At 37.5% G+C, this 72,089-nt stretch overlaps 1 protein-coding gene, 1 long non-coding RNA gene and 2 pseudogenes across 2 annotated transcripts in view; 1 reads left to right on the top strand and 3 right to left on the bottom strand.

The window, feature by feature from the left end:
- Positions 1 to 18,192: 18,192 nt before the first annotated feature.
- Positions 18,193 to 20,042, bottom strand: LOC120618055 (rho GTPase-activating protein 20-like; annotated as a pseudogene).
- An 851-nt stretch (positions 20,043 to 20,893) lies between these two features.
- Positions 20,894 to 38,904, bottom strand: LOC120618058 (uncharacterized). The gene is made up of 3 exons (XR_005657129.1): positions 38,786 to 38,904; positions 31,297 to 31,380; positions 20,894 to 21,008 (listed from the first exon to the last, which is right to left on the bottom strand). It is a non-coding gene; the product is annotated as an uncharacterized LOC120618058 (long non-coding RNA).
- Positions 38,905 to 58,130: 19,226 nt separating this feature from the next.
- Positions 58,131 to 72,089, top strand: part of LOC120618054 (probable ribonuclease ZC3H12C) — a 60,917-nt gene continuing 46,958 nt past the window's right edge. Inside the window, exon 1 of the mRNA XM_039881916.1 lies at positions 58,131 to 58,225. Within this exon, the coding sequence (XP_039737850.1) occupies positions 58,131 to 58,225 (95 nt within the window). The remainder of the gene's footprint in view (positions 58,226 to 72,089) is intronic.
- On the bottom strand, positions 60,389 to 60,507 carry LOC120618060 (uncharacterized; annotated as a pseudogene).

Raw genomic sequence — 72,089 nt, 5'->3', positions numbered from 1 at the left:
TACTTTGAACTAAAAATAAACCAGCTTATCTGATTAAACGGACAAATCCTTTTATGAAATGCTTTAGATGGCAGTGAGGAACTCATTCACTATAGTTAAAAAGCCTTCCACAGAAGGGGAATGGTTTTGGAAAATGGTCAATTTCCAGCTTACCACTGATACCTGAATTAAATGCAGAGAAAATGTAAAAGGAAAAGTAGCACAGTGTGCTAAATGCTGGTTCATCAATTCAATACACTTGGCATTCATGTCGCACAGGGAAAGGTTTTTCAAGTACATTGGTCTCTTGTTAATGAAGTAAATCCATTTCTGTTTTCTTTTTCAACTATAAAATTATTTTCCATTAAATAAGCCCTGTTTTTTGCTCACTGAATTTCATTATTAAAATGAGGATAATGTCATTTAGAAGAAAAAACTGTTCACAAGTATTATTAAGTCACAGGAATGAAGCAAACCTTTCAAAATAGCCCACTTAGCGAAAAATAATAATCTGCCAAAAACATTGACGGTAGTATTAAAATACTTATAAATATTTACAAAATATCAGTAACATGCTTTAAACCAAATAAGCCATAAAATAGAAAACATTAAGAAAGAAAATACAATACCAGGTTCTTTAGAAGTTAATGATCAACATTTCACTCTTTCATCCTTAACCCTTCAGTAGTTTGGTTGAATTTTTCCATTGCCTTGAACTGCTTTATCCCCTTTTAAACTGTGTATTAAATGTAATTCATTAAAACTTTTTATTTATGCGTGAAGATGGGCTGTTTCCAGGTATTAGCTCATACTTACACGTTAACGTCCAAAACAATATTGTATTTATTTACCTGATGGTAGATGTTTCTTATTAGGTGATGATATTATTAGTATTATTTGCATAATGTATTATAGAGAATTTTTCCACTTACATTATCTCATTTAATATTTATAACAATGTTATGTAGAGATTATCATTGCCAGCAATTTGCAGATGAGAAGCAAGGTCATAAAGTCTTAGTAACTTATCCAAGATCACGTACATTTTAAGTGACAGAACTTTGACATGCACTTAGGTTTACTGGCTCTAAATCATAGGATCATTATTACTCACTGACTCCTAAACATTTAGCGTATTAAAAAATTATGTTCATTTAAAAAACAGAGGCAAAGAAAGAAAGAAAAATAGTAGACCATTGTGAATGGCCCTTTGATGGTAGATAGGGGCCAGATTGTGGAGGGCCTTGTACATCATGGAATGGGCAATGAGAGGCCATTAAAAGATTTTAAACCAAAGCAAGATGCGATTTGCATTTTTTGAAAAAACAACTCTGGTTACAGAGTGTAGAAATTGGTTTGCAGGCAACAAGAATGGCTGTGGGGAGGTTGGTGGGGAAATTAGATGACTGCGTCAGCAGTTCAGGAGAAAGAAGAGGCTTCAATTGGTAGCAATGGAAAGCATGAAAAATGGGCAGATTTGAGCGAAATTCAGGAGTTAGGATAAATAGGCCTTTGATTGACTGTAGACTGGGGATAAAAGACAGAGGAATATCAAGAATAAATTTTAGAATGGGCAGCTAAGTGATTAGAGATGTTAATACTGAAACAGAAAATATTGGAAGAACATCTCATTTTTGCTGAAATGTTATTTGACTACCATCTACTTAATCAATACTAGATTAACTCAAGGGATGTCAGAAACATAGCAGAGTGAGAGATGTCCCCAGATCTCTGCCCTTGATACAAGAATAAGTTTAAAACCTAAAACTCAACAAAAAACGCCCAGCCTGCACACCAACACATCTGAGCGTGGGATCTGCAAATAAGAGCTACCACAGGTCAGAACCGCAGGAGTCGGGCCATAGACTGGAAGAAATAAAGAGGCTTCCTCTAGCACCGGAGCTCCCTAAAAGAGAAGGGGAAGGGGAGAAGATTCATTAGTTTCCCTGAACAGCCCTGCCTGAGAGAAACGTGAGCTCCACTCAAAGGCAGTGCACAGGGATTGGGGCAGAAAGCAGAAAAGTGAGAATGGCAGAGAAGCAACAGCTGATTATAACCAGCCATGGTGACAAAACGTGAGGCTGATCCACAGCCCCCATCCCCTAACCCAGGGGACACCCCCTCCCCGCCTTCACCCATATCCTGCAAGACCAAACACTGTGGAGCCCCAGGGGAATCTGAGCAAACCCTATCTAAACTGTTGCTAACACTGACAGGGACTGAGTCTGAGAGTAGTGAGTGTGATTGAATACAAGAAAAAAAAAAGAGACATTATTAAGACTTTTTATATAAAGCAGTGATCCAAGAGGCTCAGTGCTACCTAAGGGAAACGAAAAGAAAAACACTATCTTAGCAACAGGCTAAAGAGAGACTTTATATAATAAATCTTTTTTCTGGGAAAAAAATCAAAACACGGTTCCATTAATACCCAGGTAGAGAAGTAGTCCATTAAACACCATGAGCAACCAAAGTGACAATGCAACTCGTAAAGAAAGAGGAAAATCTCCAAAAAATATGCTTAAAGACATTGAAATACGTGACTTAAAAGACAAAGAATTCAGTATGGTACTTCTGAAATAACTCGGTGGTATCCAAGATAATTCATAACAACATTTCCAGGAATTGAAAAAACAACTAAATAAGTAGAATGAGTTTCTCAACAAGGAGATTGAAACTCTCAAAAAGGATCAAATAGAATTTCTGGAAATGAACACACTGAAAGAGATGAAAAATGAACTAGCAAGCTTGGGAAATAGAGTCGGCCAAGTGGAGGAAAAGATCAATGATATCGAAGACAGAAATCTAGAAAAAATCAGAAGGAAGAAGAGAGAAATCAAAGAATGGAAAATAATGAAAGAGAAATACAAGAACTAGCTGATATCATCAGGAGAGGAAACATAAGAACAATGACCGTTCTCAAAGGGGAAAAAAAGGAACAGGGATTAGAAAGCATTTTCAGACAAATAGTTGATGAGGATTTCCCAAATTTAAGGAATGAGCCGGAGCTTGGAATTCAAGACATCAATAGAACACCCAATTATCTCAATGCAAAAAGGCCTTCTCCAAGAAACACCATATAAAAATTATCAAAAATCAATGACAAAGAAAGAATTATCAAGGCATCCAGGGAAAAGAAGATGGTGATTTATAAAGGAAAATCCATTAGATTATTATTGGATTTCTCAGCATGAACTTTACAAGGCAGAAAAGAGGGGAATCAAATATTCAAACTATTAAATGAAAGGAACTACCAGCCAAGAATAATGTATCCAGCTAAGCTCTCCTTTAGATGTGAAGCAGAAATATCTTTCCAGACATACAAAAATTGAGGGACTTCTTCACTATGAGGCCTGCATTACAGGAAATACTGAAAGGGGTCAGCTCACCTAAAACAAAACGACAAAAAAAATACATAATTAGGAGCAAAGCAACTAGAGAGCAGACAGAAGCAGAGGAGTGCCACCCTTGTTAAGAACAGAGCATTATAAATTTAAACGATAAGAGATTTGCTATTGCAAGATAGTAATGAACGTTAAGCATACATAGGGACAAATTAAGACAACAATGACTGAAAAGGGAAGGATTCAAAAATCCAAATTCGCAAAGGGGAATGGAAATAAGGCACACACAATAGAAAATAGACTAACATAATGTTATATATACAAGATATATATGTATATATTACATATGTCTGAAAAAATTCGATGAGATCCAAAATGATTCATATCAACAATTCCAGGAATTGAAAAACAACTAGATAAGCAGAATGAGTTCTTTAACATTCTCAAGGATTGATCACATACTGGGACACGGAGATAGCCTCAAGAAATACAAGAGGGTTGAAATTATACAAACCATATTCTCTGATTATAATGCTTTGAAACTAGAAATTGACAATAAAAAGAAAGTTGGAAAGACCACAAATACATGGAGATTAAACAACGTGCTACTGTCGCCCAGGGCTGGCCACCCTGCTCACGAGCACTCATAGCCACGGCCCTCCTTTTGTCAGAGGCTGACAAACTGACTATGGGGCAAGAACTGACAGTTTGAATACTGCATTCACTAATAACATTACTGGAGTACAAGGGACAATATTGGCTAACTAATGCCTGGATGGTCTGATACCAAGGAATGCTGTATGAGAATCGACACATCCGCCTAGAGGTAGTGCGAACCTTAAACTCAGCCACCTTGCTACCTGTTGGGCTGGCCAGCCAGACCATGATTGCACTGAGTGATGGATGAAGTGTTTTCCAGCAAACTCGACTTGACAGACCAGCCTCTCAAGGATCCTGATGTAGAATATTACACTGAGGGTAGCACCTTTGTGAGGGGAAAAGAATGCCTTGCATGATATGCTGTGGTGACCCTACATTCCACAATTAAGGCAAAACCTCTGCCTGAGGAAACCTCAGCACAGAAAGCAGAACTCAATGCCTTGACCCGCGCCCTTCAGCTGGCAGCAGGAGTGTGTGCTAACATATACACTGACTGTAAGTATGCTTTCATCAACCTCCATGCACATGGAGCCCTATACAAAGAGAAGGATCTAATCAATTCAGGGAGAAAAGACATAAAATATGGAAAGAAAATTCTAGAACTCTTACATGCTGTGTGGGCCCCCAAGAAAGCAGCAGTCATGCACTTCAGAGGACATCAAAAAGGGGACACTATAATGGCCTGGGCAACCGCAGGGCAGACCATGTTGCCAAACTGGCAGCGGCCAAAGAGATGGATAGCCCTATGGCTCTAAATGCTTCCCTGTTTCCCAGTCCCTTAGCCAAATAGGACCCCAAGTACTTGCCTCAAGAAGTGGCCTAGTTTAAGACTGAAGAGGGGAGCCTCCTCCCTGGTGGATGGTGAAAGTTCAAGGACAGATGAATTGCAGTCCCTGGGACCCTAACTCCAGCTTTTGTCAAGCAGTTTCACAAAAGGACTCACCTAGGTCTCACTGCCCTAGAAACCACTCTGGGCCAGTACTTCTATGTCCCCTGGCTCTCTAATATCTCCTGAGTGGTCTCTGAAAGCTGCAAAGTCTGTGCCCACAACAACCCCAGGCAAGGGCCATGTGCCCCACCGGGGGTCCACAGTGTTGGTGGCACCCCTTTTGAGGAACTTGAAGTAGACTTCACTGAAATTTCTCAATCATAGGGCCTCAAGTACCTCTTGGTCTTTGTATGCACCTATTCTGGTTGGCTAGAGGCTTACCCCACCTGGACTGAGACGGCCCAAGAAGCAGCCAGACTGCTCCTCCTAGAAATTGTTCCACAATCTGGCCCACCACTTACCATCAGCTCAGATAACAGGCCAGCCTTTATAGGAGAAATACTGCAGTTATTAACCAAGAATTTAAATATTAACTGGAAATTGCATACCGCCTATCAACCACAGAGTTTGGGACAGGTGGAATGCATGAACAAGACCCTTAAGACTCAGGTGGAAAACTATGTCAGGAACGCATCTACATTGGGACTAAGTTCTCCCAATGGCACTAATAAGAAATAGGTCAGCCCCAATCAAGAAGACTGGGTTCTCCCCCTTCGAGATCCTGTATGGGCAGCCACCACAAAGGACTACAAGGGGACCTCGAGGAAATCAGTGAATTGACTCTGAGACAACAGCTCTAGGCCCTAGGGACCACCTTCCAGACTCTCAACCAATGGCTTAGGGAAAGGCTCCCTGTCAATTTAACCACTGAAGTTCATTCCTTTAAGCCAAGAAGACTCTCTGTGTAAAAGAGTGGAACATTCAACCCCTTAAACCCCTGTGGAGAGGCTCCTTTACTGTCATTTTGTCCACCTCCATTGTAGTTAAGGCTGCTAAAATAACGCCCTGGATACATCACAGCAGACTTAAACCTGCAGCTGCAGAGTGGAATTGTGTTCCAGACTCTTCTGAGACTCTCAAGGCAACCCTCTGGAAGAAAACCCCGACTGCACCAACAGACCACAGGTAAGATGCCAGCCCCACTTTGGTCACACCGGAAGCTGACCAGCCTATGTGCGGCAAAAGCCTGAGGCCAACGTCTGGTTAGGATGGCACCCCTAAAGACTTTTCCTCCTCCTACTACTCCACCACATGTGTGGCGCCCATCTCCCCTCTTCTTCCGCTTGTACCCATTGCATGCAAAGGTACAGGATAGGGTCCAACATTGCCACCAGTTTCACTTCTGTAACTGGCCTACCTGAAAGGTGTGCACTAAATGCCACACTCTGCACTCATGAGGATTCCAATATTGGATGGGGTACATAAAGGTTGAATCTGAGAGCGGCCAATCCTGCCAAGAGCCTGAAAAATTAGGGGTAATTTAAGCATGTTAGCGATGGACCTTAAGTGGGAGGAAAGGTCCATAACCATGCAGAGGGCCCAACAGTCAGAGAAATTGTCCAGTGTCTCTGTAATTCAACCACACCTAAGCCTACACTGTCTCCTAGGCCCCAAAGCCCGCAAATGTACAATCAGCTAAAGGCCTCCTTGGGCCAAAACCTAGACCTCCCAACCTTAGGTAGGAACCTTTTTGTTGACCTAGTTAAGAGGATAGCCCATGAACTTGGTGTCACTAAATGCTGAGTTAGTGGAGAAGCACTCTTGAGTGAATATTGGCCTTGGAAAGAAACTAGACTAGACACCTTTTACCTCCTCCAGTGGAACCACATGGTGGCTCGCCGCAAAGAGTGTCGAACCCAGAGCTGGGTCCTCTCCTCAGAAGTGGTAAGGGAAAAATGTCTTGGAAAGATGCACCCAGGACACACTCAGTGAGTTGGAAAAACCTGATATAAAAGAGTGCTATTTTTAAATCACACAGACCTAAACTGGTGGCTCAAGCTCCTTCCTGGTATTGGGCCAATAATACTGCCATAATAGTCCTCATGCTATGGAGGTACCAGCCTCTAAACCAAAATTTAGAAGGAAATCATGCTCTCTGACCCAGTCCTGGGTCCGAGCATCAAAAGGGTGAATGTGGCAGCCTAACCCTGTCCAGTCATTTCCTGCTGGAACAAATTCATTCCTGACTGCTCCCCGCCCCCGCCCAGTTCCAAGGTTTCTCTGGCTAAATCAGTTTTCTCATAGCTTGCCAGCCAATCAATGTTCTTCCTTATATCTATAGCTGTGTAGGAATGACAAGACTGTATGAAACTGCTCTTTATGTTACAATTGGGGCTCAGCCTTTGGATAAGAATTCGCTGAGCTGGTGCCGGCAACAATAAATGCCACTTCCTGCTTATAGATTCGGCGTCTCATCTCTCCTTTGGAAAATCCTGCAACAGTGCAGTCTCCATGGGAAATAACACAGTTACCAGTCCCATGACTGTTCACTGCTGCAGTGCTGCCACCACCAACCAACTATTCACTGCTGGCTGCCACACCTCCACTACCAACGCAATCTAACAACCGTTCACCCCTGCTGCTTTGCCATGACAATGGCCAGAAGCGATCATAAAGAAACAAACAGCGCTTGGAACCCTGTTCTCAAGAATGAGCCACTGCCCCTTTCCCCTGGAAAACCCATGAAGATTCCTCATGTGTGTTTACCTAAACCTCCCTTCATTTCCACTATCCTATTTTAGCCACCTTTCCACCGCTAGAAGAAGTTGATCTGAGAGCTATACTCCCGCTTCTCCGGTCTCTGGGCATAGAATAAAAGCTTGCGCTGTTAATGTTCACTTTTGGTTTGTGACTGGCTTCCCAACACACCTAATGGAAAATGAATCCCATCTAGGGTCCTTAAAAAGGGGTCTTTTGCCCGTTGGTAACAAAATGACATAACGATCCAACCTGCTACAACGAATCGCATTAAGATATGTGAAAGTCATTTGACATGGAAAGCACTGTGATAGTGTAACATACAGAGTAACACTTTAGAGTGCATAAGTACTTTTCATAAATAAATATGAGAGCAGAACTCCCCTTATATATGATTCTTAGTTTCTCTACCTCCACCACACCCATGCAGTGTTCTGGAGTTATAGCCATGGGCCTTCAAGTTGGCTGGACTTTCTTCTTTGGCAGCCACCAGTTTCAAACTCTGGTCCTAATTCCCTTTCAGCAGCACCTTGGAGTAGGCAAGCTCAATGCTCTCTCCCTCAGAACCCTTCCAGGGCAGGGCTTCACTACATTTTTCATATCCCGGCCCATACAAGGTGATATTATTTGTACGTCCACAGCAAAGTATAATGAACAAAGGGGCTCTCTGGTTGCCCCAGTACCTATCCATCTTCCTGAAGGCTAAAGGGCTGAATGAATCAGACACATCTGCAATGGTTGCCCACAGCAACCTCTCACTTTCCTCATGCTGTGTGGAAGAGTATGGTGATCAAATCCCAAACCCACGCTTGTTAAAAAGTGAGTGCATCAGATGACGATAAAAAACAGGCCCACGTCTATCCAGGTTCAGACAGAGTATAACCTAGTAATGGCTACTGTAGAAGCTGAGGTTCAGGAGGGTGAACGTAGGGGTATAAGAGGAAATACAGACTCTTTCTTAGGTGTAAATCAGAATGTAGGTAAGCAGGGAAAGCAAAGGTCACAGAACAGCTGGGTTTTTCAGATCTTGAAACATGAGCGGATGTGGGTACATTTCATGATCAGAGTCCACATACTAGTGAGCAGACATCCCAAAACAGCTTTTATCTTTCACTTGTGCCACATGACAGCTGTCTGTCAAAATTAGGTCAAGGCTGCTCAACACAGCACTGACATACTGTGTTGTCAGCACTGACATAACTGATATGGTTATTTCTGCTGTCAGTTGATTGTTTCTAACCTAAACTGGTCCTAGGTAAAGAAAAGCAGGCCGAAACAAAATTATAAAATAAACTGGGCTGTCTTGCCTACCAGCCTCATTATTGGTGGCTGAGAGAAGGCAGTTTCCTCTGCTCTCTTTCCAGGCTCTCACATTGTGGCTAAGTCTTCAGTGAGTAAAGAAAAGCTAAACATTACCCCCTTCCTAAGTTGCTTCAGAAAACTTCTGCAGTTGCCATTACCAAACTGATCATTTCCCCTGCAGGCTTTCTGCACGCATCAGGACCTGTAGAGTCCAGGTGATCTTAAACATTGACGATAACAAAAAGAATAGGAGAGCAAACTTCTGTCACTGGAAGTTTATTTTAGAGGTAGTCAGTCAGCTCAGGCCACTATAACAAAATAACACAAATTGGGCGGCTTGAATAACAAGCACTTATTTCCTACAGTTCTGGACACTGGGAAGCCCAAGGTCAAGCTGCCAGCAGGTTGGGTTCTTGGTGAGGGCCCTCTTTCTGGTTTGCAGACAGCTTCCTTCTTGCTATATGCTCATATGGCGGACACAGAGAGAGTAAGCTCTCTGGTCTATTATAAGAGCACTCACACTATCACAGGGATTCTGGCCTCCTGACTTCATCTAATCTGCCTCTCAAATGCCCCCACTGTCAAATAGTATCATACTGGGGATTAGGGTTTTAACGTGGGAGTGCAGGGGACACATTCAGTCCATGACAGAGGATTTTGCCAGATGCTCTGGAGGCATGAGGGGTATGAGTCAAAAACTCTTATCAAAGCACAATAATAAAATGTACTTATATTTTCTCAAAGCACTGCGTATATGAGTGTATGTACATATAGGCGTGTACATAGTTTATAACATGTTTCAGTGGTACTTTAAACTGAAATCTCATATATTTTCAGTTACTGGAATCTTCTAGGATGGCAAGCTTTATAATCACATATTTTGTTTTGTTGTGCATGGTGCTATATAAGGCACAACATGTCTTTAATTTGAAAAGAGCAGCCTGAATGACAGGATAAGAACTGTGAAAAAATTCAGACACCTAAATGATCAGAGTTGGTGTTTTCATTTTCTGCAGGTACCATAAGTTGTCTTTTGTCTCCCAGTTCATTGACATGTTCCACATTTTGCCCTGCAGACCTTTCACCAAATCATAACCTGGGAAAATGTCAAAATCACAGAATGAGACAAACTGCTTCACAACAATTCTCATTTCAATCAAAAGTAACTACTTCACTATTTAGGTATCCGTGACTTGTAAGTTTTCAGTCTATAAGTCATTCTCAGAACAAAAAGTGGAGGAAAGAGGAATTATTCCCTTCTCCCTACTCCTCGTTGTTAAGGTGCAATATCTCATCTCATCTTTTTTTGCCTTCAAGAACGAATGGTGGTAAATGACACTACTGGCTTTCTTGGGTCTCCAGCTAGCACATAGCAGATCACAGGATGTCTATTGGTCTGTCTCTGTGGAAAACCCTGACCAGTACATTTACCTAATGGTGACTATGAATGTAACATTGAATGGTAGATGGAGAGGGTAAAGACTCTGTTCCCCAAAGAATAAAATTACTTCTCAAATATGGGTATTCAGTTGTTACATATAACTCATATCAACTCTGTCCTATATCTTATGTTGTAAGCAATATCAAATACATGTATATCCTAGTGGAAAAAGAGTTGGAAGATGTGGGTTTAAAGTCCAGCTGTGTTGAGAATTTTGACATCTAAGTTCATGAGACATTTTTCTATAATTTTCTGTTTCTGTACTGTCTTTGTTTGCTTTTCTTATCAGGGAAATACTGGCCTCATAAAATACATTGTAAGTATTTCCATCTTTTCTATTTTCTGAAAGACATTGTGAAAAATTGGTGTCAATGTTTCCTTAAATGTTAGCATTCTCCAGAGAAATCATTTAGGACTAGAGATTTTTCTTCGGGAGCTGTTAAATTGTGATTTCAATTTATTTAATGATTATAGGACTGTTCTAATTATCTGTTTCACCTTGGTTGAGATTTGGTAATTTGTAGTTTTTGAGGAATTGTCCCACTCTTTTAAATTGTCAAAGTATGAGTGTAAAAATTATTTGTAGTGTTTTCTTATTATCCTCTGAATGGCTGCAGGATCTATAATGATATCCTGTTATATTCCTGATATTGGTGATTTGTGGGTTCTCTTTGCCATTGGACTTGATAGGGGATTATCAATTTTATTATTTTTTTCAATGAACTAACCTTTTGTATTCTTGATTTTCTCAACTCTTTGCCTATATTCAAGTTTATAGATTTCTGCTCTACTCTTTCCTTTCTTCTGCTTGCTTTGGGTTTATTTTGTTCTTTTTCTAGTTTCTTGAGGTACGAAGTGTACTGATTTGAGATCTTTTTAAATGTAAGCATTGTTATAAGTTTTCCTCTCAACACTGTTTTAACAGTGTCTCACATATTTTGATATGTTTTTTTTTTAATTTAGTTCTATGATTAAAAAAATTTTCTTTCAAACTTCCTCTTTGTCTAAGGGATTATTTAGAAGTGTTGTTTGGTTTCTAAGGGTTTGAAAATTTTCATTATCTCTCCGTTATTGATTTCTAGTTTGATTGTATCATGGTCAGAAACATACTCTGTATGATTTTAATTCTTTTAAAAATGCTGATGTTTGTTTCATGGCCCGGGATATGGTCTATCTTAGTTTATATTCCACGGGCAATTGAAGAGAATATGTTTATTCTATTGTTGAATGGAGTGTTCCATAAATGCCAATCATATCATTTTAGTTCATGATGTTAAGTTCTATGTCATTGCTGCTTTTCAGTCTAGTTCTATCAATAATGGAGAGAGGATTGTTGAATTCTTCAACTATAATGGTGATTTTGCTAATTTCTCCTTTCTATTATCTCATTTTCTTACTTTACATATTTTCAAGCTTTGTTGTTTGTGCATACACACTTAGAATTGTTGTCTTCTTGGAAGATTGAACATTGTATTGTTATATAATATCCCTTTCTGTCTGTGGTAATTTTCTTTGCTCTGAAATTTACTATTTTCATTTTTAATATAGCCACTCCTAATTCTTTCTGATCAATGTCATTAGCATGGTATATCATTATCCTTTTACTTTTAACCAACCTATGTCATTGAATTTGAAGTGTTTCCTGTAGATAGGATATCATTAGTTAGTTTTTTTTAATCCATTGTCAATTTTTGTTTTTTGAGTGGTGTATGTAGATCATTTATATTTAAGCAATCTTAATATATTAGAGCTTATTTATGCCATTTATTATTTGTTTTCTGTTTATTTCCTCTGGTTTTCTATGCTCTTTCTCTTTTTTGCCTTCCTGTAGTTTTAACATTTCTCTAGAGTTCCACCTTTATTTATGGTGTTTAAGAGAGATGTACTTTCCAAATATATAGTATTTGTAGTCGTTAAGTATTCTAACATACATATGTAACATATCACATTCTACTGGTATCAACTTTTCACCATTTAAGTATGTTTTCTCACTTTAAAATATCATTTTCTTGAGTATCAAATGGTGTTAGCCTTTCTGTTTTAAGAATCAGGGATGATTTATAAAACTCAGAAGTATTATCAGGGATGATTTATAATACTCAGAAGTATTATCAGGGATGATTTATAAAACTCAGAAGCATTATCATTACGTACTCTTATTTCTACTTTCTGTTGTCCCTTTTTCCTTTCCAATGCTCCAAATTTTCTTCTTTTAGCTTTTACTTTATGTTTAAAGACTTCCCTTAGCTAGTCTTCAAACATATGAGTGCAAGTGACACATTTTTAACAGTTTTCCTTCATCTGAGAATATCCTTACTTTTCCTTTATTCATGGGTTGTTTCATTGGACAGAACATTCTGGATTGACAGTTCTTTTAGCACTTGGGAAATGTGCCACTTTCTTCTGCTCTGCATGGTTCCAGATGATAGATCCACTCATGTAAGTTAGTGTGCCTTTATAGGTAAGGTGTCATTTATAATTTCAAATTACTTTTGTCTTTAGAGTCCATAAATTTCATTATGATGTGTTAATCCAGTTTGGGTTTCACTTACCTTCTTAAATGTTTGTGTCTTTCATCAAATTTGGGACATTTTAGCCATTGTTTCTCTGAATACTGATAAGAGCGGTACCCTGCCCCTCACCATCTGGAACTTCTATAAAGTTGAAATTTTTGTTATTTTACCAGGCCCCTGAGGCTCTGTACACTTTTTTTTTCTCTTTTGGTCTCTTTTCTCTGTTCATACTGTGTAAATTTTATTTGTCCTCAAGTTCCCTGTCCCTATCCTCTGTCACTTCCACTCTGCTATTCACTCCACACAGTGAGTTTTTCAATATTATTGTATTTTTCAGATCTATAATTTTCTTGTGGTTCTTTTATATAACTTCTGTCTCTTTGCTAAGACTTGTTACTTCATTTGTTTCAAGATAATTTCTACTTGGTTGTTGAAACTTTTTAAGATGCCTGTTTTAAAATCTTTTTGATGTGTCAGTTGTCTATTCTCATTGATGTTATAATTTTCCTGGTTCTTGGTGTGACAAGTGATTTTCAGTTGTATCCTGGATACAGTTGTATCCTATTTTGTCTATTCTGTTAGGAGACTCTGAGTCCTATTTAAATCTTTTATTTTAGTAAGTAGTCACCTCATTTACCTTTAGCTCACAGTTTCTTTCCTGTATTTGGGGAATGTTGGCCCAATAAGTTTCATTTTGGAGATTTTGTGTTGCAATTGTGATCTGTTCTCTCCTAGAGAGAACTTTTCACCCCATAGCCTGAGGAGACTGCCCTGGATGGGTGCTTTTGGTGGTGAGATTCCTCCTGTCTAAACTATCTGGCTGTCCCAGTGTCTTTGGATGGGAGAAGAGAGACTTAGGCTTGCTGGGGCAAAAATGCTTCCCAGGTTGAGCTGTTTGTTATGGTTGAGTCCCTCTTTCTTTTATTGCTTGGTCAACTGACTATCTCCCAGTGGGGGACGGAAGTCTCAGGCTTAGCAAGAAAGAACAATTCTCTCCCTGGCCACTTGTTAGTGGTACACTCAACTATCCCTCTTGCTGGTGGTACCTGGTTTACCCAACAGTGTCAGAGGGATTCTAGTTGCTCAGAAGTAGGAATGAGCATATCTGGGTGTCCTTCTGTTGCTAGGTTGTGAAAGGTCAGTTTTAGGTCACCTTCTATAGGTTGAGGGGACGTAAAATGCTTTGCTACTGTCTTGTTTCTCCAGTCTTGGGTTTCTGAACAAATTCACCTTTCTTTTATCACTTCTTAGGATTCTTCTTTGGTTGTCTTTTGCATTATTTTGAGGAGTTATGATTATACTTAACCATATTGCTATACTTAGTGGGGAGGAGCAGGGAGACACAAGTCTGTACCATTTTGTCTGGACAAAATTTTCAGCCCAATTATTTTGACAATTATTATGGCTTTCTGAATTTTTCCTGATACTGAATGACTTTCTAAAATTGAGGATATCTAGCGGAGACACAGTAACTTGTTAGGTTTGGACTGAGTTCGTGTATATAAGTAGCATCTGCTTTTTTATGGAGGAAGTGTTATTATAATCCCTAAGTTAAGGTGAAAGTGTTTTTTTTAAAAAAAAGAGCCTGGGGTCAGAATGAGGTTCTAGCTGAATGTACCCACTACATAGGGCTATTATGATCATTAAGTGTAAACTTATGTAGTGCATTGATCCCCAGTGCATGCAGGCAACAATACGCGCCCAATAAACATTACTGTTCCCTTTCTTTTATGTGGCCCAGTTTTTCTCTGAGTTGTTTAAAGTCTCTGAAGACAGAAATGATCTGTCTTTTTTCACCTTGTATCTCTAGGGTCTGGAGTAGTACCTGGCAATAAAAATTGAACTGCCTGAATAGCATTTATATCATTTGTAACACCTCCATCTCCTCCCAGCCATGCTCTTTCCATCTTTTCGAATTTCACTGACCTCCTTGTGATTTAGTTTCTTGCTTGAATTAGCTCATTATTGGCTTTCCTCTCCCTCTATTCATTTCTTGTGCCTTGAAGCAATAAGCTTCTCTGTGCTAATGTGTTTTGATGATTCTCTGTTTCCCAGTCATCCCAATGTTTGGGCAAAGTATAAACTGTTTTTCTTCTGAATTTCAGGCTGTAAGAATCATAGCACCTATGAGCTGGCAGAGGAGTAGTATTTCTTTATAGCATCCATTTTACTGGACCAGAATAATAGGCCTACCTCACAAATACCGATTTTTAGCCAATTTATTCACTCTTCATAGCAGATCAAGAGTCTGCAAGGAGAAGTTCTAAATTTAAATCCAAGTTACTGTCAGGTAAAATCAAAGTAGATGAAAACAATAAGCATTTAAATCTTAATGTGTGCCAAATATGTATTGTATATTGCCATGAAAAATCAAACTCCACAAAACATATTTGCTTTGCCTTAACAAATTAAATAGGTTAGAAAAACACTGAACTATCTAAAAGTGGTAGATGTGCTCTGGCACAGCACAATCAGAAAACACACCGTACAAATTAAGGAACAATATACATCCAATATCCACTGTGTGTATTTCCTTGGGATTTCAAAACAAAATTTTCCAAACTCCACCCTAGAGCCTTCTACCAATTTTACCACATACCTGATGACATTATGCAGAATGGAAGCTCAAGTTCACTGTATTCAAGAAAAACAATACCAATGCAGGATTTATACTCACAGGTGGCTCAGAAACAGAGTAGGACTCATGCTTGGGGTAAACAGTATGAAACTCAATTGTATTCTTCCTTTCAGCACAAAATTTAGCTTATAAGATATTCTCATAATCAAAATAGATATTAAAGAAAGCTAACACTTCACTACACTTTATTATTGTTTTTTCTTTGTATTGAAATAAGCAGTTTACAAAGACTTCCTCTCAAGTCATTAAAACCTGACCAGGGGGGAAAAGATAATTCAGACACTTACTACTATAATTTGGATTAAGATACATAACATTCCTAGAGTTTCTTTTCAACAAACAAAATATGCCATTAGCCCCAGGAAACAGTAGATCTTTTCCATTCAAAGTCATGCCATGTAAAGAAAAAAAACATACTGTGAGATAATTTCTTGAATCCAATGTTTTTATTCAATTAAATGTAAAATAATCTCTGTATTTCTGTAAGATATATAGAGAAATTAACATCAGCATATGTGTATGCTGCCCAAATCTGATCGATGACATTTCTGCTACTGAGGTTGTGGTCTTCATTGCTCAGTTAGAACTAAAAATTGTTCTGTACTAAGGTAGAATATAGTTTTGAATCTCTTCAAAATGGTGGTTAAACATACACCGAGTGAACCTCAATGAACTCTGAGAAGATAAACATGCAACATTCATGAGAAACCTGTATATTTCATAATTTTATATGTCCTGAGAAATATTGATGTCTGGGTATGGATCGGAGGTCAATTGGATACTCTATTTAGAATGGTTCAAATTGGGTAAGAATGTCTCACACAATCAATTATACTGAGTTGATGGTTCTTTTGATAGGAGAATATAGGAGCACAATAAAAATAATGCCTAAAAAAATGAAGACTGTGTCTATAGCATAACTTGTTTGGTAAATACTAAGATTAGAAAAACACAAAAGCAAAAGAAAACTCTTTTTCTTGAAACATGGACTATGGTCTATGATTAAACACTCAAAATTCCATTTCTACATTAATTACATTTTATGAAATTGATGTTTAGCAGACATTGGAGTCATTAACCAAAACAATTCTACAGAGAGAAATATTGTTCTGATGAGACTCTTAACTCTGGAGAGTGGTATTTTATTTCACAGACAGCATGAGTTTATATATATTCATTATCAGTGCCTTCATAACCAAACGATTTAAAAATTAGCAGCAGTTTCTGTAAGTACAAAAATACGTATGTATTTCATAACATATGGTGGTAAAATTTGTCAGGATATATTATATAAACTCAAAGCTTTTTAGATCAAACATCAGTCTAATATATTATAGATTAATAGTATAATAAAATGACATGTAATCTGTGTTCAAATCATACCATGTAATACTTTACAGTAATACTAACAAATTGGTCACATTAAGTATTAAAGGAGTATCTAAGGGAACACAGAAAGAAAGAAAGAATGGTTATTTCAAAACTTCAACATTTATTTACTTCTGTGCTTCAAATTGGGTGGGTGAATTTTGTTTGTTTTTGTGGGGTTTTTTTGGGGGGGTTGGGTTTTTTGGGGGTTTTTTGGTGATTTTTGACACGTCAATGTGGGATAAAAAAGGCTCGAACGTTATTTTGTTTAGTAGGGAAGAAATTTCTTCCAGAAAGACACTCCAAATAATAAGAGCTTCATTCACATCTTTCATTGCTGACAGTAGCAGAGCTGTATTATAGTACTGGTAAGGGGAATCCCTGGCCTTTATATATTACACTGTAAAAGATGCATATGGACACTTAGGAATCTAAGTACAGGAGTAGTTGGTTACAAGGTGAAGTCTGCTTCACATCTGTGACTGAGATGGTTAATATCATGAAAGAAGTTCTTTGGACCTAGACTTCTAAAAGTTATTTATAATGCTTAGGGCAAACACGGCTATGTGCCCTAGAGGTAGGTAGCACCTATAGCTAATACTAAAAGGACTTAGATCTTATAAAAAAAATAAAAATAAAAATAAAAAAATCATTGTTTTTCCTCTCTAACTGAAAAATGCAACTCTTAGAACAATAAGGAAAGAACTATTGACATAAATTTTCCAGCTCATAAAATTGATTTGGAATAAGCTAGTTTGGGGTCTATGGTAGTTCGTGATGTTGGGGACAAACATTCAACCAAAGACATTTAAACACAATAAGAATCCGATATCTACAAGAAGAGAAGCTGAGCTAATCATGGACATAAAGACAGGAATTATTATGACCCCATTGTATAAAATACCTGGAAAGAATAGCATAAAGATAATCATCACTAATACTTAGAACGACAAAATAATTCTCTTGAGATTGTATAGCAAAAGTTTAGACTGAAACTGCCTCTTTTATCTGGAATGGGCTTTTCTAAATCTGCTTTTTTTCTTTCAGAATTAGTTTTATATGGTTCACTATAACAGTAAAAAGAGAGAAAAACTCTTTAGTCAATTTTTTTCAATGACTAAAAGTGAATATGAGTTCAACACCTAACTCCCTTTACTGTTGTTACAATGAATCATATAAACCTAATTCCAAATGCAAAAGCAGCTTTGAAAAAGCCCATCCCAAAAGAAAAGAGGCAGTTTTAGTCTAAACTTTTTATCAAATCGTCTCCAAAAAAAAATTCTTTTGTCATCCTAAGTATTAGCGATGATTATTTCATGCTACCCATCCCAGGTATTTTATACAACGGGGTCATAATAATTCCTGTCTTTATGTCCATGATTAGCTCAGTTTCTGTTCTTGTAGACATCAGATTCTTATTGTAGTTAAATGTCTTTAGTTGAATGTTTGTTCCCAGCATCACAAATTACCGTAGGCCCTGAGTCTGAGCTGGATACATTATGCACTCAAAGGGCAGACTGAGGATTTCGCATAAGGCAGAGTGTCAGAAGAGCAGTGCCCACTACTCTCTCCTTCTTCGTGTGACTGCATTCAAAGCTTGAGGCTATTTTCCACTAGATTGAGTGTAGAGTAAAAGTATTTCTCCGAGTCCTGGCTGGGATAAGAGTTATAGCACTCGGCTGCTTGCACAGCTTCAAGTTCTTGAGCATTCTTCAGGGACATATATTCCTGTTTCTCTTGCAGTGACCTGGCTTCTGGAACACCAGAAGCATGTGCAGGTGGCTCCGTGCATCTTTTGAGAAGAACCTATTTTCTTTTCCTCTGGTCCATATGTCTTTGGTTTCTTTCTGAGGGACCAGTTTTTCAGAGCGGCCATGCTATTTCTCAACCATATGATGGGGTGAAGAGTTACAGAATGTTACAGACTCTCTACAGTGTCCTTATTTGTATGAGCCAAGTGACTGCTGGCCTGCCCAGATGACAGAGCAGGCATTCCAGAGATGAGACCGGAACTGCAAAGGACAGAAGAAAGTTGTTCTTGTTTTCTTTGAGCCTTAACAGTGTAATCAACTGGTGAGGAAGTATCAGCTGGTGTCAACACAAAGTGTTCATAAATCTGTGGTAAAGTATTGTCTTGGGAATTCACTGATGAGTCAGATGGGGAAGTGCCTGGGGAGGACAAACTGGAAGAGCCAGTCCTTGGGCAAGTAAGTGTTTAAGTGTGAGGGTAAAACCTTCTCAGTGTTTTGTTTTATGGCACTACTCTTGTCCACCTTGATGCCCATGACTAATGAGCCTCCATTTGCAAAGACTTGTGCCGCTTGAAATAATTATCTTCTCTGTCCAAGTGACCATTTTCATGGATAGTTTTCTGTTATTTCTTTGAATAAATCCCCCCGAGATGGCTGTTTGCAGTGCTGGTCATGATTGTTTGGCTCTAAGCAGTGCTGGTGCCTCCTTGAACTCTTGAGGGCACCTCTTGTGTGTGCCAGGGAGTATACAGTTGTACCCAAATCAAAGGGCATGTTTTGGGGATGATCATATGAGGACACGTGACTGTAAGATGCCTCAGAAATGGCCACTGGCTTGGATTTGGGAAAAGTTTCACATGATTTCCTTCATTGCTAGATGAGATTTTCTTAACTTGTTTATTAGTGATATTTTTCTTGATATTAGTGCCTATGACTAAATTCTGCTTCAAACATGTCATACCCTTTTCCTGTAGGGGTTGATTCTGCTTCAGATCATCCTCATCTTCTTGTGAGAGAATTGGATCATAGATGGACTTGCGTATTTTTTTCCGGTAAAACTCCCTGAGAGATGACAGCTTTGACTACATAGTTTGTGCTGGGCTCCAAGAAGCACTGGTGCTACCGGGGACTTTTTGGAGCATCTGCTGCAGGCAGCAGGAAGCGTATATGCTAGTTGAGGGCCTGTCATGGTCCTGCAGTGTGGCGTTTCCATACACTACTGTAACAGTCACCAGCTTGGATTTAAGAGATCATTCCATTTGAAAGTCTTCATGCTTAAGATAGTCTAAGACAAGTTCCATTTGAATGTCTTCTGGTTTAGAATGATGTAAATAACATTCCACTTGAATATCTTCATGTTCAAGATGGTGTACGTCAAGTTCCACTTGAATATCTTCATGGTCACGATGACCTACATCAAGTTCCATTTGAAAGTCTGCATGTTGAAGACGGTTTAGGTCAAGTTTCATTTGAATATCTTCATGTTTAGGATGGTCTACATTGTTCCATTTGAATATCTTCATGTTCACAATGGTCAAAGTCAAGTTCCATTCCTGAAGAAATGGGTTTTCCTTAAGTAAGATTTCCTCAAAGCAATGAGACATGTCATAACATCAAGAAATGGCAAGAAACATATAAAGGAATCGGTGCCACATATAGCTAGGTTCTGAGTAACACTGCCTTCTAACGTGGGTATACATAATTAAACCTAGTCTCAGGGAAACCATTTACTATCAATTTCTCTTTGACAAAGTTCTTTAATATCCATTACTTATTTAATCTTTAAATCAAACATAAAAGTTAGACATTATGGCTATCCGTGTTTCCTAGATGCAGAATTGATGTTCAGTGGCATAGAATAATTGGCCAAAGGTAACAACTAGTAATTGGTGGTACAGGAATTTATATTCTGTAAGGTTAAATGTCTTCAAGTCTCCCTGCTACCTCTGCCATGATGCTAATTGTTTTTAAACTGTTTCAAAGTGCCCTAGAATTCTGAGGTGTCTCAGGGACCCCCCTAAGAGAAAGGAGAGGAAGAAAATGACCAGGCCTGCCTCTAAGTCTTCTATGTCAGTTTGAACTACAGTCATTCTTTATGTATATCAGCATTCTTTGTAAAATTTTATTTAAAAAAAAAAGAAAAGGTTAAAACTACCATATCATGCTGCCACTAAAAAGTTCTTGAAGTTTGGAATCTAGCCTTATACCTTTCTTTACCCCACCAGTGTGAACATTAGCAGGCCTTCTCAGGAAGGAGCCCTGGACCCACTGACTCAACCCTGAGCTTCTGTGGGCTCTGGGACCACCACTGTCCCAGCATCTTCACAGATATGTGTCTCTTTCTCACGAAAAACAACCCAATTATTGACAATATCTGAGGTATCCTCTTTTGTGTCACATTTCTCTGAAATCTCTCCCAAGAGGGAAGTGATTTCTTCTCCAAATATCCCATGGTAATTTTCAATTATAAATTGAATAAGCTGAGAAACCTGTATAAAAAAGGACAAAAATGAAGTGCTACTTTTCATATGCATATCAATACATCACATTTCATATATGATTTTAACAAAAAAAGTGCAAAAGAATCCCAAGAAAAATTCATGTCTCCTTTAAAATATACAAAACAGTTTTCTCTAAAAAACTATGATACTGTCAAGAGGAATTTGAGTATAGAGATTAATTTTAATCAGTGGCCTAAGTTATTATTTGTTGCCTTGGCCTATATGCTAACATGTTATACCAATGGCTCTGTTTCAAAAATCAGGGTAGTTTTAAATATTCTCTATAGGGCATTTGAGGTGAAGAAATATACTTTGTTACTAAAATCTATAAAGTATCATTAGAGAAAGACTTAAGAAATGGATTTCTTGTGTAAAAGGCAGTTGCCATAAGCTTGGGAAGAGGGCATCCTCTGTGGGTTTATTGTAAAGGAGAGAGACAGCAGGAGAGAAAACTTGCATTTTGCTTGAGTGGTCTCTATCTATGCATTTCCTTCCATTGGGCTCCCTAACCGGAGGTGCTTACGGTAGAGGTAAGATTTCACTAGGGAGCTTTGTGCCTCCACTCAGATGTAGTGGAATCCTTCTGCAGTTTTCCTGCCCCAATAGCTGAGGCAAAGGAGCAGGCAGAATGATGGGCGCAAAGGGAACTAATATCCCTAAACCCTAGATTATGTGTCAGGCACTACTGAGTGTGAATTCAAGTATTCACTGTATGAGCTCCATATTATCACTACCTCCATAGTTTAGATGAGGACATTCTCATCGCTGTAATGAACTTTGCCCAAGATTGTACATCTGGCAAGTGATGGTGCTGAGAATTGAACTTTGACTTGTCTGACTCCAAAGTCCTTATTTCTTTGTTTAAACCATGTTGACTGCTTTCTTATGACTCTATGGTTTTAGTCAGTCATAGTGTTTTGCCTCTTTAAAGAGAAAAGAGAAGTAACCCATCTGCTAGCACTTTTCAGCTTAAGAAAGCTCTTTTCTATAGTCTACCAGGATAGCATAAAATACTTGTTTAACTCAACTTTATAAGTTACTTAAGAAATTGTGTTTCAGAATAGGTTCAAAATGGGGATTCAGTCTCCTAGGACATAAAAATAGAAAACTTCATTACCTTTATTGTAAATTCTCTTTCTAATTCTGGACTGGAAGAAGTAGAAGGCCAAAGAATGCTTGGAGTGATACACACTGCTAAATTAAATGCAGTCATCTGATTGTATGAGGACTGTTGCTCAATGTTGTGTGTAATACTCCAAAAAGTTACCTTAGGAGAATAACATGGGCTCTTGGGAGCTGGTCTAACAACCCAAGGACAGAAAAATGTGCTCTTTAAGCTAGTTGTTTAATAAAACGTGTATAAGTAGGCAACCCTCACTTTGGTTCCCCATGCAAAGCAAGAACACAGTCTAGATATGCAAGAGTTTCAGTTAACATGGCACCATGCAAAGTGAGGACTGCCTGTATAGAGAGAGAGAAAATAAGCGCAAGGACTTTATTTATTTCGTACACTATTTTCACTGCCCAATGAAAATGTAAAAGAATGCAGAAAAATGGCCCATCAAAAATGCCACCTGAAGTATTTACCTGAAACTAGTACAATGTGTTTTCACTTAGGCAAATCCTGTAACATTTCAGAATATTCTCAACCCAAACCCCAAAGAGCTTTCTGATCAAATCAAACAATCATTAATCTTAAAGTACTCCTTTATTTCCAAGCAGCAATACAGGAATTCTGCCTCTTGGTGGGAACGCAAACTTCAACTACTAAGACTTCCGGGTTGATTCTGAGAGCGCATGCCCTGTTCAACCAGCTTCCAAGGTCCATTTTGTCCCAAATCTCTGATCTCATTGGTATCACATTCACATATATTCTAGCTTATCACAGTATATTTTCGACTATTCCTGTTTATAATCGATGAGATATTTTTAAATTATCATTTGTTGAAAATGATTATTACTATCATCCAGAAAATATATACATATGTTAATATTAAAGGTTGTTGCTTTTTTCAACAAGAATTTGCAACCTAGGGGAGAAAATCAGTTAATCTGATTCCTGTAGCAGAGAGGCATTTCTTTAGTACAAGAAAGGACAATATAGTTTCATAGGGACAATTTATGAAAGATATTGAAATGGACCCAAAGATTACTGATTGTATTCAATGGAAAGTAAGGCAGTATATTATCTAGCACACTCTTTTGGGTTATCTGATTTATACAGGCCTTAAGCCTTTGAGCTAATTTACAACTCTAAGTTGTAGATAACAGATAGCACTGGACCTAACCCTTGTTCATAGAACTGAAAATTCTATCTGGTGGAGAGACACATGATTTATTTGTGCCCTCTCCCCACCTTCCAATGCCCCAATAGAGAAAGCCAGGTTTGCAGCTATTTGTAAATTCATTTCAGCATTTCTGATTCAACTACATAAGTTGTGATACTTTGAAATCTCTTTTGAACTGCTTGCAACATCTTATTAGTTTTCATTAATTAATGATTTAAATAAAATCTTTCATATGTGTTCATTTTATATTTCTCTGAGGCATAATTTTACTTACTTAAAAAAAAAAGAAATCGTCCTTTAACAGTAGGTTATGAAGTTTTAGACAATGAGCATCAAGTATAGAATCTGATGTTGACTATCTCCAAGTGATTTCCACCAAAACATAGTGGAAGCAGAGACAGTATTTTGTTACATGGCTTTGACTTCTGGTGTCTCCAACACTTGTATTACGTTCTTCTATAAATGAAAGATGTCTATCAATCACAGTGCATGGATAATCATTCTTATTTGAAACTACATTAAACAAGCATATGGAAAAAGATGATATTGGGATTCTTGGGTTTTCAAAGACCTGGAAGTATAGCTTTTCATTAACGGACACTTATTCTCTCCTCTCCTATAATGCAGGACACAGGGCTGGTTGAGGTCTGCCAGCAACTTCCCTTTGCATGAGTAAAGACAATGCATTCTTTGTGATCAGATTGAAATTTTGCAACTCCCTTTTTCCTTGACACTTTTTCAGAGTTAACTGCCTCTCTGCAGTGCTCCCACAATACTCTCCTTCATATACCTCTTTTATAGTATTGATTATACTGCACTGCAATTTTAACTTTTTACTTTATCTATGTACTCTACCAGACTGTTGGTCCCTTGAGGGAGGAAATTTTCTCTGTATGAATTCAGCTGGTAAATGAGATATATAAGAAATTGTCTAGTTAGTGAAATATTTACCAAAATTAAGATCATAAATTGTCATTTGGGTTTACAGCATTAACTGTCATTCTAATGGGTTTCAGCTCCTCTCAGATTTAGATGTACAGAAGGAACATGATGGTCCAGTAGTCCATGTTTACAGGGAGAAAATAATATCAACAACGAGAATAACTTGCATAAATCCATTTTTAAGCTGGTCCCCATGGATGTGATTTTGATAGTCGTTATTCCTTAATAGACACGCTTACAAAATATAAGCTTTTTAAAAGTATTTTTGAGACATGACCAAATTAGAATAATTATCTTTGAACTGTAATTATTTTCTCTTCATCATTCCATGATCCATTACACAGATCCAATGATTATAGAGATCTGATAAAAAAAAACACTTCCTGGAATATTTCATAGAAAATCCTTACATAGAGGGAAAAAATAAATATTTTAAATCATTATTCCCATGTAACTACTGGAGGAATTAGATGAAAAGAAATAAGTTGAAATTTGTTAAAAACTTCAGCTAAGTCTTCCCTTCTTTGGAAGACCTTCCCTTCTTTGCCACCTCTCTACTGATTGATGTGCACACGTCAAAATACATTTTGATTTCTATCAAAAGCCAGAGCAGTATTTGGAGTCTGGACAATGGTGGGAAAGATAGAGGATGACTCTTTGGGGCTGAAATCTCTGGTCTGTGTACATTTTAGCAAACTAGTACAATGAGACAGGTCCTAGCAAATCATCCTAAATTCTCTTTTTCTCCTCTCGATCACTAATTCAAAGAAATGCACGAACATATTTGTGATGTTCAAAATGTTGTGATCAGTTATCCAATCATTCTATACATATTCACTCATATGTGCTAGGAATCCTTTGAGGTGCTAGGGACAGAACAGTTAATAAAACAAAGTCCCTCGTATTTTCGAATGTTATATTCCAGTGGCATTGGTAAACATTTCCATCTAGAGATATTTAGGGCCTCTCTCTGTATTCTTCATAGATGGGTTCTTACATAGTTGGGGGCAGAAAGCCTTCCAGGCAATGGCTGGGCTCTGAGACCTGGGGAAGCACCCCTATGCTTGATGTACACTATAACACGTCCCCAGCACAGCATCCTTTCTGGCCTTCCTAACCCTATTTTGCTGAGATCACTGGTGGGGCTGGTGCAGTAGAAGCAGATTACGACACAAGTAGTATATGGCCAAGGGTGTTTGTTGTTTGACCTTTGTTTATAAAAGGCTTAAAAAGAAACAATTTAGTTCTCATCCTTGCTCATTTCTGTTCTAAACCAACCCTCTCTGTTGCATTTAGCATGGGATTAACAAGGCTAAGCTTGCAAAGTCTGATCTCCACCTCAGTTAACTTTAGGCAGAGCAAATTCAATTTCATGTCTTAACTCTATACCCATCCTTGGCTATCATCTTGCAAGTTTCTGCTTATAACATGGAGACAAGTGAAAGTTTGTAACTGAGCAGTTTTAATTCTTGCTGGAAAACCCAAGCGGCAACTTTACCTATGTGCTTTTTACAAAAGGCAACACACAACACAAAAGGCAACGCACAACACACAATATGTCATGTTTATATTACTACCATGAAAGCTGCAATACCTCATTGTTATAGCAAGCTGATCACACGTGTCTCTTCGCCACTAGCTTATGAGCTCCTCCAAGCCATAGGGCAGACACTTACTTTGTTCTGGTTCACCCCAATGCCAAGCGCAGTCCCAGACACAGTAGCAGTCATTACTGAATCATTGCTGTTTGCCATGTGGACAAATACTAATGAGGGCCAAGGAAAGTCCAACTAATTACAATCGAAACTCTAAGATAATCTGGAAAATCTCTTTGTAGTCATGTCACCTATCATGATACAAGTTTTTAAAAGAGCATGAACAACTAGGAAGACGATCGATTCAAAGTCTTTCTTTGTTCTGTTACATGTTCCAGTAGAAGTGTACCTGGATACTTGTGATTCAGATGTGCCTTCACAAAAGTTACCTCCTTTTGGGTAAAACTATTGAATTTTCCTAACTCCAAACTAATTTTAGTTGTTACACCTACTTTAAAAATCAGATTTAGAATAGGCAAAATCTGTTATTTTAAAGTGGGGCAGTGACAAAAACTCTCTTTTTAAATCTCAGTGGAAAACTTACTTATGATCTCTCGTGAACAAAACATCATTAAATCTTAAACCTACGCTTGAAAGGTAACTTGTAACATCTCAATGAACTCTCCACAGCTGGAATAACAAGTTGCACCATACAACCCCTATCACAGTTGAGAAAGGATGGGAGCGCTGGTTCTGAATTATAATCACCAACTCACAAGACTAGACTGAAAGTCTCCTCCCTCTAAAGCCAGAGCCCAGGTCATCAGCAGAACTCCCAAGTTCATTTGAGATGACATTCTTACAGGATTAAAAATGAACTTTCCCTCAAATGTCTGATGGATCAAAGTTACAGTGTCTCCAGCAATTTTCTTTCAATTACAGTTTGAAGAGTTGGGCTTATATTTATACGAAAACAGCATAAGTAAAATATTAAAGGAAAACTTAAGTACCACTTCCAAAGTCTTAAAAACAGAAACAAAATGAAAGCTCAAAAATTTTTTTGCAAAAAGTTCCTCCTTTCCTGCAACTACTTGGATGAAATGAGAGTAAAATGCAGTTACATGATTAGAAAACTACTTGGAACCAATTAACTAGACTTTTCAGTCATTTGGATCAGTTTTTGTCTTTTGCTTATTTTTCTATAAGTAATATTTATGCTATTTGAAATACAGTCAAACTCTCCTAGAATCCTACTTCTGTGTAACAGCCTTGACAATTTAGCACAAAAGTTTAACCAGTGTGGTGCTATAAAGAATAGCAGAGTAAGGAACATTTTCTAAAACAGAGATTTTAACTTCCTAAATTAAGAGATGGGAGAAAGCCTCGTTATATAATTTAAAAAAAGAAAAAAAGAAAACGTCATCTCGTATGTATATTCCTGACATATATCTGGCAAAGCTCATGATACATATCTTTATTATATTCAAGGATTGAATAGTAATCACAAACCCCATGCAAAATACATTAGATGACCCTAACTCCAGCTCTTCAGCTCTTTTTAGAGATACTTTATTGCAAAAGCCCACAGCATGGGTTGTTGAAGAACAGACATAGTCCATTTACTAAAAAACACTGATTGTGCACAAAGTCAAGAGTAAGATTCTGTAATCAGCTGACCGCCAAGCAGGAGTAGGGTTATGTGATAGTCTTCTTCACCATGTTTTCCTTCATTTGGTTTTTGTGCTCCAGGCCCTGGGATGCAGGCCCTAGCAAGGTGTACTCCCACCTTGCTAGAAGCCTGAGGTTGGTCTGCAGAAGCTACCCCTGGGGTCAAAAGCTCTGCTAAAAGCTGGTTTGACTCTATGTTTTCCAAAAATGGGAGACATTTTCAAGGTTGTAGGGAGGAAAACATTTTAGAAGAGCTCTAACCTGACTTTGGATGTGGCTTAAGGAATCATGAGCTCAAGGGTAACTACCATGAAGAATGTCAAATGTGGGAAAGGTTATATAAAAGAAAGCCCAGATGCCAGAGTCACTCCTATTCCACTTTTACTTTACAAGGCATCAGCAGACAGGCAAGGCATGAGGACTGTATAAATGAATGGAGTTTCCAGTGGTCTCAGTGAGGAATTTTTGTTTCTGTTATTAGGGAAATGTTTGTTTATTATGGTAAATGTCTTCTTCAAAGTTCAATACAGTTTATTTTTGAAAATTTTGCCTTTATTAGGAAGGTAGTGTGATTGTGAGAAAATCAGCATAATCAGGATGTTTGTTTTGGTAAACATGATCTATGTGTTTTGGTTGTTTTTAATCTAACTTAACTTTTTTCGTGTGCATGTGTGGAATAGTAGGAGTGAATATGAGAGTGGTGTGGGATGAGGAAATCTAAAAAGCATGTCTGGCATGCAGTTATCACGGGCGGTGGCTTTTAAAGGCCAATGTTGTATCTGTACAGTGCTTTTAACACTCTTTAGGTTCTAAATCTATTGTGTTTCTTTCCAGATGGGAATAATGTCATAATGAAAGAAATCAGTTGTCTTTCTCCACAGATATACCATGCAGTGGATGAAGGGAGACCTTTTCCTACCTTTAAGACAGATGCTATCACAAAAACAGATTCACAGTCTAGGTGTACTTCAGATCCAGAATTCAGTTTCTCTTTCAGCTCTCTGCAACATTTCACATTGGCTGATTGTCTGAAAATGCCTTTTGTAAAGGGTCCTTTTTGACTAAGAAAACAAAGCATATCCTATGGGGAAGCAAAGAAAAAAATGGCACTTTACACATACAAGGAATCTCTCAGCTGCCAGAGGCTAGGGTGTACTAGGGGAAAAGTACTGAAGGACTGGGTGGGGATGGAGGGACTGCTACAAGGATTAAAGTCCATTTGTTTTTTGTGTTATTTCTAAATCTCTTTTCTCCTACTTGTTCAGCATCTAAAACATTTTACTTTAAACACTTGCTTTAATGGCATTGTCTTGTTTCAATGAACAACCACTTTAAAATCAAATTTCTCTGACTGCTTCAAGGTTTCTGTTAACTGATTCTATATCTCTCTACTCTTCTCATTATTATTTCATGCAAACTCTTTTCCTCAAATATGGAAATATTGTTGTTAATTTCATTCTCCACTTGCTTGTCTTTCTTTTTATGCATCTTCATACTTCATTCCACTCTCTGTATTCATTTCCGTCTTTGAAAATCAGGCTCAAAAATTCTCCTTCAGGAAGCTTTCTCCATTCCTTTCCATTCTGATCAGTCTTTCATTTAGCTTTCTTTCTAGCTGTATGTTCTCTGTTTTCAGTGTAGGAAAAGAATGGGGGTTGGAGACAAGCAACTCATGGAAGTTGAACACTGGTTATAGCACATAATTACTGTGTGATCTTGCGTAATCTTGTGGCTTTAAAAAAATTTGTAAAGTAGGAATGATGGTGATGATGATAACTATCCTCTACATTTGCTGTGAAGGGTAAGCAATAAAGTGGCTAGGGTAGTTTCTGGCACTCATAGACGAAAACATACCATAACGTGCCATACATCTGTTATAGAACTTGGAGGATACTGGATACTCAAAAAATATTGCTTAACAGTGATCATTTAATATATCAACTGGAGACAAGGCAAACTCAATGTCTTTCATCTGACCCATTCTATGCAAGAAAATATGCCAATAATGCAATAATGCAAGAAAAATAAACGCCAGAGGATGTATTGTTAAGGGTGGAAAATTTTGAAGTGAGCAAACTAGCTAAGTCAGCTACAGGGAAGAAATATCTTTAGATATCAGAAGTTGTCCTACTTGCTTGTGTGTGGTTTAGGAAGTGTATTGTATAAAATATGCAGATGGCCAATGTCTGCTTCTGTAATCTATTTACTTGTTAATTAAGGGTGTTGTTCCGGGCAAAGATATGCTAAAAGCCATTTCCACTTCTGTAATCTGCTGGCTTGTTCAGGAGACCACCAGGATATGGTCTTGAGCTTTATTAGCTGCCTGCTCTGAAAGCTCGGGGCTGATCTCCTCTAGCCCTGCGTGATAGAGAGTCAGTCGCCGGCCAGCTAATAAAGGCTCATAATTAATCTCAATTGGCTCCGTGGGTCTCAGAATCGTTCGCGCCATAACAGTATCTTTATGTGTAAACACTTGAAATACAAATACAACACATGGAAGATTTTTAAAAAGCATAAGATTAAGAAGACTTTTCTGCTAAAGTTATTCAGAAGACTTTCAGAACAATGCAGAGTTTGAGAAAAAAATGAAGGAAATGTGAGGGGTAACATGACTCCTCTCGTCTACTAAGCAAATTTCAAATGATCTGAGCAGGCTTATATGGCTCTTTCCTGAAACCAGTAGACTAAATTATCTTTTTTTCTATCTTCCTTATGATTCTGCGGTAGCTTAATCAGATAGTTATTCTTTAAAATAATAATAATAAAGTTTCTCAGCAAAAGTCATACGTGTCTACATTTCCATTTGGGGGTAGACCTCTCTCCTCTCCTAATCCAGGTCAGAATGTTACAGGTCAGAATGAGACTTAGCAAAAGAGGTTTGGGCAGATTGTCATTCAATGTCTCCTTATTCCCCGGTCTCTTAAGGGATGCTTGTCAGGTACCAAGGGCTTGGGCAATTGTGACAGCCATAATCTTGACTTGTCATTTTTCTTTATTCTGTTCTCTTTTTCCCTCTTCAAGATCTCAACTGTTATAGACCATGAAAGCCATATATAGTATTTAGTCTGTGGCCCCATTTGCAGTTTTTGAGGCTTGCGTCTGATATCAGGGGCTGACTGGCCAATAAAATGCTGGCCTAACAAAGCTAGCCCTGCAGGGGAAGTGGGATCTACATTAGCATACCTCCTAAAGGATTCTTCCAGCTGGCTAAAAAGCTGGCCGGGTTCTCATATTTTTCTTGAGTAATGGTTCTAAGCTTCTCATAGTTCACGGCTTTTGTATTCCTTTTTTTCTTTCTTTCCCCCCATGAGGGTCTCTAGAAATTTGGCGCATCTAGCCATTCCTTCTTGGGTATTATAACTCTAATTAGGATCAGTTAACGGTACTACCTCTGTTCCAGGGACATGTCCCTAGGGGTTCCTAGTAAAGGCCTGATCTGCCTTCTGACGGGCCACTGTTAGAATGTGATCCTTTTCAATGATTGTTACACTATGGAGAAGCAGATGAGCCAAATTGGACTCCGTAGCCTTTAGGGGACCTTAAGGGTGCCCAGCCATGGAGCCACAAATTCATACCTGACTGAGTCAAGCTGAACAGGCCACCCATTCACTCACTCATTCACAAACCAGGTTCAAACATTGCCTTCTCCCTTTTGGAAGGCCTTGACCTACGTCTTCCCCCACTGGGAAGACACCGATGTCTCTCCTGCTAGGAAGACCCTGATGTCTTCCCCCACTGGGAAAACCCTGAACTATGTCTTCTAACTGAAGACTAGGAGATGATCAAGCTCTTCTTTTGTCTGGTGACAGGACCTGACTAGGGGGCTGAACCCCGAATCCTTACCTTATCCTGTGGCTGTTCCTGTTGAGTTGGTCTGTCCCTCCTATGAGTCCAGTTGGAGGCTCAGCTGTCCTGAGAGATGGGGCACTGTTCCAAAGGAGAACAAAGAGCTTTGGCTCTGTAGTCAGGAGACAAGTTAGACTCCTGGCTCAGACACTTATTTGGGGAAATCACTTAACCTCTTTACTCAACTTTGAAATGAGAATGATATTACCTACCTCTCAAAGCCTTATTGAGAGTGTTAAGTAGGGTAATGTATGAAAAGTACTGTTTCGCCCAGGGCATGAGTCACAGTGATCTTGATTGAAGCTGCTAAGATACCAACCTCCTCCCACATCCACTCTCTATTGAGTGTAACAGCTTTCTGGAAGTGTGCAGACCAGGAGGAATACCAGACTCTGTTGGACCAGAGCACTGTCTTCCTGGCCTGATGTTTCTAAGCTACACCCTTCTGAAAAAACAGAAAAGGAAACTAAGCCATTCCTAAGTCCAAGAGGAGGCTCCAGTGTGCCTAGCAATGTCAGTCTGTGAGAATGTTTTCCTCATTTGTATGTTTATCTATTTGGGGCACTTGTACTCACTCTAGTTTCCTGATTTCATTATTCCTACTATAGCCTCTATGAGGGAGGTGGTTGAGCGGATAAAAAGAGGCAATAGGTTTGAGAGGAGGAGGCAGGTCCCGAGGAGGAGTACTATTCAAACTAAGGTATTAAAGCCACCAAAAGTGGAGAACCAGCCTCCAAGGAGGTTACTAGGGTCCCATTCTTTCCAAATTTGGACGGGCACGTGAGCTATTTTCCTAATATCAATAGCTATGACAGTCACAGCTTTGCCATTGTCATCTATTTTGAGGCAATAATCAGTCTGGTTAAACTTTCTGCACATTTCTCCTTCTTGTGCTAATAGATAATCTAAGGCTAAGAGGTTTTGGTAGATAGTTGACCGTATCGAAGATTGTTGCCTGGCTAGAAGCTCTAAGGCAGTGGTAGTCTCATTGGTTATGATTCAAGAACTGCTTGTAATTTATTGATCCAGTTAAGTATGTATATAGGGGTCCGAAAACTCCAGCTCCCATCTTAGGCCCAAGTTTCAGGGCCATAGTATTGGATAATATGGTGGGGGTGCAATCCTGACCAGACGTCGTCCTCAGGTTTCTGTCATGCGTAGATTGGTCAGCTTCCGGTGTGACCAAAGTGGGGCTGACACTTTGGTCTGTCTTTCAAAGACACTTTTCCCTTACCACTTCTGAGGAGAGGACCCAGCTCTGGGGTCGACCCTCTTTGCGGCGAGCCACCATGTGGTTCCACTGGAGGAGGTAAAAGGCGTCTAGGCTAGTTTCTTTCCAAGGCCAATGTTCACTCAAGAGAGCTCCTCCACTAACTCAGCATTTAGTGACACCAAGTTCACCTCTTAACTAGGTCAACAAAGGGGTTCTTACCTAAGGTTGGGAGGTCTAGGTTTTGGCCCAAGGAGGCCTTTAGCTGATCATACATTTGTGGGCTTTGGGGCCTAGGAGACAGCGTAGGCTTAGGTGTGGTTGAATTACAGAGCCACTGGACAATTTCTCTGACTGTTGGGCCCTCTGCATGGTTATGGACCTTTCCTCCCACTTAAGGTCCATCGCTAACACGCTTAAGTTACCCCTAATTTTTCAGGCTCTTGGCAGGATTGGCCGCTCTCAGATTTAACCTTTATGTACCCCATCCAATATTGGAATCCTCATGAGTGCAGAGTGTGGCATTTAGTGCACACCTTTCAGGTAGGCCAGTTACAGAAGTGAAACTGGTGGCAATGTTGGACCCTATCCTGTACCTTTGCATGCAATGGGTATAAGCGGAAGAAGTGGGGAGATGGGCTCCACACACGTGGTGGAGTAGTAGGAGGAGGAAAAGTCTTTAGGGGTGCCATCCTGATGTTATTACTGAATGTGGTACTCGAACTGTCAGTTCTTGCCCCATAGTCAGTTTACTGGCCTCTGACACAAAGAGGACTGTGGTTGCGAGTTGTAGGGAGCTAAAGCTCCCCAAATTCAAAAGAGTGCATGGATTATCTCGGGAGGCCTGCTTGCATAAAAAGGAAAAGGCTGGTTCTGTGGAATTCCAGGAAGAAGAAGATTAAGTATAGATAAAAGGAATGTCAAAAGGAGTGTCGAAGGAAGTGTGGATTGTACCTTGATCTTCAGGATGTTACTTTAATTATGTTATCTTGAGATACACAAAGGAACTGATTATGTATAAAAAGAAGGATAAGAAATAAACTCGGAGAGACAGTTGTGAGATCTGTTCTCCCTCCTGCACCCTGTCTGTCTTCTCTTTTTTCTCAGTCCCCCCTCCCCCATTCAGGTACCCGGTTTGACTTGGTCGGCTGGCTTCCGACAAAGTGGCGCCCAAACAGGGACCTGAAAACGGGGGAAAAAAGCAAGGACCCACTGCAAGACGAGTGCACTCGAGATTGGCCAAAGAAGCCATGGGTGGTGAAGGTGAGTACGCAGGAGTTTTTGTAAATATAGAAACTGTAAGAGAAAATATAATGGGCCAAGGAAATAGTCGACTGCTATTTGTACATATGCTTAAGAATATGCTTAGAGTTAGAGGAGCTAAAGTAGCTCAGCAACAGTTAATGAAGTTTTTGCAATTTATAGAAGAAGTTTGTCCCTGGTTCCCTGAGGAAGGGACAATTGATTTAGAGACATGGTTAAGAGTGGGTAAAAAGTTACAGGATTACTATGATGACCACGGACCTACTAAGGTTCCAGCAGATACTTTTGGGCTTTGGACTTTGATTAGAGATTCTTTAGACCCTAGGCATGAAAGAGATCAGATTAAAGAACAAATGTCACCTGTACTTAAAACAGAAAGTGTTCATGAGTATGACAAATCTGAGGCTGCCGGGGTTGTGCCTTCTGCCCCTCCAATGCCTCCCCCTCCTTTCGTTACTGATGATGAGGAGGAGGAGGCCGCTAGATATTATTCGCCTGATGAAGATTCAGCTCCACTTGTAGCTATTGGAGGCGTTGCCCAACCCTCAGTATCAGATCCTGTATTAACATGGGGGCGAGGGCATCTTTGTGTTTTTCCGCAGGGAGCTGACGGAGCACGCTGGTTGCCTGAACGACTAGTGCGGCATGCCGAAAATGAACATCAAGACTGATTAATCCAACAGTTTATGCCGCAGTGCATTGGGCTTACATCCCGGATCCTCCGGATCAGCAATAGGACTACCTATTTGTTTTCTATTCAATTCTACTTCCCAACCTGGGTGTTTGAATATCACGGAGCAGCCTTGGCCTAGGAAAGGAGGAGCTGTTATGCTTGGGGTTCCTGATGGCAAAGCTGTAAGCAACAATGATACGATCCCGTTTGAACTTTGTCACTCAAAGAGGCATGTGCAAAAAGATTCAGTATGGTGGCATCGTTGTCATCAAGAAAATGTCACTTTGTACCCAGTAACAGGATTTAATGAAACTCTTTGGGACTTCTCTCGGCCTTATAACACTGGGACTGCTTTATCTGCTGTACTCTGGAAAACAAGCTCTGGCACTTGGCAGACTCATATTTGGAAACTGGCCGCCAGACTTGTGACAATGAGTATTAGCATGACTAATGAATCTCGGACCAATTCACACAGTAGTGGTTCAGGAGAAAGATTCTCATATGCCCTTAGAACTTGTGTTAATGTCCCATATATATTATTGTTAGGAAATTTCAATATTACCGTAGATAATAATACTAATCAATTTAATGTATCTTGTAATAATTGTCAGCTGTCTAACTGTGTTACTCCTGTGAACACTTCTGTTCTCGTATTTAGACAACCGCCATTTATAGTGGTTCCTGTTAACCTTACAGGCCCTTGGTTTGATGAATATGGGTTACAGGTTTTACAAGAAATTAACATGGCCTTAGGAAGATCTAAAAGGGCTGTGGCTGTTGTTGTGGCAGGTATTCTTGCAGTTGTCGCCCTTGGTGGTTACAGCCACCACTGCTGCCATATCCTTGTCCAACTCTGTGCAAACTGCAACATTTGTTAAGATCTGACAAAAAATGTTTCATTAGCTATGGGATCTCAAGAAAGTATTGATGAAAAAAATTGAACAAAAATTAGATGCACTATATGAAACAGTATAAACTTTTTGGGAGAAGTTCAAGCCTTAAAATTGTCCTCCCGCTTACGTTGCCATGTACAATATCGATGGATTTGTGTAACTCCAAAAAGATATAATAGTACCACCCATCCTTGGGATAAGATAAAAAATCATTTACAAGGGATCTGGCATAGTGCTAATATGTCACTAGATTTAGTTCAATTACATCGAGACATTTTAGCCTTAAAAGAAGCTCCCGAACTACAAATAAATACTGATCAAACAGTGCAAGAATTTATAAAGGGTTTAAAAGGTTTAGTCCCTACTTGGGGACCATTTACTCATTTATTAGGATTTGTTATCGTTCTAGCCTGTTTCATGTTAGTCATCTTGTGTTTATTGCCATATCTGTTGAAATGCGCAATACGAGCAGTGCGAGATGTTGGTTCCGAGATACATGCAATAAAATTAAGAAATAAAAATACCCCAGTATAGTGGCTGGTAGTCAAAGACGGGTAAGGACTTCTTGGAAACTGGACAACCTAAGACAGGGCTTGTATGATGGAATACATGTTCCAATGACGGGTAAGCTCCATGTTTCGCAGGAAGCCACCTAAGACAGGCACAGTCCACTATAAAGTAAAAAAGGGGGAATTGTAGGGAGCTAAAGCTCCCCAAATTCAAAAGAGTGCATGGATTATCTCGGGAGGCCTGCTTGCATAAAAAGGAAAAGGCTGGTTCTGTGGAATTCCAGGAAGAAGAAGATTATGTATAGATAAAGGGAGTGTCAAAGGGAGTGTCGAAGGAAGTGTGGATTGTACCTTGATCTTCAGGATGTTACTTTAATTATGTTATCTTGGGATACACAAAGGAACTGATTATGTATAAAAAGAAGGATAAGAAATAAACTCGGAGAGACAGTTGTGAGATCTGTTCTCCCTCCTGCACCCTGTCTGTCTTCTCTTTTTTCTCAGTCCCCGCTCCCCCATTCAGGTACCCGGTTTGACTTGGTCGGCTGGCTTCCGACGGCGAGTGCTCACAAGCAGGGTGACCAGCCCTGGGTGACAGAGTTAAGCTGTTTGGAGAGATAAGCCATACGATGGTGCCAAGATCCTAGCAGTTGGGTTAAGACTCCTACTGCAACACCTGTGCACTTAAAAGAAAGATTTGGTTAAGTCCAGGATTCTTAGTCTGGGGCATTAGTGAGTGCCCTTTTGATTTCTTCAAAGGCCTTTTGCTGTGTAGATTCCCAGAGTAGGGGCTCTCATTCTCCCCGCTTTGTGGCTTCATAGAAAGGTATGGCCAGAATGGAGGAATTAGGTAATCAGATTTTGCAGAAGCCAGCAGCTCTGAGGAATCTGTGGATTTATTTTTAGGTAGTATGAACGAGAATTGAGCAGACCGTTTGTCTCCTTGCTGGGCCAAGTTGGCATTGTTTCTGCGACAGGTGGAAGCCAAGGTATTTAATTCTTTTTGGCAGAATTGAGCCTTTATTTTAGAGACCTTGGTACCCGCTTCCCAGAGGAGATTGAGGAATAGATGCGTTCCTTCAATGCAAACCTCATAGGTCTTTTCTGCTAAGAGGAGTTCATCCACATACTGGATTAATGTACAGCTGTGTTGGTTTGCCGGAAAGGCCTTTAAATCTGAGGCTAGAGCTGTCTCTAAGATGGTCTGGGAGTTTCTGAACCCTTGAGGCAGTCGTATCCATATCAACTGGCCCTTGTCTCAGCTTTCGTGGCTTTTCCATTGGAAGACAAAGATTGGTTGACTCTAAGGAGAGGCAAATGCAGAAGAGGGCATCCTTGAGGTCCAGATAGGTGAAATAGGCAGCTTCAGTGGGGATGAGGCCTAGGAGGGTATATGGGTTAGAGACGACAGGGTGCAGAGTGACAGATGCCTGGTTGACTGCTCGTAAATCTTGGACGAGCTGGTATTCATTGTTCCCTGTCTTCTGAACTGGCAGGAGCAGCGTATTCCAGGATGATTGGCAGTGATGTTAAATTCCATGCTTCAGAAGTCTCACTAAATATTTTTGGATTCCCACTTGTGCCTTATGGGAGATGAAGTACTGTTTTAGCGAGTTGGATCAACTCCTGGTTTTAACTGTACCACGACTGGAGGAATGTGTCGGCCCAGTCTTAGAGAGTTGTCTTCAGCCCACACTCTGGATACTTTGAAGGGGAGCTTGTGTCCCTGTTAAGACACTTCCATTAGAGTATAGAGATGCCAATCTTCTCCTTGGGGAACCATGAGTGACATGATCCTTGCTTCTGGCCTCCCCAGGGTGAGGGCTGCTTGGCCATATGAGTCAAAGGAATCTGAGCCTGTAGTTCTCCTGAAGGTCTCATCTCATCAGTGCCACGGGGCAGTCGGGCAGATATATTAATTCATGGATGACTCCGTGTCCTCCTAGGTTGTACTGGCACGGCTGCAGGAAGGGGCAACGGACTCATCTCCCGGTTGCTCCCATAGTGGTAGATTGGGGGCCCACAGTCCGAGTTACAGCTGAATGTTCAGCTCTGGTGTCAACCGTAAAGTCAATAGGTCAGCCCCTCGACTATCATGTGAACCATAGGCTCCTGGGAGCCTAGCAGATTGGAGCCCAGTCAGGCTTATTTCTGGAAACACAGGCTTCTTTTCCTTTAACTGACTTTGGGAGGGTGCCAAAGATCGGGCTAGGAGGACCCTACAGTTCTCCTTTAGACATATTCTCAAACAAGGGGGTCAGGCGCGAACTATTGCATTCCAAAACTCGATATAAGAGAATTGGTCTGGGAGGCCCAGTTGACCAGTAATGACTTGAGACACCTTTGCAATGACTTCCCTATAAAGAGCTCCCTCTGCTGGCCACCTAATGCCAAAAGAGGGCCAGTCAATCTTACAAAAGGTGCGGAGTTTCTGTGGAGTGAGTTTAACTCCATAATCTCCCGAATAAACTTTTTGAAATTCTTAAGCAGACAATGTGAAGGTGTCTGTTTACTCTGTTGTCCACCCATCCTTCCACCCATAGTCAGTGTCGCACATGCACTCAGAGATTTGCTTTGCCTCTCTCCGACCACTCCTCTCATGGAGATCTTTCCAGCGCTTCTTGCAATTGGTTGGTAGGTATAAACCCCCAACTTGGGTCACTGGAGTAGACTCCTCACAGAGATCTAGTGACACCACCCTAAGCTATATGAAGTTCTCTCTGGAACTGCAGATAGAGGCTCAACTCTCGTTTCATAGTCAGGCCACATCTCAGTCACACACAATCACACAGCAAACACGCTCCACCATCCGCCCTATGTGCCCGAGAGGTCACGGTTTCCTCTAATAAATGTAGAGTAATCAGGTGACCTTGGGAGTTAATCAGACCCCCTTTCTGTCCTCTAATGAACAGGCTGCACCTGGGACCCAGGTTCTTACCTTTCAGTCAGGCAGTGCTCCTGGACTGGTTCCTGCACCTCTCCGGGTTCTGTTGTACTCTCGGAGCCGCCACCTTACAGACAACAAACAGTTCTGCTGGTGCGCCAGGTGAAGTCCACTTTTCCCAATGTCCCAAAGGCCAGACCGCAAAGATAAGGGAAGCGAAAAACCACCATTTCCGGATCCCAGACAAGCTTCCAGAAATGTTGTGGGATTCTCGAACAGAGAGACAAGACACCGAGGATATTATCAGGAATAAGTATTTATTGATGCCGGCACCCACTCAGCGGATTCTTATCCAAAGGCTGAGCCCCAATTATAACATAATGGGCAGTTTTAAACAGTCTTGTCATTTCTACAGAGCTACAGATATAAGGAAGAAAAATGATTGGTTGGCAAGCTGTGAGAAAACTGATGTTAGCCAAAGAGTCCTTAGAAGGGACTGTGGGGCAGCCAGGAACAAACTTGTTCCAGCAGGAAACGGCCAGGCAGGGTTAGACTGACACAATAATGTTCTATATCTTGATAAGGGTTAGATTACAAAGGTGAATACATTTGTCAGTGAATATATACCTAAGATTTGTGCATTTAGTTGTGCATACAGTTTTCAAAATTACAAATATCGAACTGTACTTAATGATATGCATGCTGAAGTATTTGAAGGTAAATATACTGCTGTATGCAGTTTACTCTGAAATGTCACAAATAAAATGGATTAATGAGTAGACAGAAGGGTAGATAGTTGATAGGTATATGATAAAGCAAGTATAGTACTATTTTAATTGTAGAATGTAGGTTGGGGTATATCTGTTTTTCTTATAAAACTTTCAACATTGCTTTATGTTTGAAAATTTTTCTAATGAAATATTAAAGACTACTGTGTGAAGATTGACTGGCGACCAGTTAGGAAACAATGAAATTGCATTAAAAAAATTACAGAGTTTTATATTTCTTGACCAACTATATTGTATAATTTTATAAACACTCAATCCCCTATTGATCATTTGACTAAAGATCTAGGTGTTTGGTCTGTAACAGGCAAAGCCTTTCCTCCAGCATGGACACATGTGCGTTTCTGTCATCATTTATATGCTCCAATAGGACTCTGCTAATTGATGGCAAGGTAGAACTAAAAAAAGAGGCTGGGAGAGACAAAAGCGGCATCTTTTCCTGTTCAATGATCTGTTTGTTGTGGCCCAGATCAAGTAAGTATACTCTGTGTCCTCCCCAGTTATTATTACAAAACTAACCAAGAAAATCTTTTTATTTAGTGCTTACTGTAAGAATGTCTGGCCTCTATTATCATCTACTATCTGAAGTGAGTTCTATGTGTTTTGTTTTGTTTTTGCTTTTGCAAAAAAAGTTTCAGTGTTTTATTCATTCAACAAGTGTTCATTTAGGTCTCATCCTGTGCCATGCTCTGAATAAATACAGAGGATGAATGAAGAATGTGATGAGATGGTCCCTGCTTTCTTGGGGCTTCATTCTAAGGTGTAAGAGCAGGAAGAAATTACAGATTGCGATTAGTGCTAAGAAAATAGGGTGCTGGATGAAGTAAAACATAGGATATATGTTAGGTAGGTGTAGTCAGGGGTAAAAATGATTGAAGGTTGAAAAGCAACCACCCATTCAGATATTAGAGGATCAGCATTTTACAAGGAGTGAACACTAGGTACAAAGGCGGTGGGGAAAGTATGGCCATTCAGAGAAGTTAAAAGAAGGCTTATGTGTGTAACTAGAGCATAATGAGCAAAAAAAAAGAGTACTATGAATTTTGAGATTGGAGAAATAGACAAGGATCAGGTTGTAGGCTGTGTTAATTATTGCCTATTGCTATATAACAAATTACCCCAATACTACAAGCATCTCATACAGTGTCTCTGAGTCAGGAATCTGGGAGTGGCTTAGCTGGTACTTCTGGCTCAAAGGCCCTCATGAGGTTGCAGTCAAGCTGTTGACCGGGGTTATAGTCATCTCAAAGCTTGACGGGAACCAAAGAATCCACTTCCCAGCTTATCCTTGTGAATGCAGGCAGACCTACTGACCTGAGGCTATAGCTCCTTTCCACGTGAGTCTTTCCACAAGGCTGCTCATAATGTGGTCTTGCTTCCTTCAGAGAGAAAGATCCAAGAAAGAGAGTGAGGAAGAGAGTAGGTGAGAGAGAGAATGCCTCAAATAGAAGCCACAGCCTTTTATAACCTCTTTTTGGAAGAGACATATGGTCATTTCTTACGTATGCTATTGGCCACACAGACCAACCTTGCTACAGTGTGAGAGGGAACAACACAAGGGTGGGAATACTGGGAAGCAGGCACCACTGGGGGCCATCTTGGAGGCTAGGTACCACGAAGGCTATGATAAGGGCATTGGATTTTAACCCAGGGAGTTTTAATTAGAGGTTTAGCTTAATATGGTTCATATTTTTAAAATATGGTCTGGCTACGATAGCTAATGGATTAGAGGGTAGGCAAGAGTAGAAGCAAAGAGACAGAAGAAGAGATTTTTTATAGTCCTAATGAGAGATAGTGAGGGCTTTAACTGAGGAACTGACAGTTCAGCAAAAGATACAGACATATTTGGAATATACTTTAGAAGTAAAAAAAAAGAATTCACTTTTTGCTCAATGCTAAATGCTAATACAATGAACACCAAGTCTAGAACATGGTAGTTGCTGTTTGCTCCATCCCCCATTCTCTTTTTTAATGAAACATAATAAAAGATAAAAGTACTTTAACAAATCTAATCTCACCTAAGAGTTCTTTAACCACTAGAGAATGCAAACACTTTTTCTTCTATCCATATCTCACATCTAAGTTATGCCGTGTTATAAATGAGACACGGACTTGGCTAAATACTGATTTTGTGAAATACTCTTCCATCTGAGTGGCATTAATAACAATAAAGACCTTACATTTATTGGGGTCTTATTGTATGTTGGGTATTTTTTAGAGACTTTAACCTCTCAATTTACAGAGACTATTGATACTCACAGAAGTGAAGTGACTTCCTCAAGATCACAAGGTTAGTAATCAGTTGAACCTACATTTAAACCTAGGACTATCTTATTTCAAAATCCACGCTTTTAACCAAAATATGGTCTGCCGTCTCTATTACTTACTTCTTTCTTTATAGATTTCTATTTTTTTTCTTATGATTTTCATACAAGATTCTTCAACCATTTAGTTTCTTTTTATCCATTAAATGTTTTTCTTTTGTGGTAAGTAAAAAGATCTAACTATTTATTTAGTAGGATATAATGTAGCATGCTTAGTGAACCATTATATTTTTTAAAAGTTAGAGGCAAAGATAAAGAAAAGTGTTTCGGAATGTGTAAGGTTATGTTCCTTAGGAAAGATATCTTTTGTGTGTGTGTGGCGAGAATACTTATTGTGAGATCTACCATCTTAACAAAATTTTAAGTGTACAATATTCTTAACTAATTGGCACAATGTTGTACAGCAGATTTCTAGAATTTATTTATCTTCTATAACTGAAACTTACTTCTCATTAATTAGCAGCTCCCCATTTTCCTCTATCCCTCAGGCCTTGGCAACCAACATTCCACTCTGATTCTATAAATTTGACTATTTTAGATATCTCATATAAGTGGAATCATGCAGTATTTGTCCTTCTGTGACAGGCTTATTTCACTGAGCATAATATCCTCCAGGTTCATTCATGTTGTCCCATGTTTCATGATTTCTGTGTTTTCTAAGGCTGAATAATATTCTGTATACCACATTTTCTTTATGCATTTATCCATCAGTATACACTTAGGTTGTTTCCATATCTTGACTGTTGAAAACAGTGCTGCAGTGAACATGAGAAGGCTACTATCTCTTCAAGATCCTGATTTAAGTCCTTCAATACATACCTAAAAGCAGGATTGCTGGATCATGTGATACCTACATTTTTAATTTTTCAAGAAACCTCCATACTATTTTCCATAGTAGCTGCACCAGTTTGCATTCCCACCAATGGTACACAAGGGTTCCAGTTTCTACACATCCTCGCCAATGCTTGTTGTCTCTTTTGGCTTTATTGTGGTTTGTTTTTGGGTTGCCTTTTTTTTTTAAAAAAAAAAACGATTGCCATACTAACAGGCATGAGTTGAAATCTCAATTTAACAGAATTAGTAAGATTGAAATCTTACCAAGTATCTTTCTCATCCACTATGAAATGAAACTAGAAATCAACACAGCCCAGAATGTTCTGAATAAATATAATTCCTACAAATGTAGTTTTGGAAGTGGAGATGATGTTGTGAGGAATATAAAGAAATGGGTGTCTCTCTATCCAAGACTTTGAAGCTCTAGTTTATTGATAGAGGCTATTGATAGAGAAACAAATCATTTTTTTATAATCTACATTAGTTACCATTCCTTTATTTAAAATGTATTGGATGGGTTCTATATGCTAGGTATTATAATAAGAGAATCACAAAGATGTTATTTGATTTTCTTAGCAATCCTCTAAGACAAGTGTTGTCTTAGATTTTGAACACTGAGACTCAGGGAGATTTGTCCAAGGTCATAGACTAGGAAATAGCTGAGCTAGGATTTTTAAAATAGGCCTTCCTTCCAGTGACTGTCCCTTTCTACTGTTCCTCATTATATCTGTTATTTGTATCGCTTTGTGCTCAGCCTGGAGGTAGAAAAGCAAACAAACAAAAATACTCTTATAATAATCCATGTTCTACACTTCAGGACCTTAAATCTATTTACTTGAACATGTATTCAGTTTTTATGAAAGAAAATATGTTTTAGATTTTTTAGCCTCAACAATGATGATAATATTCACAGTAGAAGTCTTTAGTTCCCTACCCGAAGTCATTTATTGTTCTGAATATTGCTAGCATCTAAGTGGTTTTATGTACCCTATATAAGATTTTGCTAAAAACATTTAGCAAATGTCTTTTTTACATAAAGACAGTTTCTTCACCACTAGAAACTTGCCGTTTCAGATATATTGATCTACTTCTATAGCTGACTTTCTTTTTAGATTGTTCTTTCTTACATATGGTGTACACCATTTTTTCCATGTACTGCTTTGGAGATCATTCTTTATGTCCACTTAAGTGTTTTTATGATGTGACAAAATATATATTAATTGATTTAATGCTGTGCTCATTTAAGAGATTCAATTCATAAAAGATTATTTTAAGTACTTTTGACAATCATTGAGGGTATTAAAAAGTATGAGTCATCTAAATTAATTTGGCAGGGGGGATGGTCAATGAACCTAACTTCCTTGAGAGAGAGAAAACATAGAGATGAAAAGTAAGGCTGATTATAGAAACACTGAAGGAAACTTCATGGAAAGGTACTCCCATCCAGAGTTTATAGGTTCATAATGGTTAAGAGTATAAATAAGCACAGAAGACAACACTGCTTAAGTTCAGACTCTAGCTCTGCTAGTTAACTTGTTTGATTTTTGGCAAGTTTGTTAATCTCTCTAAGACTCTGTTTCTTCATCTCTAAAATGTTTGAGAATTAAACTAAAAATAGTGTAAAGGGTTTACAACAATGACTGACACATGATAAGTTTTCAGTAAATATTAGCCATTAGAATGGAAGTCATTTTTTACACTTTTAGACACTTCCTTGTTTTTTTTTATCAGGAAGTAGATAAAATTGACACTTTTTTGATCTAGGGAAAGAATAATTGGAATGACACTTTCCAGGTCCACAGATGTGGCGGTTCCCACATGGTATCTAAAGTATCTAATATAGAAAGAGAACTGAATGAAAAAACACAAAATGTATGAAAACAGATATGGAAGCATACTTTTTCTTACAAAAGACTTGTAGTTTCAGTTTTATATTGCCAAATTGCCATCAAGAAATAAAATTTATTTATTTTTTCCTTTGTTTGTTTATTTTAATTAATTAATTATTTTAATTGAAGAAATTATTTAAATTTTTCCCCCTCTACTTCTCCCCCCCCCCGCCTCCTCCCTCCCCTCTCCCACTGGTAACCACTAGTCCATTGTCCATGTCCATGAGTCTCTGTTTGTTTGCCCTGTTCATTTGTTGCTTTTAGGTTGATATCCCACATGTAAGTGATATCATGTGATTTTCAACTTTTTCTTCCTGGCTTATTTTGCTTAGTGTGATTATTTCAAGGTCCATCCATGTTGTTGCAAATGGCAGTATTTCATCTCTTCTTATGGCTGAGTAATATTCCATTGTATATATGAACCACAGTTTCGTTATCTAATCATCTGTTGTAGGACACTTCGGTCGCTTCCATGTCCTGGCCACTGTGAATAATGCTGCTATGAACATTGGTGTGCAAACATCTTTTCAGATATGTGTTTTCAAGTATTTGGAGTAAATATCCAGTAGAGGGATTGCTGGATCATATGGTAGATCAATTCTTAGTTGTGTGGCAGCCTAACCTTACCCAGTCATTTCCTACTGAAACAAGTTCATTCCTGACTGCCCCAAACCCCATTCCAAGGACTCTCTGACTAACATCAGTTTTCTCACAGCTTGCCAATCATTCAATGTTTTTCCTTATATCTCTAGCTGTATAGGAATGACAAGACTGTATAAAATTGCCTGTTGTATTACAATCAGGGCTCAGTCTTTGGATAAGAATTCGCTGAGCCGGAGCTGGTATCAATAAACACTGTTTCCTGCTTATAGCCTCAGTGCCCCGTCTCTCCATTCGAGAATCCTGCAACATTATCACCATTCCAACAAATTTCCTCTGTCTCTTCTCAATTGTTACATAAATTAACTGAAAATGGCCTCTGTGTATTGCGCCTGTGTTGTTTATTTCTTCACTGCAGGCTGATACTCACAAGCTCAAAAGTCTGCTGAAACCCAACTCAGGTTTTCATATATCAAATTATTTTAAAAATAGTCCAAACAAGAAGATTTTCAGCCTTTTATATCTTGCCTGCTTTGCATACTTTACAAAACTATGACCAGCACCTGCTAGCCATTGATAAAACAGAGCCTTGTGGTTGTAAGACACCAAGTCACTACTGCCCCTTGGAGCTCTCTGACCCACATACTCCCCACCTTGCTACTGAATGACTTCACCTAGACATGTAATGTCTAGGGACACCCTCTCCAATCTCCATCATCTCGGAGTTCCCTTGCCCACCTCTCCTGATAGATGATGATCTTTTGGTCACAAGCCACTAAGTCTCATGCTGTGAGGGACTTCCTTTGTCATGTAACTCTGTCCCAATGATCATGTCTTTGTCTTTGGTCAGCCCCCAAATCCCTCAAATTCCTTACAACAGTTAATCATCCTATCACCCTCAAGGCAACAACTATTCTGACTCTTTTTCCCTACTTAAGATTAGTTTTGCCTCTCCTAGAATTTCACATAAATGGAACCACAGAATTTGTCAGGGTCTCCATCAATGTACACAATATAAGAGGCCATGCCCTGTCATCTCAAGTATCTGGTTCTCATGGCAGCCACAATAAATGGAGTTTTTGGTTTATTAATGTTTCTTGGTTTGAATAGTATGAGTCACAGTGTCTGATCTCCCTTGAGTATACTAAAAGGCCAAGGAACATACACTATCTCGATAACTCTCTGAGGTAATGCCTGAGTGCTCAGCCATTCCTTCCTCTATTACAGTTGTTTATAAAGTATGGTCCCCAGCAAGCAGCATCAGCATCAACTAGGAACTTCTTAAAAATGAAGTGCTGGCTCAGTATTCTGTATTTTAACAAGCCATTCAGATTCTAATTCATATTGAAATTTGAGAACCACTGCTCACTCATGACTCCATAATACATTCTGGATCTAACACTCTAAAATTCCACAACTCTGTATCCAAAGTAAGTAGAAATAGCATACATTTCTGCTTCAGGTTAGGTGACTTCTGAGAGTTGTTCCATCATTTCCTGTGCTTTTCAAGCACAGTTACTTTCCTAATATGTAAATGCTATTATTCTCAGTAATTACTAATTAAGCACGTATTATGTATAATTTAAAGAGATGTATAAGTGAAGAATAAGGCAAAAAAATCAATCGGGGTCCTTTGAAAGAAAAGAGAATGAGAGTTTCTATGTTTGACATTATGGATTGGAATTATAGAGAGAGAAAAGGCCCATATTCACCATCACAGAGAAAAATCCTTTATATTTCAAATTGTTTTGGGGTGGGGGGAATGGGAGAGCATAATGGACCTTTTTATTATATAGTGATTTTCAAATTTATAGAAAACAAGAATAAAATTTCCCTTGTTCTTGTGAAAACTGAGCAAGGACAGAGCTGGCAAACAATGAATGGATGAAGGAATGGCCAACTTAATATTTTACATAGCTTTAGATTCTTAGCTGACTGACATGAAAGCTTTGCAAGGTGAAAAATCATCTTTTGCATTTTGGTTTTAGGTATTCAATAAATAATTGCTTTTTTATTATAATGATAAAATATTAGATAACAGTATGGTTTAAACTAGAGATGCCCAAACTACTACTCAAAGGGTCCAACAAAAAATATATCATATTTTGTGGGCCACATGTTCTCTGCTGTCAACTACTCAGCTGTCAATTTCACAAAATATCAGCCACTGTTAATACCTAAATATACAGATGTAGCTGTGATCCAATAAAATTTTGTTTATAAAAATATGCAAGCTGTCTGGGCTATAGTGTGCTGATCCCTAGTTTAAGGAATATTTTTCAAACATTTAAATGCTTAGAACTAACAGTGAATCTGAACCAATTAGGGAATTTAAAAAAAAATTATTTTGGTTAGGGTTAGCATAGGCCAAAGGTTAATTCAACTATTTTTAAAAAATGGCTTACATTTAAAAGCAATTCCAAAGAATTTTTATACATAGTAATTCATTTTCGACCTCACAATAATACTTATTTTTTTATTTAAAAAAAAAATACTTTTAAATAAGTAGATTTGATGACGGTGTTTAGGAGAATCCACCACAAATTTAAAATATTTTCTTTTTCAACATACATGTCTACAGTCTGTCCTTTTAAAGATCTGCATGTAATTTTAGCCAGAGATGCCTCAAGACTTTAGTAAGCTAAGCATTGGTTTAAATACACTCCCCCAAACATTCATGCAGTAGAATTTACTTAAATAAAAATAAACATCTCAGCAACCACATAATTTAAAAAGAAAAAAGTTTTGTAGAAGGAATCAAAAAACAAATAACCTTTGTGTTTTTTGAAACTAAAATTTTAATCAGTGTTTCCTCCTTAAAAAAGTATTTCTCAATTATGTGTCTCTGATGAGTTTCTTTTTATTCTGAGTATAATGTTGATGTGTTTATTTTAGTCTCTTAGAGTATGGAAACGGTAAGGAGGGTAAGATTATAACCTTCTATTTAGCCTCTTAATATAGTCTGATTAGAATGTACAAGTTATAATTAACAGAGCTCTAAAACAATCTGACAAATACAAGCAGAATGTATTAACATTCCATTTTCAAATAGGTTTGTGAAGCTATTTTTGAAAGGGAAAAAGGAGTTTTAGGAACTTAATCATTTTTTACTAAAAGTAAATAATGGTTTTTGTAAAACTTGGTCACAATAATATCTCTCAGTAGTTATTACTAAGGCTCATTCTAAAAGCGAATATACATAATCATTAACATTTGCAAACTGATTAGTGGTGGGTGCTGATTTGAAGACAGAATTCATTAAGAAAAGGAATACAGACTTTCTGCCCAGCCTTTATTTATTTATTTATTTTTCATCCAACAAATATCTGCTGAGTATCTATATATATGTGCTGGCTAGGCATCATGCTAAATGGTGACGATATGGCGTGAACAACTTGGATTTATCCTGTACTCATATGGAACCTTAAGTCTATTTATACTGTCAGCTATCTATTTGTTATCACAAGTCACTGTTACTCAGTTCAATTTGTACCAGAGGTTGAAAACCACAGCACACAGTCATATTTTATTTGGCTCACAAAGAGGTTTAAAAAACTTTTGATTTCAAATGCCCGATTCACCACATTCCCTTTCTTACAACTTCTTTACTAAGTTTACTGCACCTCTGAGGGACCTGAAAGCATTTAAGTCTATGATTCTTGCCCTACAGTTACTTTATTTTTAAACATAGCTGAATTTTGAGTTATTTTGTTAAAAGTATGGTAAAATACACATCGAATAAAACTTAACATTTTAACTATTTTAAAATGTATAATTCAGGGGCACTAAATGTTTTCATAATGTTGTGTAACCATCACCACTATCTACTTCCCAAATATTTGCATCATTCCTGAAGGAACACCTGGACCTGTTAAGTAGCCGCTTCCACTGCCCACTGTGTTTAGTTCCTTGGAGCTACAAACTTCTCCCTGTCTTCATGGGTTTGCCTACTCTGGATACATCATACCATACAATATGTGGCCTTTTGTGTCTGCTTTCTTTCACTTTGCGTAATACTTTCAAGGTTCATCCATACTGTAGCATGTATTAGCGCCCCATTCCTTGTTATTAATAAATAATATTCCATTGTATGACTATACCACATTTGTTTATCTGTTCATTAGTTGATGGACATTTGGGTTGTTCCCACCTTGTGGCTATTTCGAATAGTGCTGCTATAAAAATTCATGTACACATTTTTGTTTGAACATCCTTTTTTTCTTTGGAGTATATATTCAGTAGTGGAAATGCTGGATAATATGGCAATTCTATGTTTAAGTTATTGAGGAATCAAGAAACTTTTCCACAGTAGCTGTACCATACTACGTTACCACCAGCAATGTATGAGAGACTTAGTGTTACTTTTGATTCTTCTCTCTTTTGTTACCCACAAATAACCATATCTTATGTTTACAGGATATTCTCACTAAAAAATAAAATCTCCTGAGTATAGATTCTCATAACTTCTACTCAAGTGTTGAATGAAATAACTGGACTCTACTTCCTTACTCTCTCTTCTTCAATCTATGCTACTCATTTCTTAGGTCTATCAAATTAATCTTTCTGATGTATATTATCAATGATTATGGTGTGTACATGGTCTAAAGAGTAAGACCAACTCAATCTAACATTCAAGATCTAGTATATTTTATCCTACCTGGATATGATGATACATCAGATTAGAACCCTCTATATTACCTGTGTAAAGACAACCCTGATGAGCCTTAGAGAATACATTAATCTAGAAGTAATTCAGAACAAAAAGAGATGACTGAAATGAAATGAAACTACAAAAAACACTATCAACATCAACATTCTACATCATTTGGCAATAAAAATTTGTCCATTAGATATTCATGATTATCTCAAACATCTCTATATTAACAGCAAGCACATTTTCAAGAAATCTAGTCTAAAGTAATAATCTGACTTATTGATGAGATAAAACATGGGAAAGTACTATTACTTTGCAAAAGTCATCATCTAGATAAAATTACATTCAGATTACATTCACATTGAGAGATTATAACATAATGTAGTTGTATAGAATCTGTAGTATTATTTCCACTTCCAAATTAACATCAATGAATAAATGATGCTCCATGTAACTCATGTTATAGTCTGAATTCGGACTTGGTTTTATTGAAGAGAGTCTAGTGATAAGATAAAGTCAGGATCAAAATGAACTAAGTTTGTAGGTTACATAGATTAATGGCTGGGTAAACAGAGTTATCGAGGCCTTAAAAGCAGGAAATATGCAGAGTACTCTTAAATTATCATCAAAATGCTGACTGAAGCAGACAGCAGATGTGATATAATGAGAATAACAATCATATCAACAACGTTAATATTTAAAAAGCAAGGAGAACATAGACATTAAATAAGCAAAGACAGAACAACAATATGGAAGGAGAGAGTGAAAGGCAGAAAAGGACATTAATAAACAGTGACACTAACAGAGCAAGATACAGACCCAGAGACATTATTGCCAAAGAAGAGAGTAAACTACATAGCTTACTCATAGCCTTGATACAGAAGTTGCTCAAAAACATTAGGAACTCACTCAGGACAAAGCACTTAACAAGACATTACAAGAAAGAAGAGAACAAGATCTTATGAGCATTCTCTCCAAGAACCTTAAAAGATTTTACATACATGTTATATATAACCATGTAAGTCCACTTAGAGGAAAACCTGAGTTTTAGAACTTCAAACATCCCATTGAAAGTGGCAATATTTCAAGAAGCATAGCCCTAGTCCATTTTGAAAGAATGAACAGAAACAGAGTCCGACAAAGGAGTAGAGAAAACTCTAAACCAATTTAGTCACTTGTGTGGCCTGTTTACTTAAAAATACTGTATATCTTAATTATCAACTAAATACAATTGGTTTGAGTCATTTTCTTGAATCAGATAAGACTGTCAAAGATATTTATGCTACTCAAGGAAATTTATATGTGTATTTATTACAATGCAATATGGTTACATGTTTATTTGTAACCATTTTTTAATTCAACAACGAACAAAGTCACCAACATGCTGACTGTGCACTTCAGTAGTTTGGGTCAGGTAATAGTTATATAATGGTACACTGAAAGGAACAAAGGGTCACATCTGATTATAGGTAGTTCCATCTATAACTTTTGGATCTATTAAAGTTAAGAAGTATCATCTAACCTTTCTAATTAAAAAATTAAGAAATATCATACTAGACCTAAGATTTAGAAATTCCTTGAGGTGGTATACTCAAGGCAGTGACTTAAATTATCTATCCCCTCTGGCTCACTTATGTCAAAATGTCAATACTCAGTTTCATACGAAAATGATTTCATCCATTAGTTGATTCACAGCCAATAGAAAAGATTTAGTTTTCCCAGAGACCTTTAACCACTACTTTACCAAAATATCTACATAATACATTTCACAGCAGGGAAGAACCATATAGTAAATACTTGCTTTAAGACATTAAAAAAAGTACAGCAATAAGTAGGTTGAAGTCTCTTAAAGAAAAAACTCATTAGAGACTTTGAAATAAAATTTTAAGTATATTTTTGGTATGATGAATTTATTTCAAATTAAATCATTCGGGAAATAAAGGGGAAAATCATGTTTTATGAATGTTCAAAAGAAAAAATATTGAAAGAATATTTTAATCCAATGTGTTGTTTTTATATATTGAGATGGCTAAAACATTTGATAAAGTTTAAATTTTATTTTTAAATCCCAAATCATAGTCCATATTTACAAATAATTTGCTCTGTTACTTACATATTAATGATTGTCTACAGTGCATTAAGCACTATGAAAGGCACTGGGTATACAACACCACATCATGACATGAAATATTTTTAAAAGAAATAAATATCATCTGTTAGCTTGTAATAAAATATTCTCATTCGTCATTTTTAGAGAAAAGTACCCCCAAATTTAAATAATTGAGCTTTACAGATAACTTGATTGTTTATTATACTGTACCAAAAATGTCTGTATCCTGGTATGTTAGCAGTATCTGACATACAATAGGCTTTATCATTATTTGTCTCTGCTTATGTCATATCTATAAGCCATGTTTTCCCAAGTGGATAGCAAGCTCCTATTGAGCACTTTAACTACACCGTATAGCAAGGTAGGATCCATGTCTTATTTCTATCCTCTTTCTAGAAATATGCCTTGCACAGAGGACACGAACAAAACGATGTCATTTGTTTCTTCTTCACCAACAAAAGTAAAATGAAAATCCACTCAATTTATCACTCAGAATCCAAAACTTTCCTCTGAATCTGTGTTGGTAATAACACAAGAGTGAGAAGAGGTGGGAAAGGAGAGTCTCTCTTTTTGTGGATGATTATCACAGGTGCAGTGGAGCACAAGGTAAAGCAGGTAACCAACTTGTCTGAGGAGAGGCTGATAAATTTGATTAGTTGCTCCTCCTGTTCCATACCTAACTTTATGATTATAGGCACACCTTTACATCATGCCACTCTATTTCTGGAATTCTTTTCCATTATTGCTCTAAATAAAATAAAAGAGGAGGAGAAGAGAATTCCAGAAAGATGAATATTTGACTTCATTCAATTTAGTTCATAGTGCTGGAGATTTTTTCAAGGGATCAAAGCAATTCATAAAGTGAGAAAAAGATAAAAGCTATTACAAATGACCTGCCCAACTGTTTCTCTTGTCCAGGATAACAGATTTTAACTCAGACTCCCTCCTCTCAAAGACTTGGTTTTGTGCACATGTACAAAACCACGTGCAAAGATGCCCAGAGCAGTTCTGAATTCTAACCCTTGATGCAATGGCAAATCTCTCAGTTTTCTCCTAAGAAAATACTCAACGAATGTTTGCTGAACTGAAATCCAACTATAGAAAAACAAGAAGCATGAAAGCACTCACCAGCTGGTGACCAGTCAAATGGAACCATCATCTGATCTTTCTAGAAGGATTAAAATCCTTTTATCATTCTCAAATTTTTTTTCTCATGCTAAATTATCAAATGATCGATCACGATGACCATAAATTAATGCTAAATAACAAATGTCTTAGTTTCTATTTTGTTCAAAGTTTTAAAAAATGTTAGTAATAAATGGGCTACTTAAAAATAATCATTGGTGCATGTTAAAGCGTGAAACCCCCATAATAAAACCTACACAAAATAAAAATCGACAACTCCACTAAAACCAAACCACATTTTAAGTCATTTTCACATAGCTAAAATGACATCATTGCCTTAACAAAGCAGAAAGCACGCACTGCATCTATGATGGTTTAGCTGAGTATGCACACATGAGGCCTAATTTAATTTCGGACTGTGAAAATTTTAGTGTGCTACTGTAAGCTGCTTTCTATGACCACTATTCAGCACAAGTGCTTCAAGCAACATTCCATGTCATAGAAGCTTCGCTGGAAAGAGGGGTTAGTAGGAAAGTATTCTACGATTTCCATCATTCCCAATAACATTATAGTGAAAATACATTCCAATGTCCAAAGACACAGCAATGTAGTCTTCTCTGGTCATCTGAGCCGGGTGTTCCAGGTGTGTCCTTTGTATAGGTTGTTTGTGCTCTCTTATTGAGGTTGAGCCTTAGTTGCTGTTTGCATGTCAATGGGAGGGATTGACCCTCAGGCTGATTGCTTGTGAAGACAGGGCATCTCCATATGGTTATTTAGGATATGGCTTCTGCCAGAGCAAGTTCTCAAAGATACAGAAAGAGTGCGAAGAGCAACCAAGACAGAGCTTAGTCTTTTATGACCTAATCTTGGAAGTGATACACCATCATTTTTGCCATATTCTACTGGTTACACAGATCAATCCTGATCAATGCGCGAAGGGATAAGACAAAGGTGTGAATTCTAGGAGTTGGGAGTCAGTGAGGCCATTGTTGAGGCTGGCTATCAAAATGACATTATGCAATAAATGGTCCAAAACCCCACATAAGCAAATGCTTGATCTCTGCACTGAAAGGAGATAAAATGGATAGTTATTTCTTAGCAATATAACAGACACACTCTTGGAGGTGTTTTAAGAGTTGCAGTAAAAGAGTTTGCAATGACTATTCATACCATTTCCCATTTTCCTTATGACTGAGTTTGGGTTAGCATAAAGAAACAAAGTTGAGGAGTTGAGGGCTGGTGAAGGAAGTAAAAGATTTAGCCAATTTGACCCTTCCCCGCCCCTCTACCATTGACGCACTAATAAGGAAAGAGTCCTAGTTGCAGAAAGCCTAGGTAACTTTACCAAGATCATACATACAGTTATAGAGCAGGGACTAGAATCAATGTTCACTACATCAAGAGCTACACATCACAGATCCAGTGGCAGTGACTCATAATATAGACGACATGCTAAACACGTGAGTTTTAAATCAACATACACTAAACATTGGACACTCTGGAATTGTCACGTCTTTGTGAGGTTTTCCAACACTGCCTATGTTACTTTCTCAGGCAGAGCAGTGGACTCTTACCCCTCTTTCCACGCCAACAGAGAGCTGACCTACTTAACTAGGAAAAAAAAGGAATCACTCATTCGGCTCAGCTAATATTTATAGAATATCTGTTCTTTACTCAACACTGAACATGTAGATTTGAAGAGTGGAAAACATGGTCCCATCACTCAAAAAGCAGATAGTCAACTTGAGAAGATAAGACCTAAACCTGGAACACTAAGAAAATTAGGCATCAAGTGACAAGACAGCATAAGGACTGATATATTTTTACTAATTTTGTTTAACAAAAATCTTATATAATACAATATGCCAGATACATTAAAATATTAAGTCTTTTCATTCCCTCTGAGGTTTCCCCCACTGCAAAGAGGAGGAAAGTGAGGCCTGAAGAGTTTAAGAAATTTGCCATAGTTCTCATGCCTAGTACAAAGCTGAGCCAGATTCAAACCCAGGAAGAATGGCTCCAGAGTCTGCACTTTCTTAACCACAATAGTATGAGGCTTCTCAATAAAAGTAGCAGTCATTCTTCTGCTTCCTTCATATGTCCTTTTTTCAGGGTTCTGAAGGACAGTCAATCATGAAATTCAAAAACTCCTCTGAGGAACCCCAGCTTCTAAGCTGTACCAGGGAAGGCAGTATCTAGCCCAACACAGTACAGCCCGCTAACCCAATGGATAGGGGTGAGGAATGGTGAATAAACATTCACTAATGAGGTCGTGCTTTCCTGGTGCCACCATGAAAAGGTAAAATTGAATCATACCTGTAATTAGCAAATTAAGCTATAAATAGAATGAAGAAATTACATAAAAATACTGCGCCTTGCAAGTGCAGAAATAAATTCATTTGACTCTGTCAAAGCTCACTAGACTGTGGAGAGACTTAATGTAATCTAAAGATTTTCTCCCAGAATCCTACCATAAAAAAATAGCATACTACATATGAGGAACAAATGTATCCGATCATTTTTAACAAATATGAAATGCGGTTTGAAAAGAAAAATGTGATGTGTGGCCTGGAAAGCCTTTTGCTTATAAACCAGTGAATTCCATTTTGGTAAAAATTTGCCAACTTTGCCACCTTATAAAGCATCTGCTATCTCTTTCCTTTACATCTGAATTTTACAACTTTGAAAAATGTTCCTTGCAAGGAAAGAAGGGGATCTTGAGGGCTGCTGGCAATTTTCATGTATTAAATTTCTACTTTGTGTTCTTCTCATCACACATCTTCAATCATCCATAGGTCTATCGACTAAAGACTCAGAGCACATCATTCAAAACTGTAGGAATAGTGCTTATGTAGAGCCAACTGCATGTAATGCAAGGCCACACTATGAATAGTGTTTGGCACAGATTTTTATTCTAAGATAACATGTCAGTGTACAATTGACTCTTGAACAACGTCGGGGTTTCGACTGGCACAGTCGAAAATTGGTGTATAACTTTTGACTCCCCCAAAACTGAACTATAGTGTTTTTTCCTATCAGAGAGACATTAGATCCAGGACCCCCAGAACACCAAAATCCACAGATATTTGAGTCCTTTATACAAAGTGGCACAGAACAATGCATATGGTCAGTCTCTGCATCTGCGATGCCCAACTGCACATCAAAAATACAGATCCGTGGTTGGTTGAATCCATGGATGGGAAACCTAGGGATATAGAGGGCCAATCGTATATTTATTGAAAAAAAAATCTATGTATAAGTGGACCCGTGCAGTTCAAACCCATTTTGTTCAAGAGTCAATTGTAGATTATTGTGATTGTGAAAAGATTTTTAAAAGATTTTTAAAAAATTCTTCTAAAAGTCAAAATTTTATTTAAAAGTATTTTACTAAGAAACTGTATCTAGGCACAGTAGGTTTACAGAATCTCAAAAGACAGTCTAATAACTTCTCTTTTCAATCGACTTTTCCATTAAATTATATCAAACTTACAACAACTATCTTAGAGAATCAGTTAAGAGTGGCCTTTATGAGATCATTCAATTCATTTCAATGACTATTTTGGGAAAGTCCACACTAAACTATCAGAGGTAGAGATGGTTTTTCATTCTGTTATGAAAGATTTGACCACGATCTTCGTTAAACTACTCTAGAGTACGAATGTTCTCCTTGCATTTCAAAGTATGGTAAGTTACTATCTACTTTAGACTAATATTAAAATTATGATGCTACATGACAGATAAAAAAATAAATGGAATGATGAGGAATTTGTAGCACACCACTGTGGATAGTCTGAGAAGGACAATGTGGGCATGGGTGTGTGTCGGGAGGTGGTAGGGTGTCATGCAAACAGGAGTGAACTGATATAAAGGATACTGAAACCAGTTAGCAAATAGCTGCTTTTCTAGTTCTCCAATGCCATCGGATTTCACTCTCTCACCCTAGCATACTTACTTCAAACCAGCCAGTTCTCTGTGTGTCTAATCTTGATTCATAACTTTGGCACATATGAATCTTCTAAAGTCTCTTCAACTCATGTGGCTGAGCAAACCAGGGCAGTCCTCCATGTTTCAAGCTCTTATTTCCCAGAATCATTCTAGACATAATTGTGACTTCTGCCTAGGGAGACCTCAAGAGTTGTCAAGGTCTATTAAGAACAAATCCAGTGGTGGCGTTCTGCCATTTCTACATGTTTTTCTCATTAAAAGAAAATTATACTTGGAAAAAAAATAATAAATCTAAATGTTCTGAGCTAATCTTGCTTTGGGCCAGACCTAGAAATATAATTGTTTTGCTAACATGAATTTAATATTAGAATCTAGCTGGCTTTCTGATATCTTTCATCTTTTTCATTTTCCATCTGCTAGAGGATGTCTCTCTACCAGGATAATGTGTACTTCTATTTCTGTAGCTACACTGCTATGATTACTAGTAATAAAAAAAACACCTTCATACATAGAGCATGGATTATGTGTCACAAACTATGTTCACAACTCTACATATGTAAGATCCACTTAAGTCTTCTTTGCAATTATGAGGTAGGTTTTGTTACTATCCCTAGTTTAAAAACATACCCAAGATCACACAGCTGGTAAGAAATATTGGAATTCACACCTGGAAATTTGGCTCCAGAATCCATGCTCTTAGGCACTATATTATAGTTCTTTCGTTTGTGGAATGCAAAGAATATTCCACCAAGACCAAGGCCCTAGGTTTCCAGTCCAATCTTTAATGCTATAATCAACTATGTGACTTAGGGCAAGTCTTTGACTTAGTTTCCACTATATACTGAGACAGACTCAATGAGTCACTTTTAGTTATACAATGCTATGATAGTAAAGTATGTGCTTTGCATTAACAAACTTGACTTTGCTGGATGAGTCAGGAGATTTAAATCTAAATAATGAAATACTTCTAAGTAAAGGAAAGAGGCAGCAAATGACTAATCCAATCTTCTAATCATTTTCAGTTACGTTCTTATTTCATTTTCTATGATGCAAGAATTAGATTCAGATTTTACAGAGGAAAACAGTGAACTCAGTGATTGGGTAATTTATCTAATGCATCAGAGAAATGCAGGATGGAGAGCAAGCACTTGAACGCAGTCAAAGCCCAAGTGCTGTTTGCCTCATCACAACGCATCTCTAGCATTGTCTTTCTCTCCTCTCAGCAGCAGTAAGCAGAGATTTAAAAGGGAATATATTTCAAGTACCTAGCACAAAGTCTTGCGAACAGCAGGAATGCAATAAACTCTTTTGGAGGTGAGGATAAAGACAGACAGATGAATATCAACTTACAAGTGCTAACAGAACATAATTTTAAACACAAATGGATATATTTTTGCGTAACTTCTGTAAGGTAGGCTGAATACCATATCAAAACAAGTTAATTTCTCCCTAAGTAAATAATGAATAAATATCATAAGAATGCCAATGTATGGGTACATATGTTGGCATTCTTATGATATATACTATTCTATATACTATATTTTCTGGTATAGCAGGTGACATCTTTCATGCAAAAGTTAGTGGTTTTCCAACATGGCAGCGCTCAGCTGCTTTAACTCTCAAACACGATGGTGTTCCGTCTGTGTTTAAGTACTTCACCTCATGTAATACTCATTTTCGTGGTAAGACTCTGTGTACCTATATTAGTGGGTTTAGTTTTCTTAAAAGTAAAACAAAGTATTGAACATAGGATCAGTTAAAATCCTCATACATGAGTTCTTGTGGTATTTTGCTACATGAAATAACTTCCTAACAATAACTCAGAATCATTTTATTAAAAGGAATCTCCCTTTTTCCCTTACTGGAATTCACAAATAATACCAAGGAAAAGGAAATTATCCTATTGGCTATTTAAAGGAAGGCAGGATAATCTTATTAAGTTTCTATTTTAGTATGGAAATGGAATCACTTGCTCATCCAACAAATAAGAATTGAACACCAGGTATGTACAAGGTGTTACTTTATTAATGGCAGGACATAAAAGAGAATGTGACAGAAATAGTGATGACAATGCAGTGGGATGAGTGCTACTGTGATTATGATGAAAAGATGCACAAGGTCCTAGAGGAGCATGAATGGTATTTATGAAGGGTTAGAGGAGTTCTTGAAGGAAGTAATTTTTGAGCCAATACTAGAGCGTATAGTGTGTTTAGGAAACTGCAAGTAATTAGGAATGATTAGAATTCAGAGTACTTGTAGTGAAGGTAGGAAAGTCTTTTGGTTTGCAGGAAAGTCTTTTGGTTTGATTTCAACAATCGTAATTATGTAGTCACAAAAATAGAAGTAAAAGGATTTTAACAGATCATAAGTTCAACACCTTGGTTTACTTTTAAGAAAACTAAACCCACTAATATAGGTACACAGAGGCTCATCACAAAGATGACTATTACATGAGGCGAGGTACTTAAACACAGTACTGAACACCATTGTGTTTAAGAGTTAAAGCAGTTGAGTGCAGCCATGTTGGAAAACCACTAACTTTAGCATGAAAGATGTCACCTGCTTTATCAGAAAATATAAATATTAGAGAAATCACCTGCAGCTAATCTGACAGTGTGCACATACCAAAAACTAACGTGAAATGTCTAAACTGCCGCTCCTTATGTAGTCTATGGGTCGATCAAGGAACACTGGAGGTAAAACTGCGTTTAACACATACACACAGTTAATTCACCAGTTAACTTTCTCTCTCTTTTAAACGTAGCTCTTGTTCATTAAATTCAATAAAAGTTGAGGAGCAATGCAGCTGTTAAATGAAAGGATTCTTTCAAATCCCCTGCCTCCTCCTTCTACTTCTAAAAAATACATCCTCCTGAGTTTTCTAGGTAATCAAGGTCAAACTGTGAAGTTATAATATTCTCCTTTTTTCACACTAATGCAAAGATACAATAATGTAAATAATTCAAAAGTCATTTATTTATGGCACTGAAATGTATTATATATTTGGAGGAATATCTTCCTAATTAAAATGTGATTAGGCTTCTGTTAAAAGTAATTTACTTTTCCTGATCAACCCAATGACTAAAGCGTGTGTCTTTTGGGGTAGGGTTAGGGGGCGGCGGAGTCTGAGAATTTGCTGAGTACTAAGAATGACCTAAGTATTTTGAAAGTTTCACTAACTGTAATTTAGTTATATGATATATTTTTAGCATTAAAAAATGAGATGACTTCATATAGATTTTATGTTAAATCACCAACAGAAATATTAGATATATACTTTATTTATTTATTTATTTATTTATTTATTTATTTATTTATGAGGCAACCCTTGGTTAACCTGACAGATCGCAAGGATCTTGTCAGTTTACAATCCCTTATTTTTTATTTTTTATGCCTACAGCACCTAGTCTTCCTAGGTGGTCTCCCATTCAAGTACTAACCAGGCCCGATCCTGCTTAACTTCTGAGATCAGACCAGATCAGGCTTGTTCAGGTTGGCATGGCCATAGACTATGCTCGCTTTAAATAAAGGTGATAAGGATTTCTCTTGATAGAAATGGATTCACAGATTAGGGGAAAATCATCACAAGATTCCTTTGAATATAAACCCCTCTGAACTGAAATACCACTTGAAAATTAATCAATAAATTAATGATCGTAAATCCATTTAATATCTATACATTATGAAAGATTTTCTTAAAACTTCCATTGAAATAGTATTCAGCCTCAACAGGTGAAATGGCCATTTCAATAGATATTTACCTTGTTTATCCATTACAAATTTCACTAATTAATTCACTAATTAATTTAACCAATAATGCCTAAAAGAAATCAATATTCCACTTTTTTATAATCTTAATCTGATTATCTTTCTTCAAATCTAAAATGAGTAAGAACTTGCCTTATACCCAAGTGCAGGAATCACCTCGTGATAAAAAAAATAGGCAAAGGATTGTGTGTAATCAAACATGTATGAGTTAAAACAACTCATATTTTAGTATTCTGATTTCTAATTCTTTCTACAAATAAATTTTAATGGTATGTGGAATTTATCTTTTTGTGTACTATATGATGTGAGAGCCACTTCTGAACCAATTTTAAAACAATCGATCATACTTAGATCATAAAGCTCTAAAAGGCTTTATGATTTGCAAAAAGAATAGGCCTTATTAAATAACCCCAGGACAGAAGTCATATTTCCTATTATTAAACTGAGAGTTCCGGTGCTGATAAAACAAACAAACAATCAAACAAACAACTCCACATATAAGCACATGTAGCACATACAAAATGCATAGTATAAAACTTTTCACTTACTTCGTACTTGGCTGTTTTTGTAGGGCTCTATCTATCCTGGGTAAGAGATGGAGCACTCCTCCTTTCAGCTAGTGTTTTTATTTTCTGTACAGGAAAAAAAAATCAAAATAAAGACCACATGGCTTGGAAAGAAAGTAATTGCCAATTTTCAATTCAATTCAGTAACTTTTTGCCTATCTCTGTCTATGAAGGAATCTGCAATCTCTTTAGGAAGATAAAATAATAACAACCAAACTAGGATACTAAGTTTAAAAAGTGGCATAGGCAGTAAGCATTTCCTATGGTCAGAGAATAAGCAGGTTAAAGGATGACCAGAGTATTTGAGAAAAGCAATATCACAACTATTATCACCCTTTGCAGCTAACATAAATGTTGCATATTATGCCCTGTGCTAAAGAGAGAACTATATGATCTCATTTATACTCCCAAATGCATCAAAGTTGGTTCTATTATCTCAGGGTAGGCCCCAAACTGGGCTTCAAGGAAAGACAGGATTTGAAGAGATCAAGTAAAGGGACAAAAAAGTTAAAGCAAAGGATGGAGACTAGACTCTTACGCATTTAATAGATCTGTAAATTTAAATATTTATACTTTTGGGAATCCCTTCTTTTATAGAATTTTTGCTGTAATTCTTTTTTAAAAACTTTTTTTTTTCTTTTCTAAGTGGTACATAAATAGAGAATTGACTGGATATTTCAGGTACTCTGTTTCAGAGGACTTCAAATTTGTGGCAAATGAGATTTTATTCAACTTGAATTATTCAGGTAGCTACTCTCTAAACTCAATCTTATATGTTTAATGCCTATAGATAGAGTCAGAGGGCCTGCCACTGGATATAAATGAGTAAAATTAAAAATACAGTAATGAACAGCCTTGAATGAAGTTCAGGTTGTATCATGGAAGCCATTCTTCCTGTTCTACCCTCTCATCCTACCATGGCAAAAGGTCTCATTACTGTCTGAGGGCCTATGTCAGCCATGCTAGGGATCTAGATGTTGGAACCACATCAAACTCACTGGCTCAGTATCAGTATTTCATTACACAATTCGTAAAGGAACTGCTTCTTTGCTAGTAAAATAAAACCTACACCCTAGCATAAGAATAGAGATAGAACCGTCCAGTGATAAGGGGATGCTCGAATTCTTTGGCACAGTTCTTATCCTCCAAATTCACCGTGACCCCCAAGGATTCTTTCCAAATTATTAATGACAGAAGTACCATGGCCTTAAGTGTTGTTGTTCCAGCCATTAATCTTTTGGCCTCATGTAGAAACCACATGCCTTTTTTCCAAAATCTATGTACTATGCTTTGAACTCTGAAATGTGCCCAATCCTTTAAGTTTACATGGACCCATTACACTCTTTCACTTTTGACTTTGAGGTTCTGCCTAGCTTACCTTCAGGGGTGGGGAGCATTCTTGGACATATCTCAATAGCTTTGCTTCTGCTGCCCCTAACCCTCTGACACCACTGTCAGCAGATCCAAGTTCTTAAACTAGATCTTCATTAATAAATGATTTATAATTACAATCTCTTTGGCTTTCAGGTTTATAAAGAATTTGGAAAGGGTTCCAAAGAATATCATAAAAATGATTTAGTATGTGGAGAAAAGAAAGAGGCTATGAGAAAAGTTAAACTTATCTGAAGTTCTTCATTTGGAAATAATATGACTCTCCAAATGAATGGAGTTATAATATGGAAGATAGCAAGGGTCTTCCAAGTAAGATAAGGCAAAAAGAAACTTGCCTAACTTGTAGACTGAGAATCCAGGTTGATCTTGGTTACTGGTTCTTTGAAAAATTCACAAAAGCTGTTAATGAAATTATGCACATAATTTCAAGAGGTTCAGAAACCCACATACCATAGATTCCCTAGGGATTCATGGAACCCAAATATGAAAACTTCTGATATAAAGAAATCTCTCTGAGAGTGATAGCTGTTAAACATGAGAATGGATAATCAAAGAAGGGGGACAAATTTTCTTCTATAAAGGTACTTTGAAAATAGTTTTTCATAGAGACCTAATGTAGAGGACCATTTGTATATATAGTAATTAGACTGCATTTTCTTAGTTATAAAATTGTCAGATAGATGAGTCAAATGGAATGTATCCACCTTACCTAGTAGACTCATTTTCAAGAGCCTGTAATCAAACCACAGGCAGAATTTATTTGAGATCTTATCGTTTATACTGAGACTTATCCTACTGCTAATGAGACATGCAACCCAAGGCAATCCAGTCCATTCTCTAGGCCTTCATTTCCTTATTAGAAAATGAGATTTGAACCACATAGTTTCTTAAGTACCTTTATTTTCTGAGAGTCTCATGTTTATGTCCACCAAAGACTCACCCTGGATATCCAAGAAAATAAACATTTTATACATCATTCGTTTATAATTCACAGGATTCATTATCTTGTAAGTAGAAAGTTTTAAGAGTAGTCAATAAAATGAGGGCTTATTGGGTACATAGCTTGTGCCAGGCCTAGCATATGCCCGACACAAACTGTATAACCAATAAGTGAAGGGTTTTTGTGAATTTTAAAGTCCACTCATTCTCCATATGTACACCACTGTCCCAAAACACACACATAAAACAAACAAACAAACAGACAAACAAACTTTTAAGGGGCTTTCCTGAAATGTTGTCATTAAGAAAATGTGAGCATTTGATATGGAACAGAATGTTAAGAGTCAACCTTGTAAACTGCAGACTACATTTTTTTTTAGGTAATATTGACATTTACCACTTTGAGCCACATGGTAAACATTTGTTTGATGGTAAAAAGTTAATCACTTGGCAAGAAATGATACTGGGACAACCGGATATCCACATGCAAAAAAATGAAGCTAGACTCCTATCTCCCACCATATACAAAACAACTCAAAATGAATCAAACAACTAAAAATAAGAGCTTAAACTATAGAAATTATAGCAGAAAACATAGGCAGAAATATTTCTAATCTTTTATGAGGCAATGGTTTCTTAGATGAGATTCCGAAATCACAAGCAACAAAAGAAAAAAATGTAAATTGGATATGACTGTCGAGATTAAATACTTCTGTGTTCAAAGGACATTATTAAGAAGTGAAAAGAAACCCTGCAAAATGAGAGAATATTTCTGCCAATCACAAAGGATTTGTATCTAGAATATATAAAGGATTGTTACAGCTCAATAAATACAAGTAAGCTAGTTTTCAAATGGGCAAAGGATCTGAAGAGATAGTTCTCCAAAGAAGATGTACAAATAACCAAAGAGCATGTGAAAATATGTTCAACATCATCAACTATCAGGGAAATTGTACTCACATTGCTAGTGTATCTATGACATGGTGCTACCACTTATAAAGTAGCTTCAATGCTCTGCAAATGGGTAAATGTAGTTTCAAATGACCCTGCAATTCCTTTTAGGTACATGCGAGAGAAACGAAAACACAGCCACACAAAAACATGAAGGTTCACAGCAGCATTATTCATAATAGTCAAAGAGCAGAAACAATTCCGACGTCCATTACGACACTGATGAATGAATGAACAAACTACATTATATGCACAAAATGGAATATTACTTGGCAATAATGAAGTATGATAAGTACAACATGGATGAATGTTGAAAACATTATGCTAATTTAAAGCAGTCAGTCTTAAAAGACCACATTTATTATAATTCCTTTTATATGAAATATCCAGAATGAACAAATACATAAAAGTGGACCTTATTTGCTTTTTGTCCAAGATGTTTTTGTAGTAAATGTTTGCGTGGCTGTCCATTTGAATCTTTCAGAGATCTGAGGAATAAGCCCACCTGCCCACTGTGGTTTGCCACCATTTCTCCTCTTTTCTTCGAGTGCCCTACTCATGGCCTTTCTGCATAGTAAACTCTCAATGGCTGTGTGTTACATCAATAAATTAACACTGACTATATCAGAGAGTTTAAGGTGGTAACATATCCTATCTAGGAAAATGAAGTTGTAAACAGGTAACCGAAGAAAAGACGTTTTGTTCTATTTTCAACAACTCCGAAAATACTGTTTACATAAAAACCTAGATCTAGTCTCTCACTAGACATTTAACTTCATGTCAACCAGGAGATACAGTATTATATTTGGAACTTCTAAATCACTCTGAATCTGGTTATTCTTAGTTTAGATTAAAGGAAAAGAAAGCCTATCAAAACAAAGGAATGGGATGAAAGATTTAAGTTAAATGAATTGCAATTTTTCATAATTTGTTTTCTCCAATCCCTTTATGAAGAAAGAATTCAAGCATATTAGTTGAATTTAACTGAAATTCAAACATTTAAAATTAGCCTAGCATTAAAACAGCTTTGAGGAAAGCTTTTAAATACTGAAGTTTCAGGGCTAGAACAAAAGTTCAATCAAATTTACAGTTTAGCTTATTCAAATTAATCCTGTTAATTATTAATTAACTATTAATCCTGCTGTGGCTAGTCTGTACAATTTCTTGTCTTCTGTACATGCCTATGGCATTTATTTGTGGATAAATGCCTCAAAGACATTGGTTCTGCAAGGGAACAAGAAAGTTATTCTTAACCTCGCTTATATGTCTTATTTTCACAAAAAGTTTTCCACCTCTGGGAGAGCCAAAGCTTCTCACTGTTGTCAGTGTGGTCCTTGAAGAGTATGATTTTCTATTTACTCATAATCCTCCCATCTAGAATCAATCTGAACATTTAATTAAAACAAATGTCTTGACAACACAGATCATTGTAAAGGAATAAAAGTTCTGAATTTAAGATGTGTTTTTCTTTTTGCTATCTTTCATCTTTCTGTGAAACATCTACTCTGAAATAAAATAATAAACATGAGAATCACTGTAATATAGACGAATGGGCACATGACTCGTAGATATTCGACCTACATTCTGGACCCTGGTTCTACTTCTTAACCTCTAAGAATCCTCTCCATAAAACTGTTACCCATGACAGGCTATAGAGCCTTCCCAAATGTCTAAGAAGCCTGGCTGAACCTCTCCCCTACTCTAACTCTGTGTCTGAGCACAGGGAGGCCTGTGATCAGCACTTAAGAAATTGGCAAGACTAGTTGCAATCGGGTGAAACCAAAGTGACCTCCGAAAGACTGAAAAATTTTTTCTAATACAATCTCCATAGGAAATAACAGTTAACATTGCTGGTGCGCTGCCACGACCAACCAACCATTCCCCACTGCCACACTGCCCAACTGATGCAACCAACTAACCATTCACTGCTGCTGCATTACCATGACAACGGCCAGCCGAGATCATAAAGAAATAGAGCGTGGAACCCTGATCCCATGAACGAGCCAACATCCCTTTCCCATGAAAAACCCATTAAGGTTCCTCCTCCATATTTACCTAAACCTTCCCTACATTTCAACTATCCTGTTAGCCACCTCTCCACCGCTAAGAGAGAAGTTAATCTGAGAGCTGCACTCTCTCTTCTCCATTTTCTGTCCATAGAATAAAAGCTGGTAATGTTAAGGCTCACTTTTGGATTGCGATTAGCTTCTCAACACACCTAGTAGAAAAAGAAACCCATCTGGGGTCCTATAAAAGGGGTCTTTCGCCCGCTGGTAACAAAATGACATAACAGTCCAACCTGCCAAAAGAATCAAATTAAGAAAATATATGTGAAAGAAAAATAGAGTTGGAAGGTCTGTGTTTAAAACACACCTCTGTTGAGAATTTTGGCATCTAAGTTCATTAGACATTTTTTCTGTAATTTGTTTTTTGTTTGTTTGGTTGGTTTTTGTTTTTACTGTCTTTGTTTGCTTTTCTTCTCAGGGAAATATTGGCCTCCTAAAACGCATTGAAAGTGTTTCTATCTTTTCTATTTTCTGGAAGACATTGTGAAAAATTGGTGTTAATGTTTCTTTAAATGTTTGTTAGAATTCTCCAGCAAAACCATTAGGGCCTAGAGATTTTTCTTTGGGAGCTGTTAAATTGTGATTTCAATTTATGTAATGATTACAGGACTGTTCTGATTATCTATTTCATCTTGGTTGAGGTTTGGTAATTTGTGGTTTTTGAGGAATTGTCCCACTCTTTTAAGTTGTCAAAGTACACATGTAAAAATTATTTGTAGTGTTCTCTTATTATCCTCTCAGTGGCTTCAGGATCTATAATGATATCCTGTTTTATTCCTGATATTGTTCTTTGTGGGCTTTTTTTTTTTTACTTCAGTCTTGATAGAGGTTTATCAATTTTATTATTTTTGTCAATGAACCAACCTTTTGTATTCTTGATTTTCTCAACTCTTTGCCTATATTCAAGTTTATAGATTTCTACTCTACTCTTTCCTTTCTTCTGCTTGCTTTTGGTTTTATTTAGTTCTTCTTTTTCTAGTTTCTTGAGGTAGGAAGTTAATGTATTGATTTCAGATCTTTTTATTTTTTATATTTTATTTTATTTTATTATTTTCAAGTATACAGTACATTGGTTAAACATTTATGTAGCTTATAAAACGATCCTCCTAATTGTTCTTTTTCTCTTCTGGCTCTTCACCTAGCCATTAATGCTAACTGCATTCTCTATGTCATTCTCTCCATCCCTATGATCATCTATCAACCACTAATTTGTACTTCTTTAACTCTTCACCCATTCTCCCAGCACCCCAACCTCCATTTTCCTCTGGCTGTCACCAAATTGTCCTCTATATTTGTGAGTCTATTTTTGATTAGTTTGTTCTTTTTATTCCTTAGATTTCGTATATAAGTGAAATCATATGGTATTTATCTTTCCCTTTCCGACTTATTTCACTCAGCATAATAAATTCTAGGTCCATCTATGTCATTGCAAATAGTAGGATTTCTTTTTTATAATGGCTAATGTTCCATTGAGATCTTCTTTTTATTTTTTATTTTTTGAGATCTTCTTTTTAAATGTTAGCATTGTTATAGTTTTTCTTCTCAGCACTGCATTAGCATTATCCAACATATTTTGATTTTTTTTTTTTTTGTTAGTTCTAGGATTTAAAGACATTTCTTTTCAAACTTCTTCTTTTTCCAAGGGATTATTTTGTAGTATTGTTTGGTTCCAAGGGTTTGAAAATTTTCATTATCTATCTGTTATTGATTTCTAGTTTGATGGCATTGTGGTCAGAAAACATACTCTGTATGATTTCAATTCTTTTATAATGCTGCTGTTTGTTTCATGGCACAGGATATGGTATATCTTGGTTTATGTTCCATTGGGAATTGAAGAGAATATATTTATTTCTATTATAGGATGGAGCATTCCATAAAAGCCAATCATATCCCTTTAGGTCATGATAATATATTCTATGTCTTTGCTGGTTTTAAGTCTAGTTCTATCAATTGCTGGGAAAAGAAGTGTTGAAGTTTTCAATTATAATGATGATTTTGCTTATTTCTCCTTTTGGTTATCTCATTTTTTCACTTTACATATTATGAAGCTTTGTTGTTCATGTATACACACTTAAAATTTTTAAGTCTTCTGGTGGATTGAGCCTTTTATTGTTATATAATGTCCCTTTCTGCATCTGGTAATTTTCTTTGCTCTAAAGTTCACCATATTCGTTTTTAATATAGCCACTCTTACTTTCTTTTGATTAATGTTTGCATGGTATATCTTTATCCTTTTCCTTTCAACCAACCTATGTCATTGTATTTGAAATGAGTTTCCTGTACATAGAATATCATTAGGTAGGTTTCTTTTTAATCCACTCTCAATCTTGGTTTTCAGATTGCTGTATGTATATCATTTATATTTAAGGTAATTCTTGATATGTTCGAACTTAATTATGCCATTTATTATTTGTTTTCTGTTTCTTTCCTCTGGTTTCAATGCTCTTTCTCTCTCTCCCTCTCTCTCTCTCTCTTTTTTTTTTTTTTTTTTTTTTTTTTTTTTTTTTTTTTTTTTTTTTTTTTTTTTTTTTTTTTTTGCCTTTCTGTAGTTTAAACAGTTCTCCAGAGTTCCATTTTGACTTACTTATGGTGTTTAGGAGAGATTTACTCTCCAAATGTATACTGTCTGTAGTTGCTCTGAGTGTTATAATATACATAAGTAGCATATCGCATTCTACTGTTATCAACATTTCACCACTTACCTATGAAAATCTCACTTCCATTTAGGGACTTTTGTTTTTCCTACTTTAAAATATCATTTTCTTGAGTATCAAATGGTGTTCGCCTTTCTGTTTCAAGAATCAAAGATGACTGATAAAACTCAAGAGAAATATTGTCTATCATTATGGACTCTTATTTCTACTTCTTTTTGTCCTTCCTTCCTTCCCAAAGCTCCAAATTTCATTCTTTTAGCTTTTATTTTCTGTTTAAAGAACTTCCCTTAGCCAGTCTTCAAGCGTATGTGTGCAAGTGACACATTTTTAACAGTTTTCCTTCATCTGAGAATGTCTTTATATCTCCTTCATTCATGGGTAGTTTCATTGGACATAACATTCTGTGTTGACAGTTCTTTTAGTGCTTGGGAAATGTGCCACTTTCTTCTGGTCATGAAGCAAAAAGTTTTGACTCAATTGAGGTGACCTGAGTCAACTAGATTGTAGCCAAGTCTTGTTCCTTCTAGCCTAGAGACTAAATGACTCAACCTTTTCGTAGATAATCATCATATATGCTATTCTGATTAATTGATTGTGTGGAACAACCTTATTCAACTTCCCATTTCATCACTCTTATTTAAATATGTCCTAACAGAACTTCCATGTTTGGAACTTCTCAGTCTTCTTAACCTTTGATAACTACTTTTCTTCTAGAAACTTTCCATGGCCCATACTCTCTCTGCTTTTGGGTCCCTCTTTCTTATCCATGCTAGGTAGCATTCTGAGTGCTCTATATACATTATCTTATTTAAGGCTCACAATAACCCCATAAGGTAAATACTATTAGTATCTCTATTTACAGATGAAGAAGACGAGGCACAGGGAGATGTTGGTGGTTTGGATCAGGGTTATAGTAGAAGAGAAAAGAAGGCAGATTACAGGCATTTTTGAAAGTAGAGCCATTAAGACCTTGTTGCTGGATTAGATGTGGAAGTGAGGGAAGAGAAGAATCAAGGATGACACCTAAATAGCAGGGTGAATTTTGTCCAGCCTATTGGCCATCTCTAATTGTATGTTGGATAAGCACCTCCAGAAGACAAGTTTAACATGTTTAAAACAGAATTTACAGTTTTCCCCATAAGATCTGTTCCTCCTTTTAACATGTTCTCTTTCAAGTGGTATCGTCCTCACTGTTATTAAATAGCAGTTACTTTACAGAGAGGGATGCATATGAGAGAAATAGTTAAAACTATACTAAAGATCTTTCTTGGTTTCCAAATTGTTTCCTCCATCTTATTCATATATTTATTGAACTTTTAACTCCCTTCCTTGACCATAAGCTTCTCAGAGGCAAAGATCATGTCTATAATTAGAGCTAACATTTACGGATATTTTCCAAATGTCAGGGCTTGTGTTAAGCACTTTGCACGTATTAACCCATGTACTTCAACAAATAGCCTTATGTATAGAGACCAAGGACAGTGGTTAAGAGTGTGGGCTGAATTGCTTGGGTTCAAATCCTGGCTCTGTCACATGATTTGGGGGAAGCGAGTCAACTTTTCTGTGCCTTGGTTATCACGGAAGACTCTAGGAACATAGAGGAAGGACATCTAACTTAGATAGATGAGATCAATGAAGGCTTGCTAGAATGAAGTCCATTGTAAGTTCAATCTTCATTCACAAAGTATTAAGGGAAAGGTGTTACAGGCAGAGAGAGCAGCCTATGTGGATGCTTGGAAGTAAACAAAAGCATGGAACCTTTTTATAACTGCTAGTACAGCTTACCAAGAACAAGGAAGGGTCACAAACTCAAATAATTGCAAGAACAAGACTGATAAAGTAAGAGTGGATGGCCAGTGGTAAGATGAAGAGAAGACACAAGGTTTCCGGCAAACTGGAGAGCACAGAAGCCACGTAAAAGGGCCAGCCTCCTCTCCCCACCAAGCTCCTTCCCTCTAACCAAGCTCCATTATTCTGCTCTTCATTCATTTCCTTAAATCTCTGCTTATACCTCCTCAAAGCTCCTCCACTTGCTATTTCCTCAACCTGGAATGTGCTTTCCATGGTTGACAACTTTGTATCACGTAAGCTCACATGCAATTTAAAAAATGCCTTCCTTGATCACCACCCACAAGCCAGTCCCAAATACGCTTGTAGTCCACTCTAATTTATTTCTTCAGAGCACTTGCTATTATACGAAATTATTTTGTTCATTTGTTTGTGCATTTCATGTATTTGTTTAATTGTATACTTGGTATATAAAATATAAGCTCTATTGAAGCGGGAAACTTTTCCACATCTACAGTAATGGTTGACACACAGTAAGAGATTTCCCCTCCCCGCAAAATGCCATTTATTTATTTTGCATAAATAAAACGTACCTTTATTGTGCACTTACTCAGTGCTAGGTACTATGTACTGTGAAGATCAATTCAGCAAACATCAGAATATAGGTAATAGTTAGTGCCACATGAATGGGTGAGAAAATTGAGGACATGTGTGCAAAGCCAAAAGATAATGGGTCAAAGAGGAATTCTTTGTAAGTGTAGACAAAAGGAGAAAAGTTACAAAGATAATGAATAGAAGAGATAAGGAGGAAACAGTAGAGAAGTGGTAACAGAGAAGGCAGAAGAAAACAGAGTCCACGATGGAAATCACAACTTAATTAGATAATCTGCTTCTGGCTGATTATAATGTGCAGCCGATATCTGGAAAGCTAGGACTTCTGTCATTACCTTGTCTCATTGTTGTGCCCA

The sequence above is a fragment of the Pteropus medius genome, unplaced genomic scaffold, assembly GCF_902729225.1.
Source record: "Pteropus medius unplaced genomic scaffold, Ma_sr-lr_union100, whole genome shotgun sequence".
NCBI classification, from domain to species: domain Eukaryota; kingdom Metazoa; phylum Chordata; class Mammalia; order Chiroptera; family Pteropodidae; genus Pteropus; species Pteropus medius.
This window is presented reverse-complemented; position numbering and strand designations above follow the sequence as displayed.